The 62,611-nt window shown below is 39.2% G+C and overlaps 1 protein-coding gene across 3 annotated transcripts; it reads left to right on the top strand.

Annotated features, from left to right (window-relative positions):
* Nucleotides 1–2,419: 2,419 nt before the first annotated feature.
* Nucleotides 2,420–41,282, top strand: LOC128695081 (pyroglutamyl-peptidase 1). 3 transcript variants are annotated; one of them, XM_070091440.1, is made up of 6 exons: nt 2,420–2,479; nt 12,944–13,060; nt 16,290–16,522; nt 21,299–21,425; nt 27,695–27,803; nt 36,345–41,282. In XM_070091440.1, exons 3-6 carry the CDS (start codon nt 16,292–16,294, stop codon nt 36,568–36,570), a joined length of 693 nt encoding a protein of 230 aa, XP_069947541.1. In that variant the 5' UTR covers nt 2,420–2,479; nt 12,944–13,060; nt 16,290–16,291; the 3' UTR covers nt 36,571–41,282. The 3 variants fall into 3 exon arrangements, with proteins under 3 accessions (XP_069947541.1, XP_069947542.1, XP_069947543.1); XM_070091441.1 differs by lacking the exon at nt 12,944–13,060 and having other exon boundaries at nt 2,428–2,479; XM_070091442.1 differs by lacking the exon at nt 12,944–13,060 and having other exon boundaries at nt 2,463–2,513.
* The last annotated feature ends 21,329 nt before the right edge of the window (nt 41,283–62,611 follow it).

Below are 62,611 nucleotides of genomic sequence, written 5' to 3'. Positions count from 1 at the left end.
ACTGTGCTATAACTTAAATTGCCAGGCATACCATCTAAAGGGGACAAAAAGATACAAAACATCCAGGCCATGGGAAAACCTGGGTAGCCACAGCCACTCAAGAGGGAGAGGTTTTTTAGTGCCAGGAAGGAAAAAAAAACTGGCAGGAAATGGCAGAAATCGTACACCAAATCCAGTCATTCCTGGAGTGGAACCACAGTCGATGGCCTCCACTCCAAACCAACAGATACAGATACTAATGCCGGAAAAAAAATCCCCCCCCCAGTACCAACAATACCACCAGTCCGATAACATTCTTCTTTGCAAATATACAGGGTCTAAAGCCAGCAACAAACAACAAAATACCTTTCATCCGTGGACTGCTTGCAGAGGCAAAGGCAATGTTCGCGGCTTTCACTGAGACCCACATAAAGGATCACTTGGACAATGAAATATGGATCCCAGGTTACAACCTATACAGATGTGACAGAGTGAACAGGCAAAAGGGGGGGGTTGGCCTGTACATTGCAGAGTCACTTGTTTGCACAGAACTGCTTAATGCCTCAAATGACGTAGTGGAAGTTTTAGCAGTAAAGGTCGAGAACCAAAACCTAGTCATTGTGGTAGTCTACAAGCCTCCGGATGCAACATCCCAGCAATTCCAGGAACAGCTGTTAAAAATTGACCACTGTCTGGAAAATCTTCCAGCTCCTGCACCCAACATCTTGCTCCTGGGGGATTTCAACTTAAGGCACCTAAAATGGAGGAATATAGCAAATAATATTGTTGCAGTAATAACACCAGGAGGCAGCTGATGAAAACTCACACTCACACGAGCTTTTAAATCTCTGCACAAAATTCAATTTAAACCAGCAAATAATAGAGCCTACTAGACTGGAGAATACACTAGACCTCATATTCACTAACAATGATGATCTGATAAGAAATGTCACCATATCAAAAACAATATACTCAGATCACAACATAATTGAGGTTCAGACATGTATGCGAGGAGCCCCAGACCGACAAAATGAGACTAGTCACGAGGGAGCATTCACCAAATTCAACTTCAATAACAAAAACATAAAGTGGGACCAAGTAAACCAAGTCCTAACCGATATAAGCTGGGAAGATATACTAAGCAACACAGACCCAAACTTATGCCTAGAACAGATTAACTCGGTGGCACTCGATGTATGCACAAGGCTTATTCCTCTAAGAAAAAGGAGGAGTAGATGTAAAATAGAAAGAGACAGGCGCTCCCTTTACAGGCGACGGAAAAGAATAACAGAGCGGCTATAAGAGGTCAATATATCTGAAATGCGCAGGGAGACACTGGTCAGAGAAATAGCAAGCATCGAACTTAAGCTAAAAGAATCCTTTAGGAGTCAGGAATCGCGGGAAGAACTAAAAGCTATAAATGAAATCGAAAGAAACCCAAAGTATTTCTTCTCCTATGCCAAATCAAAATCGAGAACAACGCCCAGTATTGGGCCCCTACTTAAACAAGATGGGTCCTACACAGATGACAGCAAGGAAATGAGTGAGTAGAACAAGTGACCTGAAGAGTGTCATCATGGGCTTGGGCTCCCTAGTTTTGAAGGTTCTCATTATCCATCCTGTCATTTTTCTAGCAGATGCGATTGATACAATGTTATGGTCCTTGAAGGTGAGATCCTCCGACATAATCACTCCCAGGTCTTTGACGTTGGTGTTTCGCTCTATTTTGTGGCCGGGAAAATACTGGCGAATAAAAAAAAAATACTAAGAAATGCTGTGCATAACTATAGACTGTCTTCATGCACAGGTGAATGTCATCCATCTTTACAAACATTGTATCATGCTGATATATAAGATTATTAATATACACGTAGTTATGCCTGTAATGTTATTAACATTTAAATTTAATATTTGTGTATTGTTAATGTTTTTTATTACACCAACTTTGATTATACACTTTAGCACTCACCTTGCTTCCTAACTCTACCTCTTGTTATTTCTCCACCCTCGCTGGTCTCTGATAAACTATATTACACCCTTATGGGTTTAGCGCTTAGTTATGATGATGATGACACTGACAAGTTTATTTTAGCATGATACATGTTTGTTCAAAGGAGTGAAATATTTGGTGAACATGACAAAAACCCCTTTTTATGCAGAGCATTTCGGGCTCTGGTGATGGTAATAATAATAATGATAATAATAATAATAATAATAATAATAATAATAATAATAATAATAATAATAATAATAATAATGTATTAAAAGGACCCCAATGGAAGTAAGTCACTTTGTCTGACTTTTCTAGCTTATCCCAGGTTCTCTACACACATGTTGCTATGTATAATCTATGTAAGTATATTTGTGTATGTGTGAGTGTAAGTGTATATGTGAGTAAACTTACACATGAAGTAGTGGGAGATGATGATGAGTGTTGGTGGCCCTTAACACCAGTACTCAGCAGGTGCCAGACTGAGGGAGACCAACACTACCACCACTGGTCAGTAATTACACACTACACCTCAACAACACAGGTACCATGCTCACTAACAACACTAACAGACATATGAACCTCTTCGGCACATTTGTAAGAGCTAACGTAGTATATTTTACTGGAAAACAGGGATTAAAACCCAGTTTTATTACTTTTTTTTTTTGTTACTTTCTAGGGCAAACATTACCTGACATTGTTTCCTAAGACACATCAAGTAATGAAAGCATCACCATATATCCACCATCATACACGTAATTCATTGTATAAATGTAATTTGGATTCATATTGGTCAAGTTACATATATACTCAATTTAGATGTAAATATAAAAAAAATATTGGCATGTCATGATGACCTAAAATATCTCAACAATTCAGTGATGTGTTATATATCCCAGAATACCCTGAGAGAATGCCAAGGTTGTCACTGACGTACCTGACTGGCAGATCAGTCAGCCCTTGTGGGTTTGGTACTTACTTCTCATTGATATAATAATGATCAGTCAGAAAAACCTGTAATGTAAATGGTTTACAAAACTACAAGTTGAAGAATGAGTCACATGTACAATAATTTTGAGTTTTTATTGCGAGAAACACTTCGCCAGCCAGTGGCTTCTTCAGTCCAATACAGAGAAGAACTGTGAAAGATAAGGTGTGTGAGGTAATCAGTCCCTTAGTCTAGAGTCCATGTCTTCAGTAAATCAAGATTAATATATTTTTAAATACTACTACTGTACTGTGTACAAAAAACTGAAATATTAGTATTGTTCCAATAATATTTAAAAATAATAATACATTATAACCGTATATAACTTGAGCCTGGTGTTAGTAATTTGTGATGTCATTGCCAAGGTTGGTGTTCTGGTGCTGCATATTTTGTAGTACTGATACATGCTTTCAGTTTGGAAAGAAAAGCTGCTGGTTACAGCTTGCAGAACGGTAGTTGTCAGGTTGTGTTTGCTGGATGGTAGTTGTCAGGTTGTGTTTGCTGGATGGTAGTTGTCAGGTTGTGTTTGATGGATGGTAGTTGTCAGGTTGTGTTTGCTGGATGGTAGTTGTCAGGTTCTGTTTGCTGGATGGTAGTTGTCAGGTTGTGTTTGCTGGATGGTAGTTGTCAGGTTGTGTTTGCTGGATGGTAGTTGTCAGGTTCTGTTTGCTGGATGGTAGTTGTCAGGTTCTGTTTGCTGGATGGTAGTTGTCAGGTTGTGTTTGCTGGATGGTAGTTGTCAGGTTGTGTTTGCTGGATGGTAGTTGTATCATGTTCTGCTTGCTGGATGGTAGTTGTCAGGTTGTGTTTGCTGGATGGTAGTTGTATCATGTTCTGCTTGCTGGATGGTAGTTGTATCATGTTCTGCTTGCTGGATGGTAGTTGTCAGGTTCTGTTTGCTGGATGGTAGTTGTATCATGTTCTGCTTGCTGGATGGTAGTTGTCAGGTTCTGTTTGCTGGATGGTAGTTGTATCATGTTCTGCTTGCTGGATGGTAGTTGTCAGGTTCTGTTTGCTGGATGGTAGTTGTATCATGTTCTGCTTGCTGGATGGTAGTTGTCAGGTTCTGTTTGCTGGATGGTAGTTGTATCATGTTCTGCTTGCTGGATGGTAGTTGTCAGGTTCTGTTTGCTGGATGGTAGTTGTATCATGTTCTGCTTGCTGGATGGTAGTTGTCAGGTTCTGTTTGCTGGATGGTAGTTGTATCATGTTCTGCTTGCTGGATGGTAGTTGTCAGGTTCTGTTTGCTGGATGGTAGTTGTATCATGTTCTGCTTGCTGGATGGTAGTTGTCAGGTTCTGTTTGCTGGATGGTAGTTGTATCATGTTCTGCTTGCTGGATGGTAGTTGTCAGGTTCTGTTTGCTGGATGGTAGTTGCATCATGTTCTGCTTGCTGGATGGTAGTTGTCAGGTTCTGTTTGCTGGATGGTAGTTGTATCATGTTCTGCTTGCTGGATGGTAGTTGTCAGGTTCTGTTTGCTGGATGGTAGTTTGTTCTGCTTGCTGGATGGTAGTTGTCAGGTTCTGCTTGCTGGATGGTAGTTGTATCATGTTCTGCTTGCTGGATGGTAGTTGTCAGGTTCTCTTTGCTGGATGGTAGTTGTATCATGTTCTGCTTGCTGGATGGTAGTTGTCAGGTTGTGCTTGCTGGACGGTAGTTGTATCATGTTCTGCTTGTTGGATGGTAGTTGTCAGGTTCTGCTTGCTGGATGGTAGTTGTATCAGGTTCTGCTTGTTGGATGGTAGTTGTATCAGGTTCTGCTTGCTGGATGGTATCTGTCAGGTTCTGCTTGCTGGATGGTAGCTGTCAGGTTGTGCTTGTTGGATGGTAGTTGTCAGGTTCTGCTTGCTGGGTGGTAGTTGTATCATGTTCTGCTTGCTAGATGGTAGTTGTCAGGTTCTGCTTGCTGGATGGTATCTGTCAGGTTCTGCTTGCTGGATGGTAGCTGTCAGGTTGTGCTTGTTGGATGGTAGTTGTCAGGTTCTGCTTGCTGGATGGTAGTTGTATCATGTTCTGCTTGCTGGATGGTAGTTGTCAGGTTCTGCTTGCTGGATGGTAGTTGTATCATGTTCTGCTTGCTGGATGGTAGTTGTCAGGTTCTGCTTGCTGGATGGTAGTTGTATCATGTTCTACTTGCTAAATGGTAGTTGTATTAGGTTCTGCTTGCTTAATGGTAGTTGTCAGGTTATGCTTGTTGGATGGTAGTTGTATCAGGTTCTGCTTGTTGGATGGTAGTTGTATCAGGTTCTGCTTGCTAGATGGTATCTGTCAGGTTCTGCTTGCTGGATGGTAGCTGTCAGGTTGTGCTTGTTGGATGGTAGTTGTCAGGTTCTGCTTGCTGGGTGGTAGTTGTATCATGTTCTGCTTGCTGGATGGTAGTTGTCAGGTTCTGCTTGCTGGATGGTAGTTGTATCATGTTCTGCTTGCTGGATGGTAGTTGTCAGGTTCTGCTTGCTGGATGGTAGTTGTATCATGTTCTGCTTGCTAAATGGTAGTTGTATTAGGTTCTGCTTGCTGGATGGTAGTTGTCAGGTTATGCTTGTTGGATGGTAGTTGTATCAGGTTCTGCTTGTTGGATGGTAGTTGTATCAGGTTCTGCTTGCTAGATGGTATCTGTCAGGTTCTGCTTGCTGGATGGTATCTGTCAGGTTCTGCTTGCTGGATGGTAGCTGTCAGGTTGTGCTTGCTGGATGGTATCTGTCAGGTTCTGCTTGCTGGATGGTAGTTGTCAGGTTCTTCTTGCTGGATGGTAGCTGCCAGGTTCTGCTTGCTGGATGGTATCTGTCAGGTTCTGCTTGCTGGATGGTAGTTGTCAGGTTCTGCTTGCTGGATGGTAGTTGTCAGGTTCTGCTTGCTGGATGGTAGCTGTCACGTTGTGCTTGCTGGATGGTATCTGTCAGGTTCTTTCTGCTGGATGGTAGTTGTCACGTTCTGCTTGCTGGATGGTATTGTCAGGTTCTGCTTGCTGGATGGTAGTTTTGTCAGGTTCTGCTTGATGGTAGCTGTCAGGTTCTGCTTGCTTGATGGTAGCTGTCAGGTTCTGCTTGCTGGAGGGTAGTTTTGTCAGGTTCTGCTTGCTGTATGGTATTGTCAGGTTCTGCTTTCTGAATGGTAGTTTTGTCAGGTTCTGCTTGCTGGATGGTATTTTTTTCAGGTTCTGCTTGCTGGTAGTTTTGTCAGGTTCTGCTTGCTGTATGGTAGTTTTGTCAGGTTCTGCTTGCTGTATGGTATTGTCAGGTTCTGCTTTCTGAATGGTAGTTTTGTTAGGTTCTGCTTGCTGGATGGTAGTTTTGCCAGGTTCTGCTTGTTGGATGGTAGCTGTCAGGTTCTGCTTGCTGGATGGTAGTTGTCAGGTTCTGCTTGTTGGATGGTAGTTGTATCAGGTTCTGCTTGCTGGATGGTAGTTGTCAGGGTCTGCTTGCTGGATGGTAGTTGTCAGGGTCTGCTTGCTGGATGGTAGTTGTCAGGTTATGCTTGCTGGATGGTATCTGACAGGTTCTTTCTGCTTAATGGTATCTGTCAGGTTCTTTCTGCTGAATGGTATCTGTCAGGTTCTGCTTGCTGGATGGTAATTGTGGCAAATTCTGCTTGCTGGCTGGTAGTTGTCACGTTCTGCTTGCTAGATGGTATCTGTCAGGTTCTTGCTGGATGGTAGCTGTCAGGTTCTGCTTACTGGATGGTAGCAGTCAGGTTCTGCTTGCTGGATGGTAGTTTTGTCAGGTTCTGCTTGCTGGTTCGTAGTTTTCAGGTTCTGCTTGCTGGATCATAGTTGTCAGGTTCTGCTTGCTGGATGGTAGCTGTCAGGTTCTGCTTGCTGGTTCGTAGTTGTCAGGTTCTGCTTGCTGGTTCGTAATTTTCAGGTTCTGCTTGCTGGATCATAGTTGTCAGGTTCTACTTGCTGGATGGTAGCTGTCAGGTTTTACTTGAAGGATGGTAGCTGTCAGATTCTACTTGCAGAATGGTAGCTGTCAGGTTCTTCTTGCCGGATGGTAGTTGTCAAGTTCTGCTTGCTGGATGGTAGTTTTGTCAGGTTCTGCTTGCTGGATGGTAGTTTCGTCAGGTTCTGCTTGCTGGATGGTAGTTTTGTCAGGTTCTGCTTGCTGGATGGTAGTTTGGTCAGGTTCTGCTTGCTGGATGGTAGTTGTCATGTTCTGCTTGCTGGATGGTAGTTCTGTCAGGTTCTGCTTGATGGATGATAATGTTCTGCTTGCTGGATGATAGCTGTCAGGTTCTGCTTGCTGGATGATAGCTGTCAGCTGTCAGATAGTACTTGCTTGGTAGCTGTCAGATGCTGTAGCTGTCAGGTACTGCTTGTACTGTCAGCTGCTGATGGTAGCTGTCAGGGTATACTTTCTGGAGGATAGCTGTCAGGTTCTGCTTGCTGGATGGTAGTTGCCATGTTCTGCTTGCTGGATGGTAGTTGTCAGGTTCTGTTTGCTGGATGGTATCTGTCAGGGTCTACTTGCTGGATGGTAGCTGTCAGGTTCTGCTTGCTGGATGGTAGCTGTCAGGTTCTGCTTGCTGGATGGTAGCTGTCAGGGTCTACTTGCTGGATGGTAGCTGTCAGGGTCTACTTGCTGGATGGTAGCTGTCAGGTTCTGCTTGCTGGATGGTAGTTTTGTCAGGTTCTGCTTGCTGGATGGTAGCTGTCAGGTTCTGTTTGCTGGATGGTAGCTGTCTGGTTCTGCTTGCTGGATGGTAGTTTTGTCAGGGTCTGCTTGCTGGATGGTAGCTGTCAGGGTCTACTTGCTGGATGGTAGCTGTCAGGGTCTACTTGCTGGATGGTAGGTGTCAGGGTCTACTTGCTGGATGGTAGCTGTCAGGTTCTGCTTCCTGTGGTGTCCTGTCTTTATTAATATGTTTATCATTTAACTTTTAAAAATTTCCAATGATTGTATCATTTTTTCCCTCTTCCATTTTGCTGTATTCCATTTTTCTATCCCTCAGTTTCTCAAAATTTTCCAAGAATTCCATAATCTCCATTATTTCTTAATTTATATCAATGGCGTCGTGTTATCCCTGTTGAAGGTAATGTATTTACTATGAAAACTTCTCTATTTATTCTTTATTTTCCTTTTATAACTATACATGTAGTTTCTCCTCTTTTCCTTGTATTAGCCAATATGACCATCTCAAGAAGTTTTTGCCTTCATAACTTGTGTATTTTTTTTAGCAATCTCTGGGATCCTTTTTCCTTACACACCATTTTATATTATGATAAGGCATTTTCCCTAATACTGTACAGTAATAAGGCCATTGTGTGGAACACCTCTCTTTGTTTACTTTTTAATTCCCATATTTAGTAAACTTATAATTTTATTTAACTTGAATGACTCTTATGAGGCCTGGTCACAGACTTGGCCGTGGGGGGGCGTTGACCCCCAAAATGCTATCCAGGTATTCTCCAGTATTCCTCATTCTTTTCACTGTGTCACATTGAGGAATACTCACTGCACAAGCCTTTATTTGAGAATGTTATGCTGGAAACTTGGAGCTGCACGAGTGACACTGGCATCAATAATGTATATCTAACTGGGAGACAGTGAAAGGGTTAACAATAACTTGTAGATCCCTTTCTTTGTATCATAGCTACTGCATTCTCAAAATGTATCATGCACGCTATATTCTTTATGGTTCGATTTTTGCCTCCATTCATTTCAATTATATATCATTTATCAACATAAAGTTCATTGTTCATCTGTTACTCTATTTGCTCAATTTATCCAAATTATCTTTTAAAGATTCATCACTTGCAAAGTCATCATCTGGAGAGTCATTTATGTAAATTGTAAACAGTAGATCCTTATTAAACCCCATTGGCAACATTTTTGTAAGTGGACATTTTTCTTTGTATCACTGTTTGCATTTTATACTCAAATACACTCAACCATTTTAACCCTTTCAGGGTCGAGAGGCCCTCTACTAAACTTGTTCTCAGGGTCGAAAATTTTTCGGAAAAAAAAAAATTCTTTTTCTTTTGAAATAATAGAGAATCTTTTCCCGATTATAATGACACCAAAAGTATGAAATTTGATGGAAAACTTAGGGAATTATGCTCTCGCGAAGTTAGCGGTCTCGCCGATGTTTACGCATCGGCGATTTCGCCCATTTTGAGCCCTATTTTCGGCCAATTCCTGTGTACTAGTGGACAAAAATTATATTTATTTCACTAGAATTCCATTTTTTCTATCGAATGAGTACAAGAAACCACCCATTTACCAATTTCAACTATCCAATAAAGTAGTTAGAAATTGGCAATTTTGCCAATTCCATACAAATTTCAGAAGATGTCAATTTTCAAATAGGGTCCAGAATAAACAAAACAGACATTCCTGGCACTAAAATAACAAGTTCTGTGTTTGTTAGTCACGTCCCCAGGCCCCTCTTATATTTCTTTTGCTTTCCACTTTGAATTTTTATTCTTACAAAAAATAGAAGATTTACTGTTAGGCAGACTACTGCATTAGTGTAGAAATGGTATAAATAATATCAGCACACTTGTGAAAGAATATTAGACTCACCAGTTGACGTGTATTGAATGCTTGGCATGGTTTGTTTACTTTTGAACTTCGGTAAAAATCGAACATTTCTGCTACTTTGAGCTCAATTTCAAGATACTTTTCATTGTGAAACCAATCAAAATCATCTCGATTTTTGTAATATGTCTTCCATTCTATAAAATGAGACCAGGAAAACTAGAATACAACCATAAATACCATACGAAAATACAGTGCAAATTCGCTGTTTTAATCCAAAAACATGGTCATTTTTTTTCTCTCATTACGCACTGTGTGCTGCAGGATTTTTTTTATACTGTGCACACTGACCACATAGACTCATTCTTTCGCATGTAGGCCTACCAGCTTTCTCTCGCTAGATTTTAAGGCGCTAGAATTTAAGCGTTCTAGTACGTCAATAACCCTGGTGCGTAAGCCGTACTAGTACGTCAAAAACCCTGAAAGGGTTAATAGTTTTCCTTTTATTCCTCCTATGTTTTGAAGTGACCAGATTAGTCTTTCTTGGGGAATGTTTTCTAAAGCCTTCTTAAAATCTTGGATAAATACAATTTGCCCATACCTTTTTTTTTTTTTTGAAGAGTTTCTCTCTTCACACAGCAAGTGTCTGGGTTTGATTCTCAGTGAGGGTAGAAACATTGGGCATGTTTCTTTACACTGGTTGTCTGTGTTCACCCATCAGTAAGATGGGTACCTGGGAATAGGCAACTGGTGTGGGTCACATCCTGGGACAAAACTGACCTAATTAGCCCGAAATGCTCTGCATAACAAGTGGCTTTCTATATAGTAGTATGTCACTGATGTCAGCTAGGGCTGTATACCATGTACATGTAGTACTTGTAGTAAATAAAGGTATTATTATTACGTATTTTTATTATTATTAGGAAAGTCAAATTGTCTGCGAGTCAGTAGGTTATTCTTTGCCAAGTGTTTATCCACTTTTCTCTTAAGTTTTTTTTTTTCCAATATTTTCACAATAACACTTGTCAAAAAAACTGGTTTATAGTGTAAAGGGTCCTCCCTGTCACCTTTCCGAAATATTGGCAAAATGTGCTATGTCTCCCATTTGTCTGCCAGTTTACCTTCTAGTAGTGAAATCCTAAAAAAATTCCTAAATGGGCAGCTCAGCTCTGCACATTGTTGTACAACTCATTTCTATCTTCTGTATTCCTACTTTTTTTTTTCTCTATCAAGTAGCTAATAATTTCTTTACTACCTGTTTAGTTATCTCAGTATCCTCTGACTCCTTTGTCTGTCTGGGTTTTAAAACAGCTGCATATAAATATCTTATTTTGTAAACTCGTACATATTATTTTATAGAACAAAAAATAATAATGTACAGTAGTGTACTGTAATAATAAAGGCAGAGCTTTAGAGCATAATATAGTAACACATTATACAGAAGGCCCCCCGCTTTACAGTGCTTCACTTTACAGCGGTTCGCTAATGCAGTGGGTTTCAGTTATACCCATTCTTTATTTATTCAAGATTTCCTACAATAAATATATTCACCACTCACTATAAGCTAAAGACAAATATTTGAAGGTAAGTAATGTGTATACTGTATATATATTTTTTAGGCCTAGCTCTATTGCTCACTTAATATATGATAATATGAGCATGATATCAGACTTTTATATGCATTTGATAGTGAAAAAAGGCTATGTTTCACTTTGCAGTGATTTTTGCTTTACAGCAGTAGCCCTGAACCTAACCTGCTGTATAAGCAGGGCCCACCTGTAATACAAAAAATGTCTCTGGTAGCCCATGTGGCTCCAGATTCTCCCAGTCAATCTCCTTATGGTTGAAATCCCCCATGATGAAAGTGAAACTAATGCATTTTACCCTTTAAAACTGCAGAGTCAGCGATTATGTACATTGGAACCTCGGTTTTCGTTATTAATTCGTTCCAGAAATTTTGACGAAAACCGAATTCGACGAAAACTGAACCAATATTTCCCATAAGAAATACAGTGGACCCTCGACTAACGCTATTAATCCGTTCCTGAGAGCTCATCGTTAGTCAAAATTATCGTTAGTCAAGTTAATTTTCCCCATAAGAAATAATGGAAATCAAATTAATCCGTGTAGGACACCCCAAAGTATGAAAAAAAATTGTTTTTACCACATGAAATATTAATTTTAATACACACAAACTGAAGAAGACATGCACAGTTACATGACACTTACCTTTATTGAAGATGTGGTGATGATTGATGGGATGAGAGGAGGGGAGAGTGTTGATGGTCTTAGTGTTTAGAAGAGGAATCTCCTTCCATTAGGACTTGAGGGGGCAAGTCCTTTTCCGGGGTTACTTCCCTTCCCTTTATATCTCTCAAAACAACCTTTGCTGGCCTTAAATTCACTCACATCACCACTAGTTGCTGGCATTTTTTTAATTAAATCGTCATGCAACTTCCTAGACTTTTCACATATGATCGCTTGAGAGATGCTGTCTCCTGCTATCTGTTTTTCGTTTATCCACACCAATACCAGTCTCTCAACATCTTCGAGTACTTGCGATCTCAGTTTCGAAAACATAGTTGCACCTTTGGCAAGAACAGCTTCCTTGATTGCCGTTTTCTTGCCCACAATAGTAGCGATGGTTGATTGGGGTTTTGTGTACAACCTGGCCAGCTCGGAGACACGCACTCCACTTTCATACTTAGCAATGATCTCTGTCTTCATATCCATAGTTATTCTCACCCTTTTTGCTGTATGGTCAGCACTAGAAGCGTCTTGGGGCCCATGGTGACTTATTTTGCAGGTGCAATCACTACAAAGGCTGTGATAATATGAAATGTTCCGATTGTATGCTTGGAAGCGACCGCGGTGGCTGGCTGGCTTGTAAACACTGGCCAGAAGTGGACGTGTCTCAGAAGGAACGAATATTGTTGGTCGAGTTTTTTAGCGCTAGTCTAGGCAAAAATTGTGCGTTAAAATGTATCGCTAGTCTGATTTATTGTTAATCGATGCCATCGATGGTCGAGGGTCCACTGTAATGTAAATCCAATTAATCCTTTCCAGACACCCAAAAGTATTAACAAATAATACATTTTATAGAGAATATAGTTTAACATACAGAAAATAATGAGAAATAAGTATAAAGCACTAATTTTAATGGATAAATGAACATTTAAATCAATAGTTTCACTTTAATTACATGTGCGGCACTGTTAAGTGGGTGGGGTGATGTCAGCGTCTGAAATTTCGTAAACAAAAATACCATAATTAGTGTACAGTACTATATATGAATTTAAAATTATATATAAAATTAAAAGTAGAGAATTTTTTCAGTGTATACCTATGCAGTATTTATCTCCCTTTTTTAACTAGGATATTGGTATCTCCCCAACTAATTGTGATAACTTGTGTAAAACAATTGAATAATATATACTGTATATAAGGGGTCTGATTTAATGAAAAAGATTACAAGGGAGTTTCTTTCTATTGTTCTCACTTTTTTTCAGTCAAAAAACATTGGATTGACAAGTCATTAGTTGAATTATTATTCACTGACAAAAACTTCAGCATGGCAGGCAGGGAACACCTGGGTGTATTGCTGTTACAGTACCTTCCACCATAAGGTAAGGAGACATAAAAAAATATTGATAGTTTCGTTATGTTACTACGTAAGTAGCTAGGTGGGAGTCCCTTATTTAGCTTCCTGTTGTGTTCTACCCAGGAAAACATTTGCTGAATTTTATGTAGCCAAGGACAGTCTATTAGTTATTGGTGTGGTTTATGCATTACATGAAATTACAAACCCCTTTATGTACATTACTCTGGCCAATGTTTTTGATGTATTAATAAGCCAAAATTCTAGTGGCTTCAAATCAAGCAGGAGAAAGCTGGTAGGCCTACATGTGAGAAAATGGGTCTGCTTGATGGGTGTGTGCAGTATGAAAAAAATTGCAGACTCAGTGGTGCATTGTGGGAATGCCATTTTAGCAGTCTTTGTTCACCATGCCTTGTGGTAAGAAGTACCTTACTCCCCAGTAAACTGGAGGTCTTCTGTTCCCAAGTGATAGTTCTAACACCGATGGAAGTGTCAGTGAAAGTGAATTTCATGGTTTTGTGGAGGGCATGACTGAAAGCAGTGCTCAGGATAATGTAATTAGTGATGAAAACCCAGACGACCCACAACCTTCCACCTCTGGTGCTGGGCCATCTTATTCATGTTCACCTGTACCAGGGCGAAAGAGGAAAATATTTCCCAGTGTACAGGACTCAGATGTGAGCAGTGAAAATGAAAGTGATAGTGATTTCCAAGCTAGAGAAAGCAGTTTGAGTTGCGACAGTGAGGAAGAATATTCTCCAGTGAAGCGGCAGTGTGTACGACGCAGCATGCCTTCTGGTAGTGTGCCATATGCCATTCCAAGGAAAAGTAGTAAATCTCAGAGTACATCCTCTGACCCTACACTACAAACTGATAGTGAAGATGACAACATTGTTACAGTGGGGATGGATAATGTGTGGGGCAGCAGGTGGTGGTGGTGTTGGCAGTAGCATATGTCACGTGGCACCAGTAGCGGGCCATGCTGCTACCCACGTTGCTAATTCAGTACAGCCACAACAAAGGCCACACTCTCAAACACTCCCACAACCTGCACAAACAACCATCTGTCAATATCCAGTACCCACCAGCAGATTTTATCTGGGATTGGCAGGAAGGTACCAATTTTGTTCCCAATCCCCATCAGTTTGATGAAACACAAAGCAGAATATGGCCATCGTGTACACTTGGGAACAATGCCACTGAACTGGAATGCTTTCAGTTATTCTTCGATAAACACCTGATGGACATTATTGTCAGGCAAAGTAACAAATACTTCGAATACCCCATGGCAAACTTAATTGTTTCACCAGTGGAAGGAAACAACTGTGGCAGAGATGTATCTGTTCTTTGCCACAACAATGGTTATGCCACATGTGTATAAGCACACTGTCACCACATACTGGTTGACAGACCACCTGATTTCAACCCCAGGTTTGTGATATAATACCAGTGAATCGATTTCTGCTACTGTTATGTATGCTACACTTGCCAGACAAAACAAGGCCTGGCAGTAACGACAGATTATATAAGATCAGGAATGTGTTTATGTATCTGCAACAAAAGTGCTGTATGTATTTTTCCCTAAAGGAAGCTTGTTATTGATGAGTCTTTGATTTTGTTCAAAGGCAAACTGTCATTCAAGCAGTATATACTAAGCAAGAGGAAACGCTTTGGTATAAAGTTATTTGTACTGTGGATATAACTGTGTACACTGGCAGTAATACATTGTAAGATACCAGGAAGTTATTGGGTATCTCTGGTGATGTGGTTAGAACAATGCTGGAACCATATCTGGGTAAGGGGCATATATTATATACTGATAACTGGTACACAAGCCCCTTACTCAGTGATTTCTTGCGAGTGAACATGACAGATGTATGTGGCACAGTGCATGGAAATCGTAAGCATATGCCTAGGTTCGACGCAGGCACTCGTAGAGGTGAGGTGCAGGTGTTTGCTGCCAATGACACCATGGCATTTCAGCGGCACAACAAACATGGTGTCACATTGTTGACATCAGTTCACCAAAACGAAATGGCAGACAGTGGCAGGCAGAATAGAGAGACCAATGAACCCATTCTAAAACCTGCAGCTGTGATGGACTACAACCTCAATATGTGCTTAGTGGACAAATGTGACATGCAGATTGGGTTTGCTGATTGTGTTTGCAAGAGTTATAAGTGGTACATAAAACTCTTTTTCCATCTTCTTGACATTTCCATGCTGAATGCTTATAACACATATAAGTTGAAGACCAACAACAAACCAAAATATGGTGAATTTTGTTTGTCAGTCATCAGACAAATAATATTTAAGTACCAAGGAACGACACCTGCAATAGACCAGTGCCCACGAAATTATCAACACACTGGTGATCGCTACCCCATACAACTGCCTCCTACTACTTTCAAGAAAACTGCTCAGAAGAGGTGTTATGTCTGTACACATACCACAAAATGCCCACAAAAATGGAGACACTCATTTTATGTGTGGAGAGTGTAAAACACCAGTGTGCATAACACAGTGTTTCAAAGACTTCCACAAGCTGCAGCAGTTCTAGGAAAGTATCCAGTGACTGTACATTTGTATATATATATTATAGAAAAATAGTAGTAAACAATTTTTTGTATTGTGTAAACAAGGTTTGTAAACAATATAATAATAATGTTTGTGTGGTTATTGTGTTGCATACAACGAGTGTATATATGTACATTGCACCTTACTTTGGTCTCACAGGCCACATAAGTTACTTGGAACAAAAATATATTAGAAAATACAAGAAACCTTCGAATGGGAGTAATTATAATTTTACCGGGTGAGTTGTATTCACCGCTGTTGCCATATGCAGCTCATTTTCTACCAACTTTATACCTCTATATCTCGGTAAGTACTGATCGCAAAAAAAAATTTTAGGCTTAAAACACTCGGCAAATTAATCTTAACATTTTGGTAAGAAAAAATAATTTGTTTTTTTTCGAATATTTTGTGACATAGGAAGACACTAGGATTTGGGGTTGCGACAGTCAAAGGGTTAAAACTTGTTGGGTTTTTCCAACATGCTCAGCTTACTTCCTTCATTGTGCCTGCACTTGCCTTAATTGTTTTTGTTTCTTTTATCTGTGTTATGCCCAGAGGAATGAAATGACTAAATGAGAGATGTTCTGTACAATAAATAGTCAGGTTTGCTTAGTAAACCATCCATACTGTGTGGAGAAAAGTTGTACTCTATTAATGTACAGTGCTTTCTTCTGTTCCAGAAATGGGGGACGCATCAGTGGAAGTGAAAGATAGCCGTCCTGTTATTTATGTGACTGGCTTTGGACCTTTCCCGTCACATGCAGTTAATGCAAGCCAGTTGGCTGTTGATGGTCTTGCAAACTTTAATTTAGAAGAGGAACTAGGAGTGAAGTTAGTAACGGAAACGATGAAAGTTGAATATAACTATGTTCAAAAGACTATTCCACAGAGATGGGCAAATTTGAAACCGAAGGTACTGAGAGTTTTATTTCTGTTTGTGTGTAGAGTTTTGGCCTCTGAATCAATACAATGCAATGGCAGGTGCTTACCTAAAATTTGTCTGAGATTTCTTTTAATTCATTAGCCTAGCAGTTTTTCCAGATCATAAGCATCCTGATCCAATAATTACCTATTATTTGCAACATACTCACCTCCAAAACTTCAGTTCTACTATTTGGTTTCTTTCAAATCCCTTCTGGAAGTCAATAATATGGTGATACCAAGATGAGTAAAAATAGACTTTATGTACAGTTTAGGGCATTTACTAAAGGAACTGTTTCACCACAAATGGCTTCTTCAGTAAACTCATGATGCTATATCTTCTAATTACACGTCTTGAATATTCGTATAATATTACCATGCTCATACTCCAGCAGCATGTCATATCCCAGAATACTGTTTGCCACCTCTCACTTTGGTTAAATATGTGCATATGTCTGCTGGATGTTTAGGCCCTTTGCCTCTTTAATTATCTCCTTCATATCCTCCCTCCAACCCTTCAGACATCTTCAGCTTTCCTCTTGAAAAGGGGTGCCTTGAAGTTGAAGGGCTATTGATCCAGGGAATTGGAGTTACCTTCCAGTTCCTCTGGTCAAACCTGATTACTTTCACTCCCCCTCCCTCCATTTCTCTGGCACTGTTTGACTTATACATTTTTAGCATTTCCCATGAATATACAGTCGATGATCATAATTTGCATAGTAATGTCATGATACAGTACTTCAAAAAGTAAGTGTCTGAACTCTGGTGAGGTTCAAACAGTGAGAATGAAGAGTGCATATAGCTTAAAAATGGTTACATTGATTCAATGGTGGCTCATCCATAGGAGCTGCAGAGCTGCACTACCCCCAGATGCTCACTGCCAGATGTATGACTTCATCAACCTTAAGTTAGAATAATTTGCAACTGACAAATATATTACAGGATGAGATGAAACAAGATAAAAAATTTTTGAAAATAGAAGTTTGACGCTGTACGATAGTATAGGTATTACCGGTGTTACATCTGGCAGCGAGGAGCTGCATTCAATGCAGCATACATTCAGTTGCAGTCAGTCTGTTTACGTTGAGTATGCACGTGTAACGCATGGCTGGTATTGGTGGCTGTTTAACCCTTTCAGGGTCCGTCCCGTAGATCTACGGCTTTACGTTCAGGGTCCAAACCGTAGATCTACGTCATGAGCTCAGCTCACCCTGATAAACTGTGAGTGGTACATTTGGGCCTAGATATGAGAGAATACATCTATGTGGTATGTGTGCACCACATAAAACAGATCCTGCAGCACACTGTGTATAATGAGAGAAAAAAACTGAAATCATGATTTTTCGATTAAAACAGCGACTTTGCAGTGTTTTTTCGTATGTTTTTTATAGTTGTATTTGCGATTTCTTGGTCTCAACTGATAGAATGGAAGACATATTACAGAAATAGAGATGATTTTGATTGGTTTTAGTACTGGAAATGGCGTGAAACTGAGCTCAAAGTAGCAGAAATGTTAAATTTTTGCCGATATTCAAGAGTAAACAAACGACCTCACACGTCTAATATACGTCAGCTGGTGGGTCTAATATGCATTCACAAATATGGTGATGATATTTATACAATTATTACAGTATTGCATAACAGTAAATCTTCAATTTTTTGGTGTGAATAAAAATTCATTATGTGAATAAAAAATCAAAATGGAATTTATTTGTAAAGCCTCAAAACATAACTAATGAACAGAGGAAATGTTAGTTTAGTTCCAGGAATACCTACATTGTTTATTCTGGACCCTATTTTGAAATTGGAATATTTTGAACTTTGTGTTAAATTGGCCAAATTAACAATTTCCGATCACTTTAATTTGTAGTTGAAACAGTTGACTTGCTGATTTCTTGTGCTCAATCGATAGAATAGAAGTAATACTAGTGAAATAGCTAAGAATTTGGTTTACTGGAATAATGTAATTGGCCTAAAATGGGAGTCAAAGTCGGCAAAATCGCCGATTCGTAAATATCGCTGACACATCAAAATTCGCGAGAGCATAATTTCATCAATTTTCCATCAAATTTCGTACTTTTTGTTTTATTACCTTCACAAAAAGATTCTTTACCATTTCATAAGAAAAAATAACAAATTTTTTTTTTGAAAATTCTTGGACACTGGGGCACCACTTCAGATTTGGGCCTTGGACCCTGAAAGGGTTAAACTCTTTTCAGTAGCATTAAATTTAATTACTATTTGATAAACAGTGTCAGTGGAAACTAGAGTAAACTAAGTTAAATATTTACTAAGTACAGTGGACCCCCGAGTTTTGTGATTAATCTGTTCCAGAGAGTATGCTGAAGGACGAAATTGCTGAATGGCGAAGCCATTAAATAAGGGAAATAAAATTAATCTGTTCCAGACACCCAAAAATATTAATTTTTTTTTTTTTCCAAATTAAATAAAGATTTACATTCAGAAAAAATAAAAAATCAAGTATGTGCATACATAAAATAATAACATTACACGTACCTTTACTGAAGACTTCTGGGTTGATGGGAGGCGGGGAGAGGATGAAGGTGCGCTATTGTTTGGAGAGGGAATCCCCTTCCATAAAGACTTCAGGTACCAAGTCCTTATCTGGGGTTACTTTCCTTCTTTGTTTTTTAATGCCACTGGGAACAACTTCAGAGTCACTGGACCCCTGTCACACAAAATATCTGTCCAGAGAGCTCTGTTTCTGGTGTTTCTTTAAGATTTGTCTGAAGTGGGACACAACACTGTCATTGTACATGTTGCCAACATGGCCTGCAACAGCTTTGTAAGGGTGAAGTTCATCCATAAATGTTTGTACTTCAGTCCACTTTGCACAAATGTCCTTAATCTTTGAAGAAGGCAGCTTCCCCCATCTCTCTTCCTCCTCTGAATCAATTTCCTGAGCTGTGGTCTCTTACTGTTGCAGATGAAGGTCTTGCAGCTCTGTAGTGGTTAGTTCTTCATCATGGTCCTCCACCAATTCTTCCACATCCTCCAAACTCACATCCAACCCCATGGAATTCCCCAGTGACACAGTACTTTCCACAACTGCCATAGGCTCCTCAGGGTCAGCCCCAAACCCTTCAAAGTCCCTCTCTTGTACACAGTCTGGCCACAGTTTTCTCCAAGCAGAGTTCCAAGTCCTAGAAGTCACTCCCTCCCAAGCATTACGTATAAGGTTTATGCAATGGAGGATATTGAAATAATCTTTCCAGAACTCTCTTAGGGTCAACTCGGTGTCTGAGGTCACTTCAAAGCACTTTTGAAACACTGCTTTGGTGTACAGTTTTTTGAAGTTTGAAATGACCTGCTGGTCCATGGGCTGGAGGAGAGGAGTTGTATTAGGGGGTAAGAACTTCACTGTGATAAAACGAAACTCCTCTGCCATTTGCTCTTCCAAGTCTGCAGGATGATCAGGAGCATTGTCCATTACCAGGAGGCACTTGCATTCCAATTTATTTTAAAGGAGGTATTTCTTCACACTTGGGCCAAACACTTCATTAAACCAATCAAGGAAAATTTCCCTTGTGACCCATGCCTTACTGTTAAGCTTTCCACATCACACACAATTTACTCTTGGCGACACTGTTTTTCTTGAACACATTGGGATTTTCAGAGTGATAGACCAGTAAAGGTTTCACTTTGCAATCCCCACTAGCATTACTACAAAACATGAGAGTTAGCCTGTCTTTCATAGGTTTGTGTCCTGGGAGTGCCATTTCCTCCTGCATGATGTAGGTCCTCTTTGACATTTTCTTCCTAAACAGGCCTGTTTCCTCACAGTTAAGCACTTGTTGGGGTTTGAATTTTTCAGTGTCTATGTACCCCTTAAACTCCTGTACAAACTTCTCAGCTGCCCTTTTGTCTGAACTGGCAGCCTCACTATGCCTTACCACACTGTGTATGCCACTACACTTCTTAAATCTCTCAAACCAGCCTTTGCTGGCCTTAAAATCACAAATGTCACCACTCGTTGCAGGCATTTTCTTTATGAGGCTTGACAGTTATAATGTAGTGCATAGAAAACTTAATTATTTTTGAGTCTTGATGAAATACAAAGCTTTAAATACAATGCCTTTTTTCTTTGGGGGGGGAGGGGTCTGAGGAACAAAAATTTATTTTTCTCTGTTTCTAAATTCATTGTGCACAATTTTCTTTTTAAATTTCATGCTGGTTTTTCAGGAACATAACTATTGTGTTAATCATTGATTAACTGTGTATTCAGTATGTTTATTTTAAATAGCTCTTTCCATGCATTTGTAGATTATCTTAAATAAAAACTGCAGTACCAGTAGCTGGTACAGTAGTCCTTACAAATTTGTGGAATTCCTTATTCGTAGGATTGAATTCTCCAGCATTTTTACTGATGGGTCTATGAAACAAAATGAGCCTAAACCTGAGGCAAAATTGTACTGCAGACTTAATTTTATATTGTTTTTGGTTTCTAGTTTTGAAACTTTTAAGAACATAAACCCCCATGATTTTGTAGGACTGACTGTGATGAATAAGGTGGGATTCACAATGCCCTTGTTAATTTTCAATTAATATGTTATTCAGTATATTAGTAAAACTTTGATGGTTGTAAGAGATGTACTGTATCTCTGTACTCTTATCTTTGACTCAGTATGTTATAGTACTTCATTGTTTAATGACAATTAAAAAATAATTCCTCATATTGTAGAACTTTATTCATGCATGTGATTAAAATATGATGCTATGTACTTTGTTCACATTTCTCGTGTTTCAGTTGACTGTTCATGTGGGAGTGTCCGGCCAGGCAGAAACACTAACTTTAGAGCAACTTGCACACAACGCTGGCTATAATAGACAGGACAACTGTGGATGTATGCCTGGCTCAGGTCTTTGCATTCCTGGTTAGTGGTGCCATGTAATTTGCATGTATTTGTTTGTTGTTAATGATTAAAATATCTTAATTTCATTGTCTCTGTTATGCTTGTTGGGCATTGTAAATTTAATCTGGATATTAACCCGTTAACTGTCCAAATGTAGATCTGCGTTCACTCGCCCAGTGCTCTGAATATTTTGAATTTTTTTTTTTTAAATTAAAGGGGACAATTTTCTGTGTGTAACAAGACCAAACAAAAAATTTTAGGACCAGTACTTACCGAGATATGAAACCATGAATTTGGCGCTGGATGCTCACCCGATGGCAACATGGAGTCCTGCCTCTTGTAGAAGTGTTGCAGACGTACCTTTTTTTCTCGTTTTTATATTTTATATAATTTTTATGTTCTGATAATTAGAATTTATGTAGGTAGTAGGTTGGTAGACAGCAACCACCCAGGGAGGCACTACTGTCCTGCCAAGTGAGTGTAAAATGAAAGCCTGTAATTGTTTTACATGATGGTAGGATTGCTGCTGTCCATTTCTCTGTCTCATGAACATGCAAGGTTTCAGGTACGTCTTGCTACTTCTACTTACACTTAGGCCACAAGGGGCTAGTAATCCCTACTCCTGTATATATTACTAAATGTAAAAGGAGAAACTTTCGTTTTTCCTTTTGGGCCACCCCGCCTCGGTGGGATACGGCCGGTGTGTTGAAAGAAAGAAGTAGGTTGGTAGACAGCAACTGCCCAGGGAGGTACTACTTTCCTGCCAAGTGAGTGTAAAACAAAAGCCTGTAATTGTTTTACATGATGGTAGGATTGCTGGTGTCTTTTTTTCTGTCTCATAAACATGCAAGATTTCAGGTAGATCTTGCTACTTCTACTTACACTTAGGTCACACTACACATACATGTACAAGCATATATATACACACCCCTCTGGGTTTTCTTCTATTTTCTTTCTAGTTCTTGTTCCTGTTTATTTCCTCTTATCTCCATGGTGAAGTGGAACAGAATTCTTCCTCCGTAAGCCATGCGTGTTGTAAGAGGCGACTAAAATGCCAGGAGCAAGGGAATAGTAACCCCTTCTGTATAAATTACTAAATTTAAAAAGAGAAACTTTCGTTTTTCGTTTTAGGTCACCCTGCCTTGGTGGGATATGGCCGGTTTGTTGAAAAAAAAATTAGAATTTATAGTAGTTCTTGTGATTTCATAGCTAATCTTTGTTCTGACACTAATATTAGGTACTGAAATTGTACTCAAATTGTCACAAACACACTGATAGGTCAACATTTACACCTGCCTTGGTAATTTAATATTGTCTAGGAATACTATATACAAAGTATTTATAGGTCCCAGCAATGTTTTAGACACGCTGGGGTATATATGAAACACCTTAAAGCATGGTGTTAAGACGAGTGTTACTAGACTGCTGACAGGGTGAGCAGTGTAGTGACACGATGATTATGCACTGCTGCATGGAACCCAGGCTTTATTTGTTTTCACTGTTACACATAAACATGTCTGTTTGTCTGTCTAGCTATGTCTGTTTATCTGTCTTTCTGCCTGCCTGTGTGTCTTTTTTTTTTTTTTTTTTTTTTTTTTTTTTTTTTTTTTTTTTTTTTACACAGGGTTTGACAAGGTTAAGGATCCCTAGCTTTATTGACAAGCTATTTACAGGTTAAGGATTCCTAACATTATTGGCAAGCTAAGAGCTGTTGCCTACATCAGCTCATTTGAAAGCATTTTTATTGTTATGAGACATACAAGTAGGGAACAGGATGAAATTGGAGCCATCTGTGGGCCAGCATTTTCATTTGATCAACTGACTTTATCTCGTTGACATCATTATGCTGTACGAATGTGTTCCATACTCGAGTCATCCTGGGTATATATGATCTCAGATGGAGTGATGCTCTGGAGAAGGGTAGAGCCAGAGTGAAGTTGCTGCTTTCTGCCCGTCTTGTGGCATAAAAGCTTGTTTCATGATGTCCTCGAAGTGGATCCAAGTGTGGTACTTTGACAATATTGGCCTTGTACATAACAGTAAGGCCACCCACATCCCTCCTATGTTGAAGGCTCTGCTGAAATGACAGATCTATCCAGGATGGGTCCAGGCGAGAGAAGAGACGTCTTGCTCTGTTCTCTATTCTGTCAAGCAGTCGCAGATGAGAGGGGGGGGCAGGCAAACCAAGAAAGTGGAGCATACTCAAGGTGTGAGCGTACTTGTGCCTCATACAGAATCTTGCAACCCCTACTGTCAAGTAGATGCGAGATACGGCGAAGTGCTGTAAGCTTCCTGGCTGCCTTGTTTGCAAGATTTACAACATGGTTCTTCATGGTTAGTTTGGAGTCAAATTTCACCCCAAGGATATCAACTTCTTCTCCAGGTGCCAACACCCTCCCATTCATCCTTACTACTGCACCAGCATTACCATCATGGTGCCTAGAGACGATCATCATTTGCGTTTTCTCAGGAGCAAATGTTACTTGCCATCTATTTCCCCAAGCTGATATAGCTCTCAGCTGGTGATTGATGTAGCTTAGAGCAGCTGGCATTTCTTCTCTTGGATAAGTGAATGTCAGTGTACAGTCATCTGCATATGCATGTGATTCTGGGATGAGATGAAGAAGGTCGTTGAAGTAGACATTCCATAACAATGGTCCCAGCACGCTTCCTTGTGGAACACTTGCCCCAATAGGATGTCTTGCTGATTCCGTTCCATTGAGAACTACACTTAGAGATCTACCATGAAGGTAATCACTGAGGAGACATAGCATAGAGCCTGCAATTCCCAGTGCTTGAAGTTTTGCTAAGAGGCCCTGGTGCCACACCCGGTCGAAAGTGCCAGCAATGTCCAGTGCTATCACACAGCTGACTTTGGATTCATCCAGTGACTGGTGCCACTTAGTGGAGAAGTTTAACAACAGATCAGCAGCAGAGCAACCTTTCCTGAAGCCATATTGACGATCACAAAGTAGTGAGTGATAGTCAAAAAACTCTGTCATTTGTCTTGAGATTATTGTCTCAAGGATCTTACCAGTGATTGACAGGAGTGACACTGGTCTGTAGTTGCTGATTTCTGCTCTGCTCTTCTTTTTGTGAACAGGGACTACATTTGCCTCTTTCCATAGAGAGGGCCATTTACACTGTACTAGGCAGTGCTGAACGATGCGAGTTAGAGGTGCTGCTAGCTGGTCTGCACATCTCAGCAATCTTGGGCTCAACTTGTCTGGGCCCACATCCTTTTCTTGGTCAAGCGATTTAAGAAGGAAATGCACCTCCTCCTGCCTTATTGTCACCACTGACAGTTTTGACATAGTTCTTGCAGCTAGCCAAGGAGGGTCCCTTGCTGGATCAGGAACTTGCATTTTGGTAGCAAAGTGTTCAGCAAAGAGGTCCGCCTTCTCTTGACTACTAGTAGAGGTGGTCCCATCCTGTCGATTTAGAGGTGGAATGAGTTCATCAGGCAGATAACCTTGTCTGTCCTTGACCAGGGACCACCAGGTTTTGGAGCCTACCCTACCTGATGCTAGCTTTCTTTTAGTGTCCACCTCCCATTTAGCAATGGCCCACTTTTGAACGTCGCCCATGTGCCTACAGGCTTGCCTGTGCAAGTTCCTGTTATAGGTGGTAGGATGTATCTTATACCTTCGCCATGCTTTGTACTTAGCAGTAGCAGCCTCTTTACAATGAAAGCCAAACCAAGGCTGATCTGTAGGCTTCGTCACATGTTGCCGGTGAGGAATGTGTTCTTGTTGTAGATTAAGGATGTGTCCAGTGAAGGCTTTCACTTGGTTGTCAACATCCCCTTGGAGAAGAGCATTCCAATCGGTGGTGGCGAGCTCAGAGCAAAGGGCTGGCCAATTACCGCTTTCCCATAGCCAGGTTGTGCGTGTGTACTCCTCACCTCGTTCTGTTGGGATCTTAAGTGTCATAAAAACAGCCTTGTGGTCAGACAATCCAACATAGCCGAGGGGTTGACAAGTGACTACGCCTTCTGCCAGATCACTCACCACTGGGTCAAGGGAGGAGCCAGAGATGTGAGTAGGGAAATCAACAAAGTTTTTCATGTCAAACACTAAGAAGGTCATCAAAGTCCCTCTGTATAAGGTGCTGGTTGAGGTCACCAATAATTATGATATGTTGACAGTTGTGTTGTAGCAGAAGGGAGTCAATATTTTCCATTAGGAAGTTGATGGGGTCTGCATGTTGCCACTGAGGTCTGTACATTGCACATGCTACAGAGGTACTAGTGTTTATGCAGAGCTTGAAGAACATCATTTCAAGATGTGCAGGGGTGGCAACATCAATGTGCTGGGCATGAACACTTTTAGAGAAGCACACAGCAACACCTCCTCCTTGCCCTTGCCTTGCTCCTGCCTTCCTTTTTGTGTTTGTCTTTCTGTCTGCCTGTGTGTATCTGTCTTTTTGTCTGCCTGTGTGTATCTGTCTTTCTGTCTGCCTATGTGTGTCTGTCTTTGTCTGCCTGTGTGTGTCTGTCTTTCTGTCTGCCTGTGTCTGTCTTTCTCTTGGATTTAAGTTGGATAAATTTAGATTTAGAAAGAACATAGGTAAGTACTGGTTTTCTAACAGAGTTGTAGATGCGTGGAACAGTCTTCCCAGTGGGGTGATAGAGGCTAGGACCTTGGGTAGCTTTAAGAAGAGACAGGACAAATATATGAGTGGGAGGGACTGGTTTTGATTGGTGTCATTGGGTACTGGAGTTATTTCTTGGGTAGCTTAAGGTAGAGGTCGTTTTGATAAGGACCTGCCTCGCATGGGCCAGTAGGCCTTCTGCAGTGTTCCTCCATTCTTATGTTCTTATGTCTTAGCTTTTATGATGTCACTGATGTCAGCTAGGCCAATATACCTTGTACATGTACTTATAGAAATAAAAGATCATCATACTAATAAAAATTCTCGTTTCAATATGTCATGTGGCAGTGTGTGCAGGTGTACATTTTGGGGAGAACCATCAAACTAACCCAGGTTCGAGACCTCATTTCTACACATTTGGTTTGGAAATAGGGTAGTTGATGAGTGGAACAGTCTACCTAGTTGGGTTATTGAGGCTAGGACTTTGGGTAGTTTCAAATTTAGATTGGATAAATACATGAGTGAGAGGGGTTAGATTTGAGTGGGACTTGCAAATGAGTGGATAGAGTTATCAGAGCTTATTTCTTGGGTAGCATTGAAAATTAGCTTGGGCAAATGTTTCGTTAGAGGGATGGATTGTAAAGGACCTGCCTAGTATGAGCCAACAGGCCTGCTGCAGTGATCCTCCTTTCTTATGTTCTTGTCTCAGAGAGTTGCTCCTGATCCATCTGGTATTACACATTATCATGTCTGATTCCTGAACGAGTGAAAATGCGTATTACTTGCCAGTTGCCAGTCATGCTTATTATGCATTAGATCTACAAGCACAGTATAGCACTTTGTCTGGATTTTTTGGGATATCCTAGGTATTTTACACTATGTATAATTGTATTTATGTATGTGTACCTGTGAGATAGACACAGAGACAGATAAAGAGATAGACAGAGACATAGATACAGACAGAGATAGAGACAGCCAATCAGCCAGCCAGCATGCCAGCCAGCCTTCAGAACACGTATTACACATTCCAGAATTGTTTCTTTTTACGTAGATGACAGTACCTTGTGATGCTTCCACAAGGTACTAAGTGGTCCCAAATTTTTTTAATACTCTGCACACCAAGTGTTAAGACCCATTCTATGCTGACCAGGCATCTCAGGCCAATCGTGCCAAATTTGGAGGCAGGAAAAATAAAATGTAGATCTACATTTGGTAGATCTACGGTAAGAACGTAGATCTACGTTTGGACAGTTAGCAAGTTAAACAGGTCTAAAGTTATTGAAAAAAAAAATTGGTTAAAATGCAAACACCCTCTGGTGGGTCATCACATCAGGCAAGTTAGGGTAGGTCATATTCAACACTATCAATTGTATGCTGCTGTAGCATGAAAGAGAATGGAAGTGATCAAGAGTGAGTGAGCATGAAGTTACAACAGGCAAGTGAATTATTGCACATGAAACAAACATGATTAGTTGGGACTTCCCAAGGAGGTAGAGAAAAGTAAGATTATAGTACTTTATGATTATAAGAGTAAAAGGAGCCCAAAGGTAAATTCCCAAGTGATAATTTAATAAGCAGAAATAACAATTATTACCTCCCATTCCCCAAGTGCTATACATGTATGACCCAGGCAGATTGAGCACTTTTCCAAGACAATATTCAGTATTGTTCTGTACTCATGTTCTTGTCACTTGCAGATGGGGATCAAGTTATCCATTCTGGGATCCGCATGGACTTGATATCCAGAAACATCAACAAGAACACGGGTCTCAACCTGCCATGTGTTAAGTCCACTGATGCAGGCAGGTGAGCCTGGTAGCAGTACCATATTTTTAGTGTACTTTTATTGTTTGTTACTCATGCAATCTTTTTAATACATATTTTTGTTTTGAATGCAGTATGGGTAGTTAATAATTTTTTTTTCAACACTCCGGCTGCCTCCCACTGGGGCAGGTGGCCCAAAAAAGATGCAAACACTTTCACCATCATTCAACACTTTCACCATGGTTCACACATAATCACTGTCTTTGCAGAGGCATGCAGATATTACAGTTCAGATGTCACTCCAAACAACATTCACAACCCATGCCTCACACCCATATAAGAGTGTTGGTACCACTATACTTTCATACATTCCCTTCTTTGCCTCCATGAATAATGTTTTTTGTCTCCATAAATACCTCAATGCACCACTCACTTTTTTTCCTTCATCAGTTCCATGATTAACCTCATCCTTCAAAACCCATCCGCTGACACATCAACTCCTAAATATCTGTAAACATTCACTTCCATACTCCCCCTCTCCAATCTGATATCTAATTTTTCCTTATCTAAATCATTTGATACCCTCATCACCTTAATCTTTATCTATGTTCACTTTCAGCTTTCTTCCTTTACACACCCTCCCAAACTCATCCACTAACCTTTGCAACTTCTCTTTAGAATCTCCCAAAAGAACAGTATCGTCAGCAAAAGTAACTGTTCAAGTAGATGCGGGCTGCAATGTAATGCAGCAAAGTATGAACAAAGACCTGATGGCGTGGTATACTGGTACATATAAGAAGTACACTTTCATTTAAAGTTCCATCAGGAAAAGGATCCAGTGAATTCAGTATGATATAGCCCAAAATGGGATGGATAACAGCAGAGCATAATTTAGGTTCTTATAAACAGACACAGATGGGAAAACTGGGAGAGCAGCACTTGAAGCTCACCTTGATTACCCCTGAGGCCTTGAATATTCCATTGTAAATAAGTCATGATTTGCAGAGAGGAGCATACCAGTAACATGAAGCAGTAGGTGTCGATGGATTAGAAGAGTTAGTAAAGTCTACATGTGCAGAAAATTGAGTAAGCAGCAAAAGATTGGAATACTGCAAAAAAAGGAGTTGTGTAGATGGTTTAGAAAAGTGAGGAGGAGGAGTGATGGGAGGTGGATCCTTGTCCATTATTGGTTTCGTCTCCTCAGTATATTCAGAGATGGCTTCAAGTGTTTCAGAAGACAAGGGGGTTGCAAGTGGTATGACATCAGAGATAGAAGGAAGAGGGTGAATAAAGATTGGAGAGGTGATGGAAGTTACCAAAGAAGGTGGGGGAGATGAGAGATTGGAGTTAATTTGGGAAGAAACTTAGGAGGGGACAGGAGAGAAAGAAACTTGGGAGGGGACAGAAGAGGGAGGAACTGTATGAGGGGAAAGATGACCCTCCACACCTGTAACAGAGCCAGTAAGAGGTAAAGTACTAGGCACAGAGATTAGAAAGGAAAAATGTTCGGGAAGAATAAGTGAAGGAGGGGTTAATTAAAGGAGATTTGAACTTTGGGGATGTTTTAGACCTTGGAGAAGTAGAGGCAAAGGGAAGGTGTAGCTGTGGGAGGTTTTGTAGACATAGATACCTGCGAGCAAAAAGATGAAGACCCAATGACAGTTTGAGGTGATGAGGTAGGGACCTTGGAGTCCAGGATTGCAAAAGAGTTAGAAACAAGAGGTGACTGTGGAAGTGGTGACCACAGAGGAGATTGTGGAGGTAGGTACCACTGAGGTTGGAGACCACTTAGTAACTCTAGAATAAGAAAGTTGTGGAAGTCTCCCTTGGAGGCAGAGATGAAAGACTGCCATGGCATAAGTGAAACCCTCTTTCTCTTTGAGACAGCATATTTCTTGTTCTTTTAAGTAAACTTGGCAAGAGTGTGAACAAGCTGGGTGAGCCTCATCACAATTAAGGCAAGAGGGAGGTAGGCTGCAAGACGTATTGTTATGGTCAACAGCACCATAGACTGGGCATTCTGCCATGGACCTGCAATATTTCACTGGGTGGCCGAAGCACCGGCAGTTTCTACACTGTTGTGGTGTAGGGATCAGCTCTTGGACTTGTCAACGGTGTCCCGCAATGTAAACTGAGACAGAAGTTCACGGCAGTCAAAAGTTAAGCAAACTACATTGCATAAGAACATAAGAAAGAAAGAACACTGCAGTAGGCCTACTGGTCCATGCGAGGCAGATCCAAGTCTCCTACCAGCTTAAGCCAATGCCTTGACCTAATCATGTCAGTCACATTCACTTAAGGGAGGAGCATGGCATCCGACCTAGTAGCACAAGCTAGTCAGGTCCAACTCACACCCACCCACACCCACTTGTGTATTTATCCAATCTAGTTTTAAAACTACACTGTGTCTTAGCTTCTATGATGGTACTCAGGAGTTTGTTCCACTCATCTGCAGCTCTATTACCAAACCAGTGCTTTCCTATATCCTTCCTGAATCTGAATTTTTCCAATTTAAAACCATTGCTGAGAGTCCTGTCTGTGCTAGATATTTTTAGCAAGGTATTTACATCCTCTATTAATTCCTGTTTTCCACTTATACACCTCAATCATATCCACCCTAATTCTATGCCTTTCTAAAGAGTGCAGATTTAGGGCCCTCAGTCTATCCTCATAGGGAAGATTTCTGGTACATGGGATCAACTTTGTCATTCTCCTTTGTATGTTTTCCAGTGCATTTATATCCATTCTGTTGTGCGGTGACCAAAACTGCACAGCATAATCTAAATGAGGCCTAACCAAAGATATATAGAGTTGAAGAACACCCTGAGGACTTCTAGTATTTATACTTCTTGCTATGAAGCCAAGGATTCTGATAGCTTTATTGCAAACACTTATGCACTGTTGCCTTGGTTTCAGATTACTGCTAACCAGAACTCCTAAATCCTTTTTGCAATCCATAATGTTAAGATCTTCATTATTTAGTTTATATGTAGCATGGTTATTTTCCTGTCCAACATTTAGAACTTTGCATTTTTCTATAGTAAACTGCATCTGCCACTTCTCTGACCACTGTATCAGTCTGTTCAAATCATCCTGGAGTGCTCTAATGTCCTTGTTAGAATGAATTAGATGGCCTGTTTTGGTGTCATCAGCAAATTTGCTTATGTCACTGTTTATTCCCTCTTCTGTGTTGTTTATGTAAATTGTGAACAACAAGGAGCCCAACACTGACCCCTGTGGAACACTGCTTGTGACGTGCCCCCATTCTGATTTCTCCCCATTTATGCAAACTCTCTGCTGCCTATTTGTCAACCATGCCTCTACCCAGGAAAAAATTTCTCCCCCTATTCCGTGTGCCTTAAGTTTCCTCAGTAGTCTCTGATGTGGAACCCTGTCGAAAGCCTCACTGAAGTCCATATACACAACATCATATTCAATACCATGATCTACCTCCTCAAATACCTTGGTGAAGACAGTTAGTAAATTCGTAAGACAGGAACGCCCCTTTGTAAAATCGTGCTGAGATTCATTAATCAATTTATGCCTTTCAAGATGGCTACGAATTTCTTTGGCAATTATTGATTCCATAAATTTACCAGCGATGGAGGAAAGGCTTATTGGTCTATAGTTCGAAGCTAAGGACCTGTCACCTGCCTTGTAAATAGGTATTACATTTGCCATTTTCCACTTGTCTGGCACTATGCCAGTTTGTAGTGATATATTGAAAAGATTAGCCAATGGTATGCTAGATTCCTCTTTACGTTCCTTTAAAACCCTTGGAGCTCAAGGTGCTCCAGAATGTTGGCATCACATGTCCGGAAATCACATTGTACAGTGGTATAAGGCAGACCTACGGACCACTGCAAGAATTGAGAGAAATGTGTTTCTGAATCACGACAGGAATATCACATGTGGAGGAATATCGCTTGAGATTGTGAGCTTGGCCAGCATTCTGCACCATGACGATGCGTGCACCACTCTTAAAAGCATGAAATAAAGTAGATAGTGGGAGATGTTGTTGCAGAGCGAAAAACTTAGTCCATTGAGTTCTTTGAAATGTAGTGTGTAAGGGGAGTAAGTGTCATGCTAGTCTTTTCTGGGAAGAGCAAGAGCTAATTGAAGCAGTGTCATCTGTTAATGGTCATGGTTGTTTAGATGTAGGACCGGAGGTGGTCTGTCCTGAGATGTGTGGGCAATCTGAAAGTTATTGCACTGTAGGGGGAGAAGTTGAAAGCATGGTCATAGATGTGTGGGGGTTGGATGTATCAAAGGAGTTAAGTGGAACCCCAGTACCAGGGGTGGGCAACAAAATGTTACCAGCAGAAGGTACTGGGGTGTTAGAAAGATTCGAAGAATGGTCCGATAATGAGGCAGGGTCAGGAGAGGGCGCCGCAGCAGAAAAGGGCCTGGGATGAGAAGTATCATGGACTTCGGACTCCATGGTTAGGTCACTTGTTTTTTGTTTTTCTGAGAAAAAGTAAGAAAAGCAAAAAAAAGCTAAAAAGGGGGGGGGGCAGAAACATGGAAGGGTTACCTCCTAGGAAGAATGAAAGGGTCACAAATCGCCCCCTGCACCCAAGAGGACCTCAGTGCAGCCAGTAGTGCAGATGCAGCATGGAACCTGTGCCATACCCTACCTTTCATGCCAATAAACCAGCAATCCAGGATAGCAACCTCACATACACCGAGCCACATCGGTGGACAAAAGAGAGGGTGGTCAGAAACCCGCCACAAGCCATACCTCCTTCGGCTACCACTTCCCAGAATCTGACAGGTAACCTCCAGAGATACACCCATCACCCAAAAGACATCACAAGCTGCCCTCCCATAAGACCAGAGAGGGATTGGGACATCCCCTGATGGTCCAGATTCCACAGGAAACTACACCACCATTGAGGACCTCAGTGGAATGGGACAGACAACTATACCCATCCCCCAACCTAGAAACTAGAATTCCCAAGGGAAAGATCCCCAAAGACAAAAGTGGGAAAGGGAGGAGGGGAGGGGGAGGGAAGGGAGGAGTGAGGGGGTAATTAAGGTCAGTTGGAGGAAGACTGAAAGGTCCAATTCCTCAGACTGAAAGTTTCTTTACCACTAAGACCTCCCCCTTCCCCCCAAATAAAAAGGAATCATAGAAGAAATGCAAGTTTCTCAAGCTTTCAAACAAAGTTTATGTTTCTCTCTGCTGGGTTTTAATCAGTAGAGGCAAGTGGTTTCTTAGGATATGACATACTGTTGGAGTGAAGGAATTTAGGGAAACTGGTTAACTGGTGGTGAAATATACAGTGCCTGCACTCTGAAGGAGAGGTGGGGGATATTGCAGTCTGGAGAGTCATTTATGATGTCTGTATGCTTTTGGCAAGACAAGGTAGCTATTGAATGAATGATGGTGAGTGTTTCCTTTTTTGGTCACCCTACCTTTGTGGGAGACGGCAAGCTTTTCAATAAACCTGATGAAGAAGCGGATTTTTTTTTTTTTAGATGCATTGATGTTTGGCATTAAATAACCACAAGTTACCTGGTCTGTTGCAGAAGCTAATTAAAGCAAGAATAAAAAATTACTTACCTGTAACTAGAATTGGCCTCAGCCACAACATGCTGTGCTTCCTTTAGTTTGGTTAAAAAAGTGACCATTGTACAGTACATGTATTTTATAATAAAGGTATATACAATGTGAATATTTTCTGTAATGTACCATACCTTATATGATTCATAGGTGAGATATTGGAAAATTTTAGTATACTCTTTACTGCTTAGTTTGTACATGGTATATTGATAGTTTCTATACAGTACTTATATTTCATTATGTAAATTATGCCTAAGATTAAGGAAGTAAAATTTTAAAAGAAATAATTTTTTTTACAACATGTATGATGTAAAAAGGCTAAGTAATTTTTGATATTTTAAGTACAGGTTGGCTGTCACTAATCCAGGAATCAGTAATCTGGTTCCATCAGTAATCCGGCACTAATTTTGGCTAGCATAATTTCAAATTTCCGGGGTCTCCACACGAACCTGCTGCTACTGTTTAGCAGCGCTACTTGCTACATAAGTTATTCCAATTTCTTTTTCTCCATTTATTGCTATAACCTGCTCGCTTTTAGCCCTAACCATAGTTCCAATTAATAAAAAAAATTCTTGTTGTGTAAAGTACATACACTGTACATTGTCCATAAAAGATGTGGTGGCTTTGAAGCCACTACTGGTTGCCATGAGCTCAGCTCACTCAGATAAGCTGTGACTGGTAAATTTTGGCCTATATATGAGAGAATTGGTCTGTTTTTTAAGTGTACACTATATGAAAAAATCCTGCAGCACGCAGTGCATAATAAGAAAAAAACTGCGACCATGTTTTTGGTGTAAAACGGCAACTTTGCAGTGTGTTTTCGTGTGGTTTTTATGGTTGTAGTTGCATTTTTTGGGCTCATTTGATAGAATGGAAATAGATATGATTTTGATTGGTTTCACGACGGAAAGTACCTTGAAACTGAACTCGAAGTAGTGGAAATGTTTGATTTTTGCCAGTGTTCAAGAATAAACAAATGATGTCACTGTCTGGTACGTGTCCAACTGGCCAGTCTACTATACAGTCACGAATGGGTTTACATTTTTATACAATTACAGCCTCTCCTCACTTAGCGACATACTCATTTACCAACAACTCGGACTTATGACTGGCTCTCTGACCAGTATGTATACCTAAATAATGTATATTAGAGCTGATTTCCACAATTTTGTTTATTACAATATACAGTACACTGCTGTATAAACACTGAAAAATATACCAGAAATGTTGTAAATGGTGTAAAGGTGACATTAAAATGATATCAAAGATGGTTGACACAGATCCACTACCACTATAGTATGCTTCTCACTTACCAACAAATTCATGTACCGACAGGGTCTTAGGAGCCTAACTCCGTTGTTAAGCGAGGAAAGGCTGTATTACAATAATACATTAGTCTGCATAACAGTAAATCTTTTATTTTTGTGTGAATAAAAATTCAAAATGGAAAGCAAGCGTATTATAAGAAGAGACTGGAGACATGACTAATGAACAGAGAAAATGTTATTTTAGTGCCAGGAATGTATGCATTGTTTAGTCTGGCCCCTATTTTGAAATTGGCATCTCTAGAAATTTGTGTGAAATTGGCCAAATTACCAATTTCTGACTACTTTATTTTATTATTTTTTATTATTAACACACTGGCCGATTCCCACCAAGGCAGGGTGGCCCGAAAAAGAAAAACTTTCACCATCATTCACTCCATCACTGTCTTGCCAGAAGGGTGCTTTACACTACAGTTTTTAAACTGCAACATTAACACCCCTCCTTCAGAGTGCAGGCACTGTACTTCCCATCTCCAGGACTCAAGTCCGGCCTGCCGGTTTCCCTGAATCCCTTCATAAATGTTACTTTGCTCACACTCCAACAGCACATCAAGTATTAAAAACCATTTGTCTCCATTCACTCCTATCAAACATGCTCACGCATGCCTGCTGGAAGTCCAAGTCCCTTGCACACAAAACCTCCTTTACCCCCTCCCTCCAACCTATCCTAGGCCGACCCCTACCCCGCCTTCCTTCCACTACAGACTGATACACTCTTGAAGTCATTCTGTTTCGCTCCATTCTCTCTACATGTCCGAACCACCTCAACAACCCTTCCTCGGCCCTCTGGACAACAGTTTTGGTAATCCCGCACCTCCTCCTAACTTCCAAACTACGAATTCTCAGCATTATATTCACACCACACATTGCCCTCAGACATGACATCTCCACTGCCTCCAGCCTTCTCCTCGCTGCAACATTCATCACCCATGCTTCACACCCATATAAGAGCGTTGGTAAAACTATACTCTCATACATTCCCCTCTTTGCCTCCAAGGACAAAGTTCTTTGTCTCCACAGACTCGCTCTTTTCCCCTCATCAATTCTATGATTCACCTCCACAGACTCATCCTTTTCCCCTCATCAATTCTATGATTCACCTCATCTTTCATAGACCCATCCGCTGACACGTCCACTCCCAAATATCTGAATACATTCACCTCCTCCATACTCTCTCCCTCCAATCTGATATCCAATCTTTCATCACCTAATCTTTTTGTTATCCTTATAACCTTACTCTTTCCTGTATTCACTTTTAATTTTCTTCTTTTGCATACCCTACCACTTTATTGGGTAGTTGAAATAGGTAAATGGACAGTTTTTTGTACTCAGCCGACAGAATAGAAGGAATACTGGCAAAATAGCTACGAGTTTGGTAGACTGGAACAATGGAATGGGCCAAAAATAGAGTGTAGTATAGGTGAAATCGCCGATGTGTAAGTATCGCTGTTGTGTGAAGTGTATTCTAACCTAACCAATCTGTAATCCGGCAAAATCACTAATCCAGCACCCTACAGGTCCCGATGATGCCAGATTAGTGATGGTCAACCTGTACTACATAGCTCTGTCGTCTTTATTGCTACAATATTTTTCTTACAACTACTTTGTATGGTATACAACATGCTCTTGTTTGCTTTACAATATTTCTGTCTTCCAAAAATTATTTAGATAGAATAATTTTTTCATTTTCAGATTCCTATGTGACTTCATTTACTACTTGTCCTTGAAGGAAGACAGGAATCGCTCAGCCTTTATCCACGTCCCAACTCTCAACAGATTTTCAGCAAAAGACATTTCAGCTGCTGTTGCAGCTGCTATTAAGGAAATGTATAAACAGGTTGTGGAGAGGGACATGCAAGAAGGAAAGGAAGAGTTGAATGGTGTGTCAGTGAAGACCAAGTGTGATGACATGCCTTAAGAGGAATCACTAGGGAAAGTGTTTGTTGGTAATTAATTATTTAACTTTAGATTTACACTTGCAGGGCTCATGTCATTGAAGTTATTATGAAATTATATTGGTGCTGTCATATAAACTTATATTTATGTGGGAGTCATACATTTGTTAATGTTATATTAATGGGTTGATCCACTTATTCTGGACTTTGCTCTATTCTACTTTACTGTGATAAATATGATAAAAACAGACCATATGGGAAAAATCAGGCTGTTGGAAACAATCTCTACATTCCAACTGCTACGGGAAAATTATTGAGCTTACCAGGTAATGACTGATGGTTCACTCATGCATTGTCATAGCTGTTTTTTTGTAATATTTTTTTTTTTTTTTTTTTTTTAGAATAAATGGAAGTTAGTTTGTATAGTCTGAGTGACCTGGTAATGTATCATAGGTGTGTGTTTGTACTCGCCGAGCTGTGCCTGCAGGGTCTATTTCCTGATCCCTTCTTAATTTTCATTTGACTGACATTGTTGGTTCTCAGCCATTTGAACACTGTTACAGCTACTTTTGTTTGAATCCACAAAGGAAATGAATGTTTTGCCTTGCTTCTTCTGTCCTTATGTTCCTGGCTATTATACTTTTGCCTGTCCCCCTTTTTTTTTATATTTTGGCTATTTGTGTTTAACTAAATATTAATTTAGTTTAAGTAACCTAACCTAAAATATTTAATTTTGCTCAGATCATTTAGAAAGTGATGTATATGAATGTGTTGGGAAACAAACTGTGTACTTTTGACTTTTAGTGTACAGGATGGAAAGAGAAAATATGATAAATATATATAAGTTCATAAAAGAATACAGAAAAATGAGTAAGATTTCTTGGCACTATCAGCAGGTAGAACAGATAAAAAAAATTACTATAACATTGTGCAGAAAAGATCTTATAGAAAAAACACTATAAATATTGTAATACACGTCTTCACAGCACGAGTGGTAGATAGATAAACAGACATGAGGTAGTGGGTCTACTACTGGAAACCTTCTTCTTTCAACACATCGGCTGTATCCCACTGAGGCAGGGTGGCCCAAAAAGAAAAACGAAAGTTTCTCTTTCAATTTAGTAATATATGCAGGAGAAGGGGTTACTAGCTCCTTGCTCCTGGCATTTTAGTCACCTCTTACTACACACACAGCTTACAGAGGAAGAATTCTGCTCCACTGCCCCCATGGAGATGGAAACAGTTATGATTTGCTAAGTATTTATGAAGCAGCACAATAATGTATGGTTTTTCTACTGCAACTACAAATAGATAATTGCATGCACATTCACTTGCTTGCTGGCTCACGCTCTTCATTTTCACTTCCAAAATTCACACACTTCCCTTCCATCCCTCCCTACTGGCTATACCAGTTAGTTATTTTAATCACTGAGAAGCGCTAAACCCATAGAGGTTATATAATGTTTGGGAAGGCAATCAGGTTTGGTCCAAGGAAGGTTGGAGGGTTAAATTAAGAACCTCTTCCCTCTAGAGAGGTTCATTGATGAGAGACTCTTGATCTAAGGAACTGAACCTATATTACATTTTAGCCCTTGTGGTTTAGCGCTTCTTTTTGATTATAATAATAATAATAATAATATATTACATTTCCTTGAATTTAGTCTGAATGTCTTCCATTCCCCCATTTTCTGTATATCCCTAGTGGGTTTAGTGCTCCCCATGTATGTAATAATGATAGTCAAGAACCTGTCACCAGCATCAAGGAATATCAGGTGAACAGACATATTCAGGGGTGGGTCTTCACTGGATGAATCTGTGCTCCAGTATAAGCTTTGCATAACTGGTAATTTTCCCTCACTTTTTGTGTCTCGTGTACTTTCCTCAAAAGAGCTCAGATTGCTTAAGTTGTTTAAATGTTGCATTGGTTGCTTCCATATCATTTTTTCGTACCTAGATTCCTCATGGTGTCATTTTTATCTTGTGGCTCCATTCCTATATTTGTTTATTTGTTTAGGTTCTCAGGTAGTGTATGTACATCAGACATTTTTGTTTGGTACTACTGCCAATTGGGGCTTTCTTAATTACTTTCTTATGTCAGGGTTCCTCAAGAGTGTCAGCAAATTTTGGCTTCTCATTCTTCATCTCTGTTGTAGTTAACAAGTTTGCAGCACCCTCATTTTTGTCTCCCCTTTTTTTTTGGTTTATTTGATCCCTTCAGATTGGCTGATATCTGCATGTCTCTGCTCTCCATTCATGCATGCACCTTTCATTTTCTTCAGTTACTCATTCATTTCATGTAGTGTTTTTCCCCACTTTGGTTGTCAACTGTGGGATTAGCCATCTTCTTGAGTTAGTGTTAACCAGAAAAAACTTTCATAAACCTTAATTTGGATTTTAAAATTGATTCTCAAGCAGTCTTTGCTTGTGTTGGGTCACCATTGATCTAAAAATGGCAGAGGTTAGTTGGTGATGTTTACATACCAAGCACTGGTTTCTATACCTGTTTGATTTTCCTGTCTCGTGCCCTCTTTACCAGCTATTATGACATTATGAATTTTATCTACAACTGTTTTTGATAAGTAAATGCACTGATAAGAAATGACTTATGATGGGTCTGAAGCCATCATCAGCTGGGAGAGACAGATGAACAGGAGAGAGGAAAAATGGGTACCACAATGGGAATTGTAGATGAAAATTGTGAGACCACTTTTTGAGTGAAAGACATTAAGAATTTTGTTAAAAAATAATAATAATTGGGTAGATTTTATTGTCCCAGGTTATAAAATGGGAATCTATGGGAAAATTGCATCAACTTGACATGTTTTACACTTAATGAGCCTTTTCTCTGGTTCTTGTCTAGATTGTTAAGTTGGAGTCAATTATATCATTGGTTGTCAACAGATACAGTTACTCCCAAATATTTTTTCTCACGCCATTGAATTTACAGGCCAAGAGCTGTTATTCTATTTCATTCTGCTCATTTCAAAGTTTAGCCCTATCTATTTACTGCTATGTGAACAGGGGTAACAGGTGTCAGGAAATGGGCCCAAGTCTCCACTTGCTCCAGGATCGAATCCAGGTCCTTTCGTTATGAGGCAGAGGCACTGCTATTGAGCTCTGAGCCACCTGCTTCTTAGGTATATTTGTATGTTCAATACTAAATTTTGTGCTGCAAAGTTAATGAAATAAATATTAAATTTTTTATATTTCACATAGTATTAAGGATGTGTGTACTGATATATTTTTATATTCATCGGAAAGTATTCAATCCAGAGGTTATACAGTGTCAAGGGAATGAAGAGTAATCAGTTTTAATCTAAAGAAAGGAAGGGTAGCTTCCATTCTTTGATTTAAGGCACACCTCTTAAAGGAATGAGATTGTTTTGCTGTGATGGTAAGAATAATGAACAATTCTGGGAACACTTGACTTTGTAAATTGTTTCTGAAAGCAATTTACTCAGTGGATTATAACAATAACGAACAATTCTAGGAACAATGAACTTTATTTTCAAATGCAGTTTACCCAACAGATGGTAATAATAATGAACATTTCTGGAAGTTGTGCATTAAATTCTATATTTGTTAAGTTGAGGTTTTATTTTATATATGTAATTCATTGAAAAGTACTAAACCTAGGCAGTTCAGAGAAATTATAGTGGCCGTAATATCTTCAAAAAGCTATAGGAATTTCAATACAAATATGCTTTTATTGAAACAGGTTTGCAGTGAGAAAAATTTTTCTCAATTTATCATTTAGTGGAAGTGGAGCAGTTGATAGGAAGACGTTGGTCTGTTAGTCACCTACACATTTTCCCTCACTGCTCATTATAATTATAGTTAATGTTGAGTAATTTCTATTGAGTGACTTTCACATCAAGATAAACCTTTTTTGTACAGTTTGTATTTTGGTAATGTGGCATAGATTTAATGCTATATTTAAATATAAGGATGAAAATATAAGTTTTTAAATTTATATTTTATATCAGAAATTACTTATGTTTAAGTTATATATTGACTGCATGTATTTGTTTTAATACTATATCTTAATAAATATATTTATTAGGTTTTAACAGAATTTAATATATAATTTTGAAGGGCAACTAAAATTTTTTAGTGCTTGAGGCTTGTGTCCTGGCCACAGTTATGAGCAAAGAAAGATTGAGATGAAGATGAATAGGAGAGAAAGGCTTGATGAGCAATGACAAAGAAAGATCTGAAAAGGAATCTGTACAATGTATGTGGCATTGCTGATAATAAGGGTGAACTCAACATCTATATAATGGAAAAACTACAATCAAATATTTATGTAAAAAAATATATTTTTACATGCAGAAATATTTTAAACGATTAAACTGCTTTCCTCCATAAATTTATGGCAACATGGGAAGTGGTTTACCACAATGATCTATGTTCTTGTGGGGAACTGTCTGCAACATAGCTCTAAAGTGTTCTACAAAGAAACACAAAAAACTAACCACAAAAGGAATGAAGAGATCCTCACAGGCAACAGTTTAAAGGGTCAAAGTATTATTTTATTGAAGTTGATAAGCTAAGTATTAGTTGGTGGAGAGAGTTGTTGGATTGATCTCAGATTCAGCAAAGTTCTTATGGCCATTTCTGTACTGAGGACACACTAAAAAAAATCTTATTAGTTACTTAAGACAAAATGTTATTTTAGTTAAATTTATAATATTTCATAGGGAACAAGTGTACAATAAAAAATATTATGATTTAATTGTATTTTCTGTCATTACTACATACATTTATAAGGAATAAGAGACGATACTGTTTTTAACAACAGTCATCTGCCAAAGCAGGATGACCAAAAGAAAACACATTTACCCACATTCAGAGCTCAGGCACTGCCTTTCCCAACTTCAGGACTCGCATCCGACTACCTGGCTTTCCCAAACCCCTTCATAAAAAGTTAGATAGGAGTAAATGGACACAAGTGGTTCTTAAGGCTCACACACCTAAGAACCACTTGTCTCCATTCACTCTTATCTAACATGCTCAGACACCACCTGGATGCTCAAGCACCCAAAACTCAAGAGCCTCTTGTACCCCTCCCCAAACCATTCCTGGGATGACCTCTCCCTCTTCTTTCCCAGATTTATATACCTTTGTTAACTCATCTCTATCCATTCTCACTACAAGCCCAAACAACCTTAACCCCTTCTCAGCCCCTACATCTCATTTTAATTTCTAAACCCTGAATTCTCTATGATATTCACACCATGTACTGATAAATTAGACAGTGGAACCTCTACTTATGAGTGCACCCACGTGCGAGTTTTTCCAGATACGAGCATTCGCTCGATCAATTTTTTGCTTGCAGACTGGATCGAAATTTCCAGATGCGAGCGGGCCTCAACGGAGGTTCCTTGATGCTGGTGAGGGGCTCTTGCTCTTGATCTAGGGAATTGGATGTCAGTTGTTTGTTGGACTATCTTATTGAAACTTGGGCAATGTATGATGGAAAGATGCTTCTTAATGTATACCAAAAATGAAAGAAATTGGACCATAAATAACAAGAGTTCACTTCTCAGCCATTAGCTGCCCCTTAACGGTATTATCATATGGTTTTTATGGTTGTATTCTCATTTTTTTGGTCTCATTTGATAGAAAGGCAGCGCTGTATAGTCCTTGTGGCTTAGCGCTTCTTTTTGATTATAATAATACTAATAATAATAATTTGATAGAAAGGAAGATATATTACAAAAATAGTTATGATTTTGATTGGTTTCACAATGAAAAGTACCTTGAAATTGAGTTCAAATTAGCAGAAATGCTCGATTCTTTGGCGATGTTCAAGAGTAAACAAATAATGTCGCTGTCCATTCCAATATACAGTCATGCGTGTCATGAGAGGTGACTAAAATGCTGGGAGCAAGGGGCTAGTAACCCCTTCTGCATAAATTATTAGATTTAAAAAGAGACATTTTCGTTTTTTTTCTTTTTGGGCCACCCTGCCTCGGTGAAATATGGCCAGTTTGTTGAAAGAATAATAATAATAATAATAATAATAATAATACATATAATAATAATAGTATAATATAATAATACATATAATAATAATAATACATTTTTTTTTTCAACAAGTCGGCTGTCTCCCACCGAGGCAGGGTGACCCAAAAAGAAAGAAAATCCCCAAAAGGAAAACTTTCATCATCATTCAACACTTTCACCTCACTCATACATAATCACTGTTTTTGTAGAGGTGCCCAGATACAACAGTTTAGAAGCATATATAAAGATGTATAACATATCCCTCCAAACTGCCAATATCCCAAATCCCTCCTTTAGATTGCAGGCATTGTACTTCCCATTTCCAAGACTCAAGTCCGGTTATATAAAATACCGGTTTCCCTGAATCCCTTCACTAAATATTACCCTGCTCACACTCCAACAGCTCATCAGGTCCCAAATATCATTCGTCTCCATTCACTCCTGTCTAACATGCTCACGTGCGCTTGCTGGAAGTCCAAACCCCTCGCCCACAACACCTCCTTTACCCCCTCCCTCCAACCTTTTCGATTTATACGCTCTCCATGTCATTCTACTTTGATCCATTCTCTCTAAATGACCAAACCACCTCATCAAACCCTCTTCAGCCCTCTGATTAATACTTTTATTAACTCCACACCTTCTAATTTCCACACTCCGAATTTTCTGCATAATATTTACACCACACATTGCCCTTAGACAGGACATCTCCACTGCCTCCAACTGCCTCTTTGCTGCAGCATTTACAACCCAAGCTTCACACCCATATAAGAGTGTTGGTACTACTATACTTTCATACATTCCCTTCTTTGCCACCACATGTACCTCAATGCACCACTCACCTGTTTTCCTTCATCAATTCTATGATTAACCTCATCCTTTATAAATCCATCTGCTGACACGTCAACTCCCAAATATCTGAAAACATTCACTTCTTCCATACTCCTCCTCCCCAATTTGATATCCAATTTTTCTTTATCTAAATCATTTGATACCCTCATCACTTTACTCTTTTCTATGTTCACTTACAACTTTCTACCTTTACACACACTCCCAAACTCATCCACTAACCTTTGCAATTTTTCTTTAGAATCCCCCTTAAGCACAGTATCAGCAAAAAGTAACTGTCACTTCCCATTTTGTATTTGATTCCCCATAATTTAATCCCACCCCTCTCCCGAACACCCTAGCATTTACTTCTTTTACAACCCCATCTATAAATATATTAAACAACCATGGTGACATTACACATCCCTGTCTAAGACCTACTTTACCGGGAAGTATTCTCCCTCTCTTCTACACACCCTAACCTGAGCCTCACTATCCTCATAAAAACTCTTTACAGCATTTAGTAACTTATCATCTATTTCATATACTTGCAACATCTGCCACATTGCTCCTCTATCCACTCTATCATATGCCTTTTCTAAATCCATAAATGCAATAAAAACTTACCTACCTTTATCTAAATACTGTTCACATATATGCTTCAATGTAAACACTTGATCTACACATCCCCTACCCACTCTAAAACCTCCTTGCTCATCCGCAATTCTACATTCTGTCTTGCCTCTAATTCTTTGAATAATAACCCTGGTATACTCAGTAAACTTACTCCTCTATAATTTTTACAATCTATTTTGTCCCCCTTTCCTTTATATAAAGGGACTTTACACGCTCTCTGCCAATCCCTAAGTACCTTCCCCTCTTTCATACATTTATTAAACAAAAATGCCAACCATTCCAACACTATGTGACCCCCTGCTTTTAACATTTCTGTCATGATTCCATGAGTACCATAATGTACTATATAATAATAATTATAATAATAGATGGCCTCAAAAGGCGCTCACTAGATGGCAGCGATTACCAAAACAATGTGGGAGTGGTTGTGGCCTCCACTTGTCACATAATGACATTTTTTATTCATTCTAGAGTATATGTCATGTTTCTGTTATTTATGTTGTTTATTATGTCATATTAGATGACTTGCGATAGATAAATAAGGCATATAGATATTAGCGAAATATTGAAGTACATATCTTGTCGTGCCTCCTGAGAGCCAGGAATGGATTAATTGCATTTCAATTAATTTAAATGAGGAAAATTGACTCTGCAAATGAGCAAATCCAGATGTGGGCAAGGTCACGGAACGGATTAAACTTGTAAGCCAAGGTTCCACTGTATATGCAACACTTGGGTATCTTAACCAAAGAAATATTTCACCACACAGTGGCTTCATCAGTCCTATACAAAGAAGAATGGTAAAGATCAGGAGTTTGAGGTAATCAATCCCTCAGCCTGGAGCCGATGTAATCAGTCCACCCATCAGTCCATCATTCTTTTCAAGATCGATGGGCTGATTACATTGACTCCAGGGTGAGGGACTGATTTCCTCAAACTCATTCTGATCTTCACCATCCTTCTTTGTACAGGATTGATGAAGCCACTGTGTGGCAAAATGTTTCCTCAATAATGAAGATACCCAAGTGTTGCACATGTGTCTAGTTTATCAACGTGTCGGTTCTCTGAACAATTTATCTACACACCACACATTGCTCTCAAACATGACATCTATGCTGCCTCTAACCTCCTCTTCACTGCAGTATATCAAATCCAAGCCTCACATCCCTAAGAAAGTTTTGGTACCACTATACCCTGGTGCATTCCCTTTTTTATTCACCTCCATAGATAAACTTTTCCTTCCACATATTTGAACACGCCATCCACTTTTTCCCCCCTCTCTTGTCTTTATAGTTCACTGTATCACCCTTATATATTTAGAACTTAAATTGATCATAATATTTTGTAGTTTACCCTATCTTTCATAGACTCGTCTGCTGACATGACTTCTTCCAAATATCTAAATGCATTCACTATTGCCATACTCCTCCAGTCTGATATTCAATCTATCATTGGTTACACTTCTTGTTACCCTTATCACCTTGCTCTTTTCCAGGTTCACTTAATTCCCTACTTTTACATACCCTCCCAAATTCATCCACATGATTTCAGAATCCCCTAAAAGAACTGTCATCAGCAAAGAGCAACTAAGATAACTTCCTAGTACGTATTTATTTTCAAAACCCTATCTATAACTCTCTCCAGGTAAACTCTCCAGGTAATAAACATGTTAAAACAACCATGGTGACATGCATCCCTCTCTAAGCCTCACTCGGCACAAAAGTCACTCATGGGTATCTCGTGGAGAGGTACCAAGTGCCACTTTGTGAGAACTGTCAAGTTCCAATTTCAGTTTTTTCATATTCTACTAGACTGTCGTGTCTACCAGTGGGCACATAGAATTTATCTCTACCGTTATCACTGCTCTAGTGCCCTTACTTTATTTTCCATCATTGCTGACAGCCCTACTTTTGACACAGATTCCCTCTCTGACTTTTTTTCAGCAACAGAATTATGCCAACTTTAATTATATGTACTTCATTTAGCACTTCACACCATCCTTACTATACCTCTGTTATACTCTGATCAAGCATATTAAACCTTTAGCTCACCCTGCCTTGCAGTGCTGTATGACCCTTAAATGCTGTATGGCCTTTAAATGCTATATGACCTTTAAATACTGTATGACCCTTGTAGGTTTAGTGCTTCTCTTTGATTATAATAATAATGACCCTTAAAGGTTTAGCAATTTGTTCTGATTATAATACACATTATAACCTGTATAAAAAACTCAACTGCTTTTGGTAACCTACCTCTTACTTCATACATTTGCAACATGTCACATGGCTTCCTTATCCACCGTTATATACTTCTTCTAAATCTGTAAGTGCAGCAAACAGCTTCTTACATTTATCCAAGCACTGCTCATTAATATCATTGTAAACACTTAGTCTATACATTCGAAACTCTTCTGAGGTGTAATCTTGCCCTTAATATGCTTTCTCTTGTTCTATTATTTTTGCAGTTCCTTTATAATGTGAGAAATCACAAAAGCACTTGGAAGTTCACTATTTTTTTTACAGTGGTTGTTCTGCATGCATAGTTGCAAGTTGAAAAGGTTAGTGGACGAGTTGGGGAGGATGTGTACAGGAAGAAGGTTGAAAGTGAACATAGATAAGAGTAAGATGATGAGGGTATCAAATGATTTAGAAAAGGAAAAATCAGATATCAGATTGGAGGGAGGGAGTATGGAAGAAGTGAATGTGTTCAGATATTTGGGAGTTGACTTGTCAGTGGATGGATATATGAAGGATGAGGTAAACCATAAAATTGATAAAGGTAAAAAAGGGTTGGAGAGAGGGGGTAAAGGAGGTTTTGTGGGCAAGGGGCTTGGACTTCCAGCAAGCGTGTGTGAGCGTGTTAGATAGGAGTGAATGGAGACGAATGGTACTTGGGACCTGACGATCTGTTGGAGTGTGAGCAGGGTAATATTTAGTGAAGGGATTCAGGGAAACCGGTTATTTTCATATAGTCGGACTTGAGTCCTGGAAATGGGAAGTACAATGCCTGCACTTTAAAGGAGGGGTTTGGGATATTGGCAGTTTGGAGGGATATGTTGTGTATCTTTATATGTGTATGCTTCTAAACTGTTGTATTCTGAGCACCTCTGCAAAAACAGTGATAATGTGCGAGTGTGGTGAAAGTGTTGAATGATGATGAAAGTATTTTCTTTTTGGGGATTTTCTTTCTTTTTTGGGTCACCCTGCCTCGGTGGGAGACGGCCGACTTTTTTAAAAAAAAAAAAAAAAAAAAAAAAAGGTGGGTGGTGCATTGAACTATATGTGGAGAGATAACATTATCCATGGAGGCAAAGAAGGGAATGTATGAGAGTATAGTGATACCAACACTCTTATATTGGTGTGGAGCATGGGTTGTGAATGTTGCAGTGAGGAGGAGGCTGGAGGCAGTGGAGATGTTGTGTCTAAGGTCAATGTGTGGTGTAAATATTATGCAGAGATCATAGTGTGGAAATTAGGAGGAGATGTGGAGTTACTAAAAGTATTATTCAGAAGGCTGAAGAGGGGTTGTTGAGATGGTTTGGTCATTAGAGAGGATGAAGAAAATAGGATGACTTCGAGAGAGTTATAAGCCTGTAGTGGAGGGAAGGAGAGGTAGGGGTTGTCCTAGGTAAGGATGGAGGGAGGGGGTACAAGAGGTTTTGTGTGCAAGGGGCTGGGCATCCAACAGGCATGTGTAAGCATGTTAGGGATGAGTGGAAATGAATATTTTTTAGGACTTGATGAGCTGTTGGAGTGTGATCAGGGTAATATTTTGTGAAGTGATTCAGGAAATTGCCAGTTAGCTAGACTTGAGTCCTGGAGGTGGAAAGTACAATACCTGCACTTTAAAAGATGGGTTTGGGATAGTTGCTGAACTCATACCTGCGCTCCTCTGCAAAGACAGTGATTACGCGTGAATGATGGTGAAAGTATTTATTTTTTGGGGGGTCTGCCACCATGTAGATTTCAGGTATGTCTTGTTACTTCTACTTACACTTAAGTCACACTGCACATACATGTACACATTTATATATACACACTCATCTGAGTTTTCTTTGATTTTATCTTAATAGTTCTTGTTCTTATTGCTTTTTCTTCTATATCCATGGGAAAGTGAAATAAGAATCTTTCCTCCGTAAGCCATGCGTGTTGTAAAAGTCAACTAAAATGCCAGGAACAATGGGCTAGTAACCCCTTTTCCTGTATAGCCTACTAAAAAGAAAAAGAAGAAAACCATCGAAATGGGATGTTTGAATGTACGTGGATGTTGTGCGAATGATAAGAAAATGATGATTATGGATGTTATGAATGAGAAGAAGCTGGATGTCCTGGCTTTAAGTGAAACAAAGCTGAAGGGGGTGGGAGAGTTTCAATGGGGAGAAATAAATGGGATTAGGTCAGGGGTTTCAAATAGAGTTAGAGCTAAAGAAGGAGTAGCAATAATGTTGAAGGATAAGTTATGGCAGGAAATATAAATGTATTAATTCAAGGATTATGTTGAGTAAAATAAGGTTGGATGTGAAAAGTGGGTTATAGTAATCATTTATGCATCTGGAGAAGAGAGAAGTGTAGAGGAGACAGAGAGATTTTGGGAAATGTTGAGTGCATGGGGAGTTTTGAACCAAGTGTGAGAGTACCTGTGGTTGGGGATTTCAATGCTAAAGTAGGTAAAAATGTTGTGGAGGGAGTAGTAAGTAAATTTGGGGTGCCAGGGGTAAATGAAAATGGGGAGCCTTTAATTGAGCTATGCATAGAAAGATGTTTGGTAATAAGTAATACATATTTTATGAAAAAGAGGATAAATAAATCTACAAGGTATTTTATAGCATGTAATGAAAGTAGTTTGTTAGATTATGTATTGGTGGATAAAAAGTTGATGGGTAGGCTTCAGGATGTACATGTTTATAGAGGGGTAACTGATATATCGGATCATTATTTAGTAGTAGCTACAGTTAGAGTAAGAGGTAGATGGGACGAAAGGAAAATGGAAACAACAAGTACAAGAGAAGTGAAAGTGTATAAACTAAAGGAGGAGGAAGTTAGGGTGAGATATAAGCAACTGTTGGCAGAAAGGTGGGCTGGTGCAAGTATGAGTAGTGGGGGGGTTGAAGAGAGTTGGAATGGTTTTAAAAATGCAGTATTAGAATGTGGGGCAGAAGTTTGTGGTTATAGGAGGGTGGGTGCAGGAGGAAAGAGGAGTGATTGGTAGAATGATGAAGTAAAGGGTGTGATAAAAGAGAAAAAGGTAGCTTATGAGAGGTTTTTACAAAGAAGTGTTATAAGAAGAGCAGAGTATATGGAGAGTAAAAGAAAGGTGAAGAGAGTGGTGAGAGAGTGCAAAATTAGAGCAGATGATAAAGTGGGAGAGGCACTGTCAAGAAATTTTGATGAAAACAAGAAAAAATTTTTGGAGATAAACAAGTTAAGAAAGCCTAGGGAACGAATGGATTTGTCAGTTAAAAATAGAGAGGGGAGTAGTAGATGGGGAGCTGGAGGTATTGGGTGGATGGCTGGAATATTTTGAGGAACTTTTAACCCTTAAATGGTCCAAACGTATATATACGTTTTTTCAACATCTGAAAGTATGTAAAAAAATGTAGATGATCTTTTTTGTTTTACATTTGAAAATGTGTAAAAAACTTATCTACATTTTTTTTTGTTATACGTATTTGAAAATATGTAAAAAAAGTAGATTTACTTTTGTAGCACTACGAATTTGAACGTCGATCTGTTTGGACCGTTTAAGGGTTAAATGTTGACGAAGAGAGGGAGGCGGTCATTTCGTGCATTGGCCAGGGAGGTATAACATCTTTCAGTAGTGAACAAGAGCAGGATGTGAGTGTGGGGGAGGTACGTGAGGCATTACGTAGAATGAAAAGGGGTAAAGCAGCTGGAACTGATGGGATCATGACAGAAATGTTAAAAGCAGGGGGGATATAGTGTTGGAGTGGTTGGTATTTTTGTATAATAAATGTATGGAAGAGGGGAAGGTACCTAGGGATTGGCAGAGAGCATGTATAGCTCCTTTATATAAAGGGAAGGGGCACAAAAGAGGCTATAAAAATTATAGGGGGATAAGTTTACTGAGTATACCAGGAAAAGTATGTAGTAGGTTGGTAGACAGCAGCCACCCAGGGAGGTACTACCGTCCTGCCAAGTGAGTGTAAAACGAAAGCCTGTAATTGTTTTACATGATGGTAGGATTGCTGGTGTCTTTTGTCTGTCTCATAAATATGCAAGATTACAGGTACGTCTTGCTACTTCTACTTACACTTAGGTCACACTACACATACATGTACACGTTTATTTATACACACTCATCTGAGTTTTCTTTGATTTTATCTTAATAGTTCTTGGTCTTATTACTTTTCCTTTTATATCCATGGGGAAGTGGAATAAGAATCTTTCCTCCGTAAGCCATGCGTGTTGTAAAAGTCAGCTAAAATGCCGGGAACAATGGGCTAGTAACCCCTTTTCCTGTAAAGATTACTAAAAAGAATAAGAAGAAGAAAATTGTCAAAGTGGGAAGTCTGAATGTGCGTGGATGTTGTGAAAATGATAAGAAAGAGATGATTGTGGATGTTATGAATGAGAAGAAACTGGATGTCCTGGCTTTAAGTGAAACAAAGCTGAAGGGGGTGGGAGAGTTTCAATGGAGAGGAATAAATGGGATTAGGTCAGGGGTTTCAAATAGAGTTAGAGCTAAAGAAGGAGTAGCAATAATGTTGAAGGATAAGCTATGGCAGGAAAAGAGGGATTACAAATGTATAAATTCAAGGATTATGTGGAGTAAAATAAAGATTGGATGTGAAAAGTGGGTTATAGTAAGCGTGTATGCACCTGGAGAAGAGAGAAGTGTAGAGGAGAGAGAGAGATTCTGGGAAATGTTGAGTGAATGCGTGGGGAGTTTTGAATCAAGTGTGAGAGTAATGGTGGTTGGGGATTTCAATGCTAAAGTGGGTAAAAATGTTATGGAGGGAGTAGTAGGTAAATTTGGGGTGCCAGGGATAAATGTAAATGGGGAGCCTTTAATTGAGCTATGTGTAGAAAGAAATTTGGTAATAAGTAATACATATTTTATGAAAAAGAGGATAAATAAATATACAAGGTATGATGTAGCACGTAATGAAAGTAGTTTGTTAGATTATGTATTGGTGGATAAAAGGTTGATGGGTAGGCTCCAGGATGTACATGTTTATAGAGGGGCAACTGATATATCTGATCATTATTTAGTTGTAGCTTCAGTTAGAGTAAGAGGTAGATGGGAAAAGAGGAAGGTGGTAACAACAAGTAAGAGGGAGGTGAAAGTGTATAAACTAAGGGAGGAGGAAGTTCGGGCGAGATATAAGCGACTATTGGCAGAAAGGTGGGCTAGTGCAAAGATGAGTAGTGGGGGGGTTGAAGAGGGTTGGAATAGTTTTAAAAATGCAGTATTAGAATGTGGGGCAGAAGTTTGTGGTTATAGGAGGGTGGGGGCAGGAGGAAAGAGGAGTGATTGGTGGAATGATGAAGTAAAGGGTGTGATAAAAGAGAAAAAGGTAGCTTACGAGAGGTTTTTACAAAGCAGAAGTGTTATAAGAAGAGCAGAGTATATGGAGAGTAAAAGAAAGGTGAAGAGAGTGGTGAGAGAGTGCAAAAGGAGAGCAGATGAAAGAGTGGGAGAGGCACTGTCAAGAAATTTTAATGAAAATAAGAAAAAAATTTGGAGTGAGTTAAACAAGTTAAGAAAGCCTAGGGAACGTATGGATTTGTCCATTAAAAACAGAGTAGGGGAGTTAGTAGATGGGGAGATGGAGGTATTGGGTAGATGGCGAGAATATTTTGAGGAACTTTTAAATGTTAAGGAAGAAAGGGAGGCGGTAATTTCATGCACTGGCCAGGGAGGTATACCATCTTTTAGGAGTGAAGAAGAGCAGAATGTAAGTGTGGTGGAGGTACGTGAGGCATTACGTAGAATGAAAGGGGGTAAAGCAGCTGGAACTGATGGGATCATGACAGAAATGTTAAAAGCAGGGGGGGATATAGTGTTGGAGTGGTTGGTACTTTTGTTTAATAAATGTATGAAAGAGGGGAAGGTACCTAGGGATTGGCGGAGAGCATGTATAGTCCCTTTATATAAAGGGAAAGGGGACAAAAGAGATTGTAAAAATTATAGAGGAATAAGTTTACTGAGTATACCAGGAAAAGTATACGGTAGGGTTATAATTGAAAGAATTTGAGGTAAGACAGAATGTAGAATTGCGGACGAGCAAGGAGGCTTCAGAGTGGGTAGGGGATGTGTAGATCAAGTGTTTACATTGAAGCATATATGTGAACAGTATTTAGATAAAGGTAGGGAAGTTTTTATTGCATTTATGGATTTAGAAAAGGCATATGATAGAGTGGATAGAGGAGCAATGTGGCAGATGTTGCAAGTATATGGAATAGGTGGTAAGTTACTAAATGCTGTAAAGAGCTTTTATGAGGATAGTGAGGCTCAGGTTAGGGTGTGTAGAAGAGAGGGAGAATACTTCCCGGTAAAAGTAGGTCCTAGACAGGGATGTGTAATGTCACCATGGTTGTTTAATATATTTATAGATGGGGTTGTAAAAGAAGTAAATGCTAGGGTGTTCGGGAGAGGGGTGGGATTAAATTATGGGGAATCAAATTCAAAATGGGAATTGACACAGTTACTTTTTGCTGATGATACTGTGCTTATGGGAGATTCTAATGAAAAATTGCAAAGGTTAGTGGATGAGTTTGAGAATGTGTGTAAAGGTAGAAAGTTGAAAGTGAACATAGAAAAGAGTAAGGTGATGAGGGTATCAAATGATTTAGATAAAGAAAAATTGGATATCAAATTGGGGAGGAGGAGTATGGAAGAAGTGAATGTTTTCAGATATTTGGGAGTTAACGTGTCGGTGGATGGATTTATGAAGGATGAGGTTAATCATAGAATTGATGAGGGAAAAAAGGTGAGTGGTGCGTTGAGGTATATGTGGAGTCAAAAAACGTTATCTATGGAGGCAAAGAAGGGAATGTATGAAAGTATAGTAGTACCAACACTCTTATATGGATGTGAAGCTTGGGTGGTAAATGCAGCAGCGAGGAGACGGTTGGAGGCAGTGGAGATGTCCTGTCTAAGGGCAATGTGTGGTGTAAATATTATGCAGAAAATTCGGAGTGTGGAAATTAGGAGAAGGTGTGGAGTTAATAAAAGCATTAGTCAGAGGGCAGAAGAGGGGTTGTTGAGGTGGTTTGGTCATTTAGAGAGAATGGATCAAAGTAGAATGACATGGAAAGCATATAAATCTATAGGGGAAGGAAAGAGGGGTAGGGGTCGTCCTCGAAAGGGTTGGAAAGAGGGGGTAAAGGAGGTTTCGTGGGTGAGGGGCTTGGACTTCCAGCAAGCATGCATGAGCGTGTTAGATAGGAGTGAATGGAGACGAATGATACTTGGGACCTGACGATCTGTTGGAGTGTGAGCAGGGTAATATTTAGTGAAGGGATTCAGGGAAACCGGTTATTTTCATATAGTCGGACTTGAGTCCTGGAAATGGGAAGTACAATGCCTGCACTTTAAAGGAGGGGTTTGGGATATTGGCAGTTTGGAGGGATATGTTGTGTATCTCTATACGTATATGCTTCTAAACTGTTGTATTCTGAGCACCTCTGCAAAAGCAGTGATAATGTATGTGTGTGGTGAAAGTGTTGAATGATGATGAAAGTATTTTCTTTTTGGGGATTTTCTTTCTTTTTTTTGGGTCACCCTGCCTCGGTGGGAGACGACCGACTTGTTGAAAAAAAAAAAAAAAAAAAAAAAAACAGGAAAAGTGTATGGTAGGGTTATTATTGAAAGAATTTATCTATTTATTTATTTATTTATTTAGTAATTTGAGCATACATACAGAGGTACAAAAAAATACAGGTAAGAGCAGCATGCCAAAGCCATTTGTATGCACAGCATTACGGGCTGGCTTAAAATTAACTTAAGATTAACTAAGCAATGATGTAATCAGTGATAAAACCTTATTGTAAACAGATAACAATAAAGCACAAATGAGTATTACAAAGACAGGTCATATGGTTGCATGCATTGCTGTACATTCAGTCGAATGGAGTATTCTGTTAGGTAGTGTATTTGAAAAATAACAAAGTTAGATTGGGTCTTAGGTTTAACATTTATGTGATATAATTGTGAGAAACATTTAAGATATACAATTTATAAGGTTCAATTATTCAGTACTTATTTGGTTTTGGGTGAGTAAGTGATCTTTGAGAAGAGACTTGAATTTATAAACAGGTAGTGTTTCTTTTATATTTACAGGTAATGAATTCCAGATTTTAGGGCCTTTTATGTGCATTGAGTTTTTGCATAGCGTGAGGTGGACACGAGGAACATCAAAGAGTGATCTGTGCCTTGTGTTATGGTCATGTGTTCTGTTGAGGTTGGCAAGGAGATGTTTGAGGGGAGGGTTAGTATCAGAGTTAAGTGTTCTATGTATGTAATAGGTGCAGTAATAAGTATGGATGTTTTGTATGGTGAGTAGGTTTAGTGTTTTGAATATTGGTGGAGTGTGCTGCCTGTAGTGGGAATTTGTTATCATTCTGACTGCAGCCTTTTGTTGGGTAATTAGTGGTCTGAGATGGTTAATTGTTGTTGAGCCCCATGCACAAATTCCATAGGTGAGATAGGGGTAAATAAGAGAGTGATATAGGGCCAGGAGGGCTGACTGTGGAACATAGTACCGTATCTTCGATAGCATGCCTATGGTCTTGGAAATTTTCTTAGAAATTTGTTGTATATGTGTATGAAATTTGAGTCTATTATCAAGGTGGATTCCTAAGAATTTTCCCTCTGTTAGCTTTGTGATAGGGGATCCTTTTATCATTATGTTAAGAGGGACATCTGTAGCTCTGTTACCAAACTGAATGAAGTAGGTTTTGTCAATGTTTAGTGTAAGTTTGTTAGTCCTCATCCAGGTAGATATTTTCTGTAATTCGGTATTTACAGTATTGGCTAGCGTGACTGGGCTCGGGTGAGAGAAGACATATGTAGTGTCATCTGCAAATAGTGTGGGTTTGAGTAATTGCGAAGCATTTGGTAGGTCATTTATGTATAGGAGAAAGAGAAGAGGGCCAAGGACACTTCCCTGTGGGACACCAACTGTAATTGGTTGTGCGGAAGAGTTTGCCCCATTTGCGTACACATATTGGCTTCTGTTGCTGAGGTATGACTTGAGGTAGTTGAGGGAGTGCCCTCTTATACCATAGTGTGACAATTTTATGTGGAGCAAGTCATGGTCAACTGTATCAAAAGCTTCATGTAAGTCAATGAAGATCCCCAGTGGGACTTCTTTTTTCTCTATTGCAGTGTATATATGTTCTAGCATGTGTATAATAGCATCATTAGTATTTTTATTAGGCCTGAATCCAAATTGGCAGGGGTTGAGTATGTTTTGGGAGATGAGGTAGGAGTAGATTCATTTATGAATTAATTTTTCGAAGATTTTTGAGAGAGGGTGTAAGTTGGATATTGGCCTATAGTTATTCAACTCTGTTTGGTCTCCTCCTTTATGGATCGGGGTGACCCTTGCTATTTTGAGAACTGTAGGGAAGGTGGAGGATTCAATGGATTTGTTAAAGAGTGTTGTAATGATTAGTGATAGCACTTGTGACACTTTTTTGTATATAAAGGGTGGTAAGGTATTTAAATCTCTTGCCTTGTTTTTTAGTGCGTTGATAATAAGGGAGACTTCTTATGGGTTAGTCGGAGCTAGGAACAGTGTGTTCGGGTAGTTGCCAGTGAGGTAGTCATTTGGTGGGGTATCTGAGCTTGGGATTTTATTGGCAAGGTTTTGTCCTATAGTGGAGAAGAAATCATTAAGTCTGTTTGCTGTTTCTGTTGGTGGGAGTTGGGGTTCATCTGATTTTGCTAATTTTATTTCGCTATTTCGTGATATCTTTTTTGTTCCTAGAATTTCTGATAGGGTTTTCCAGGTCTTTTTTATATCACCTCGTAAGTTGGATAATCTGTTCTCATAATACAATTTTTTTGCCCTTCTTATCAGGCTGGTTAGGATTGACGAGTAACGTTTTGTTTGGTCTCTGGTTATGTGACCCATTCTGTACTGTTTTTCATATCGGTGTTTTGTATTTATGGATTTGAGTATGCTGGGTGTTATCCAGGGACTGTTTAGTCTCTTAGCTGTCATCTGTTTAGTTTTTTTAGGGCAGTGCTTGTTATAGAGGTATTGGGTCTTTTTTAGAAAATTATTAATACATTCGTCAATATCTGTGTAGATTTCTAGCTCAGTGTGCCAGTCAATGTTTGTTACTGCTGTTGTGAAGTTATTAATGGCTGCCTCATTGTGAAGTCTGAAGGTGACTTTAGTAGTGTCTTGGGTAATTTACCAAGAGTTGTTATGAGGAAAGTAGGGTAGTGGTCTGTGGTATTATCTGTAATTATGCCTGATTTAAAAGGGAATATGGTGTTGGTCCAGATGTGGTCAAGTAGGGAAACACTAGTCTCTGTAACTCTTGTAGGTTTTGTTACTGCTGGTAGCAACATGCAGTTACTCATTGTGTTTGTGAATTCAGTAACGTGTGGGTCCTGGTCTTGCAGGAGATTTATATTGAAGTCACCTGAGAGTAGTAAGTGATCTTTGTTCATGCGTGCATCAGTTATCATACTTCCTAGGTTTTGACTAAATTGGCTAATGTTTGACTGTGGAACTCTGTAGATGTTTATCAATGTGAGAGGTTTTTGTAGGTATTTGGATTTGAATTTAGCTATTATATATTCCCTATGTTCATCCCTTGTGCAAGTATTAGTGTTACATTCTAGTTGGTCTGAGTAGTATATAGCAGTGCCACCCCCTTGTTGGTCTGGCCTACAGTTGTGTATGGCTGTGTAACCAGGAATGGCATAGACATCTGTAGTATCAGGCTTTAGCCAGGTTTCAGTTAGTGTAATGATGGACATATTGGCATGCAAGGAATTTAGTAATGCTATGAGGTCATCGTAATGCTTGCTTAAAGAGCTGATATTGTAGTTAAAGACAGTTATGTTGTTGTTGGCTCTGAGGAGTGCCTTTGATTGTTCTGCTGTGTAGTAATTACAGTAACTGTTTGATTCATTTAAGTCATTAAATAAGAGGTTGGTATCAGGATCAATGCTTGTAATCATAAGATTTGTAGTGAATCTATAGTTAGAATTAAGTATAAAACAAAGTAAATAGTCTAGAGCTAAAAAATAGTAGAGTAGAATTGCGGATGAGCATGGAGGCTTTAGAGTAGGTAAGGGATGTGTAGATCAAGTGTTTATATATTCATATTCATATTCATATATTTTGTGAGCAAAGTAACATTTATGAAGGGGTTCAGGGAAACCGGCAGGCCGGACTTGAGTCCTGGAGATGGGAAGTACAGTGCCTGCACTCTGAAGGAGGGGTGTTAATGTTGCAGTTTAAAAACTGTAGTGTAAAGCACCCTTCTGGCAAGACAGTGATGGAGTGAATGATGGTGAAAATTTTTCTTTTTCGGGCCACCCTGCCTTGGTGGGAATTGGCCAGTGTGATAATAAAAAAAATAAATAATAAATAAAATTCATATATTTTATTTGGACATGATATATAGTTGTACAATGAATTATAGTAGTTGGGTGTACATACCAAAACCCCCATATATGCAGAGCATTATGGGCAGGCTTAAAATTAACTTAGAATTAACAAGCAATGAAAGGCTCAGTGTTAAAAATTACAGTAAACAATTTACAATATGAAGTACAATTAAGTATTTGAAACAATGAAATTTGAACATATTGATATTGAAGCATTATAGTTGTACAAATTTGTCACATTACAATGTAAAACAAGAGATGATCAATTTACTGTATGTTGTCTTGAAGTTTTAAGATTTAAGTAATTGGGAGAATTATTGGTAATGTTAAATATTGAGTGTTGATTATTTAGTCCTGGGCAAGTAAGTCTTAAATTGATTTTCAGGCTTGGTTACTTTAGTATGTTCTGGTAATGAATTCTGGATTTTGTGGCCCTTTATGAGCATAGAGTTTTTACACAGTGTGATATGGACATGGGGTATATCAAAAAGAGATCTGTGTCTTGTGTTATGGTCATGTGTCCTGTTAAGGTTGGCGAGAAGTTTGAGTGGAGTGTTCTGTGTATGTAGTAGGTACATGAATAAGTGTGGATGTTCTTTATGGTGAGCAAATTTAGACTTTTGAATAGAGGTGGAGTGTGCTGTCGTGAGTGGGAATTTGTTATCATTCTGATTGCAGCCTTTTTCTGGGTTATTAGTGGCCTTAGGTGATTTATTGTTGTTGATCCCTATGCACAGATTCCACATGTGAGATAAGGGTAGATGAGTGAGTGATGCAGTGCAAGGAGAGCTGATTGTGGAACATAGTACTGTATCTTTGATAGTATGCCTACTGTCCTAGAGTTTTTTGTTTGGAAATTTGTTGTATATTTTTCTGGAATTTGAGGCTACTGTCTAGGTGGATTCCTAAGAATTTTCCCTCTGTGAGTCTTGTGATGGGTAATTCATTTAGTGTTATGTTAAGTGGAACATTTGCAGCTCTGGTTCCAAACTGAATGAAATAGGTTTTGTCAGTATTTAGGGTAAGTTTATTCGTCATCATTCAGGTAGATATTTTCTGCAATTCAGCACTAACAGTATTGGCGATTATGGCTGGGTTTTGGTGTGAGAAGACGTATGTAGTGTCATCTGCAAAAAATATGGTTTTGAGTAGCTGTGATGCATTCGGTAGGTCATTGATGTAGATGAGAAAGAGGAGTGATCCAAGGACACTTCCCTGTGGGACTCCTACTGTGATTGGTTGTGTGGAAGAGTTTGCACCATTTGCATACACATATTGGCTTCTGTTACTAAGGTATGACTTTAGGTAGTTGAGAGAGTGGCCTCTTGTACCATAGTGTGTTAATTTAGTGTGCAGCAATTCATGGTCGACTGTATCAAAAGCTATATGTAAGTCAATGAAAATTCCCAGTGGGACTTCTTTCTTCTCGAGAGCGGTATATATTAGCTCCAGCATGTGTATAATAGCATCATTTGTACTATTGTTATTCCTGAATCCAAACTGGCAGGGATTAGTATGTTGTATGAGATGTGATAGGAATAGATCCATCTATGAATTAATTTTTCAAAGATTTTAGGGAGTAGCGGCAAGTTAGAAATTGGTCTATAGTTATTCAAGTCGGCTTAATCACCTCCTTTGTGGATCGGGGTAACCCTCACTATTTTGATAACTGCTGGGAAGGTGGAGGATTCAATGGATTTGTTAAAGAGTGTTGCAATAATTGGTGACAGTACTTGCGAAGCTTTTTTGTACATAAAAGTTGGCAAGTTGTTTATGTCTCCTGCCTTGTTCTTAAGGGTGTTGATGATGAATGAGACCTCTGTTGGGTTGGTTGGAGCTAGGAATAGAGTATGCAGGTAGGTGCTCGTGAGGTAGTCTGATGGACGGGTGTTTACGCTTGAGATTTTGCTTGCTAGATTTTTTTCCTATTGTGGAGAAGAAAACATTGAGTCTGTTTGCTGTTTCAGTTGGTGGGAGTTGGGGTTCGTCTGATTTTGTTAATTTGATTGTTTTGTTTTTGGATATTCTTTTAGTTCCTAGAATTTCAGATAGGGTTTTCAAGGTCCTTTTTATATCACGTTTGATGTGTTGTAATCTGTTTTCATAATACAATTTTTTAGACCTTCTTATCAGGCTGGTAAGGGCTGACGAGTAACGTTTAGACTGGTCTCTAGTTATTTGACCCATTCTATACTGTTTCATATTGGTGCTTTGTGTTAATGGATTTGGGGATGGTAGGTGTCAGCCAGGGACTATTTAGTCTCTTTGCTGTAAGCTGTTTAGTTTTTTTAGGGCAATGCTTGTTATAGAGGTAGTGGGTTCTTTTTATAAAATTATTAATACATTCATTAGTGTCTGTATATGTTTCAAGCTCATTATGCCAGTCGACATTATTCATAGCTGCTATAAAGTTATTTACAGCTGTTTCATTATGCAGTCTGAAGGTAACTTTAGTAGTGTCTTGGGGCAATTTACCTAGGTTGGTTATGAGAAAGGTTGGGTAGTGGTCTGTGGTGTTGTCTGTGATTATGCCTGATTTTAAAGGGGATATGGTGTTAGTCCAGATGTGGTCTAATAATGAGATACTATTCTGGGAGATTCTTGTAGGTTTTGATATTGTTGGTAGTAACAAGCAGTTGCTCATAGTGTTTGTGAATTTAGTTACTTATGGGTCCTGGTCATGTAGTAGATTTATGTTGAAATCTCCTGTTAGTACTAGGTGGTCTTTGTTCATATGTGCATCACTTATCAAATTACCTAATTTTTCACTAAAGTGGTAAGTGTTTGACTGTGGTACTGTGTAGATGTTTATGACTGTCAGGGGCTTTTGCAGGTCTTTTGATTTAAATTTAGCTATAATATATTCACCATACTCATCCCTTGTGCAAGAATTATTGATACTGTACAGTTAAGTTGATTTGAGTAGTATATAGCTGTTCCACCCCCTTGCTGGTCTGTCCTACAGTTGTGTATAGCTGTGTATCCAGGAATGGCATAGACATCTGTAGTACCAGGCTTTAGCCAAGTTTCTGTGAGTGTGATGATTGACATACTAGAATTAAGGGATTTGAGTAATGCTCTGAGGTCATCGTAATGTTTGCTCAAGGATCTGACATTGTAATTAAAGATAGTTATGTTATTGTTAGCTCTGAGTAATGTCTTAGCTTGGTCTGCTGTATAATAATTACAGTTACTATTTGATTTGTGTAAGTCATTTAATAAAAGGTTAAAATCTGGATCAATGTTTGTAAACATAAGAATGAGAGTGACTCTAACAACTAGGTTTTAGAATAAGTAATGTGTTGAACTTAATAATTAAGATACTTAACTAATTTATCTTACTAGCTAATGGATTGTTACACTAGTATTTTTTTTTTAAATCAAATACAGAATTATAGTTTCCTCTTTATAAGGAAAAGATTTGATGAATTAATATTGAACTGTTATAATTTTAGGGTTTGACAAAGGTGTAGATTTTGAACAGATGTTTACTGAACACAATAAAATGCAATAAGAGAAACAGAAGTTTATAATATTAGATTATGTAAGTAATTATAAAATACTTTTTTTTTTTTTTTTCAACAAGTCGGTCGTCTCCCACCGAGGCAGGGTGACCCAAAAAAAAAGAAAGAAAATCCCCAAAAAGAAAATACTTTCATCATCATTCAACACTTTCACCACACTCACACATTATCACTGCTTTTGCAGAGGTGCTCAGAATATAACAGTTTAGAAGCATATACGTATAGAGATACACAACATATCCCTCCAAACTGCCAATATCCCAAACCCCTCCTTTAAAGTGCAGGCATTGTACTTCCCATTTCCAGGACTCAAGTCCGACTATATGAAAATAACCGGTTTCCCTGAATCCCTTCACTAAATATTACCCTGCTCACACTCCAACAGATCGTCAGGTCCCAAGTATCATTCGTCTCCATTCACTCCTATCTAACACGCTCATGCACGCTTGCTAGAAGTCCAAGCCCCTCACCCACAAAACCTCCTTTACCCCCTCTTTCCAACCCTTTCGAGGACGACCCCTACCCCTCTTTCCTTCCCCTATAGATTTATATGCTTTCCATGTCATTCTACTTTGATCCATTCTCTCTAAATGACCAAACCACCTCAACAACCCCTCTTCTGCCCTCTGACTAATGCTTTTATTAACTCCACACCTTCTCCTAATTTCCACACTCCGAATTTTCTGCATAATATTTACACCACACATTGCCCTTAGACAGGACATCTCCACTGCCTCCAACCGTCTCCTCGCTGCTGCATTTACCACCCAAGCTTCACATCCATATAAGAGTGTTGGTACTACTATACTTTCATACATTCCCTTCTTTGCCTCCATAGATAACGTTTTTTGACTCCACATATACCTCAACGCACCACTCACCTTTTTTCCCTCATCAATTCTATGATTAACCTCATCCTTCATAAATCCATCCGCCGACACGTCAACTCCCAAGTATCTGAAAACATTCACTTCTTCCATACTCCTCCTCCCCAATTTGATATCCAATTTTTCTTTATCTAAATCATTTGATACCCTCATCACCTTACTCTTTTCTATGTTCACTTTCAACTTTCTACCTTTACACACATTCTCAAACTCATCCACTAACCTTTGCAATTTTTCTTTAGAATCTCCCATAAGCACAGTATCATCAGCAAAAAGTAACTGTTTCAATTCCCATTTTAAATTTGATTCCCCATAATTTAATCCCACCCCTCTCCCGAACACCCTAGCATTTACTTCTTTTACAACCCCATCTATAAATATATTAAACAACCATGGTGACATTACACATCCCTGTCTAAGACCTACTTTTACTGGGAAGTATTCTCCCTCTCTTCTACACACCCTAACCTGAGCCTCACTATCCTCATAAAAGCTCTTTACAGCATTTAGTAACTTACCACCTATTCCATATACTTGCAACATCTGCCACATTGCTCCTCTATCCACTCTATCATATGCCTTTT

This window comes from Cherax quadricarinatus, chromosome 35, assembly GCF_038502225.1.
Source record: "Cherax quadricarinatus isolate ZL_2023a chromosome 35, ASM3850222v1, whole genome shotgun sequence".
NCBI lineage: Eukaryota > Metazoa > Arthropoda > Malacostraca > Decapoda > Parastacidae > Cherax > Cherax quadricarinatus.
This window is presented reverse-complemented; position numbering and strand designations above follow the sequence as displayed.

What these genes read in the sequence shown, in the direction of transcription:
- LOC128695081 (XM_070091440.1), top strand. Translation starts at nt 16,292, where the DNA reads ATGGGGGACGCATCAGTGGAAGTGAAAGATAGCCGTCCTGTTATTTAT. An exon ending in CTCAGGTCTTTGCATTCCTG is followed by an intron (nt 21,426 to 27,694) that starts GTTAGTGGTGCC and finishes TGTCACTTGCAG; the next exon opens with ATGGGGATCAAGTTATCCAT. An exon ending in AAGTCCACTGATGCAGGCAG is followed by an intron (nt 27,804 to 36,344) that starts GTGAGCCTGGTA and finishes TTTCATTTTCAG; the next exon opens with ATTCCTATGTGACTTCATTT.